The sequence below is a fragment of the Apus apus genome, chromosome 1 (assembly GCF_020740795.1).
Source record: "Apus apus isolate bApuApu2 chromosome 1, bApuApu2.pri.cur, whole genome shotgun sequence".
Taxonomy (NCBI): Eukaryota; Metazoa; Chordata; class Aves; order Apodiformes; family Apodidae; genus Apus; species Apus apus.
Window position 1 is genome coordinate 37,737,362 of NC_067282.1, and position 72,089 is coordinate 37,809,450.

Consider the following 72,089-nt stretch of genomic DNA (forward strand, 5'->3'; position numbering starts at 1 on the left):
CTTCACTACATCTATTCAGTTTAGATTGATTTGCATTTTCGCAGGATTTCCATAATTTTGTATTTTCTACAGTAGAAATGCCACCTGTTTTTTTTCAATAATAGCTGCTGTTGCCCCAAAGCCTCCTGTATAAATATTACACCTAATTAGCCATCAAGCAGGGGAAAAAAAAAAAAAAAAAAGTGTTTAATTAGTTTTATCAATAAATACCCTGCTGCCTGAAAGTTACATTGAAAACGTCATGAATATGTGTAAACCATAGTTTATTTAAAGAGATAATATAGATAACAGGACATGGTGGGACACAGTTTGAAATCCCAGTACTTCCTCTAAGAGGATATATAGTTAATCAACATGTAATACAGGGATGGGAATCACATATAAATTAAGACTCTTGGGATGTCAATTAAAATAATGCATAGGTGTCTATCTTTGAACTGGGTGTCTAGACTCCTACTGTTGTGGGTGGGACCTAGTCAAAAGAAAGTGCAGCATGTTATTCACTTTGTCCTGGACGTGATACCTAGGAAAGTGAGTAAACTGCTATTCAACATCTCTTCAATAGCATATTACAGTGCTATTGAAGCTAATTTGTCTAAGTTGCTGCATATCTTGGATCAGGAGTGAATATTTGAAGCAAACTTCCAATTGTTCATATTTTGCTTGCATCATGCTTTGGTTTGTATCATCAAATGGTCTTAAGGTACATTAATTGTGGTGTCCATTTCAAGTTAAATTAAACCAGAACATAATATCTAGGAGATCATATAGTAGTCTTCAGCCTCAAATACTCATTTTGTCAGTGGCACTAGTCTAGAGCTCATTCACACTAAAAAGAGAACCAAATAAATGCCCCAGGTACATATTTAGCATAAACACAAGAGTATGTCTGTTTAGCTTCTTATATGACAAATCTACATGTACCATTTTTACTGCATTTCCATAAGAACCCAGTTTCTATAAACTGTTGGTTTTGGTGAGCTTCTGAATAAATGAAATGGTGATGTTGAGAATAAGTTTCATAGACACAAAGATAGAAAAAAAAGCAGAATTTACTATTGGCTATATACAAGCAGACATGTTTAGAAACACTATTTTCCGACATGACAAAATATTTGAGTGCCAGTTCTGCTGTCTGAGGTATCAGTAAAACACTGACATGAATCTAAAACTTTCAGAGTTATATTTAAATGTAACTACTAAAATCTCCAGAATGTTTTTTCCATGTCTTTGTACTTTGATTGACATAGAGAAATACTTCTGTGTCTTTTCTGATTTAGTGATTTTCTTTTGCATCAGAACACATATTATCTTATTGACATAAATTCTTTTTTCACACTATATAACTACCTTGGTTTTATGTAGGTCCTACTCCCAATAAAATTTTCAGCATCACACGTTGCTTTATCAACTATGCATATAATGAAAGACAATAACTGCTCTATCACAATGGGGTTTTAATTGTGCTTTCATTAAATCAGACGAGTCAGTAAGATAACATGCATTTTTACAGCATTTCCATTTTGATGTATATATTCTATTAACTTTGTTGCCTTTTTGTAAAAGGGATATGGGAAGATCAAATTGTACTTCAGATCTGTATTAACTGGCATTCAAATGCAGGATAAAGAATCAGTCTCTGATCTAAAGATGGCCCTGTCAGATAAGAAACAAATTAAACACAATATCAATGTTTAAGGTATCCAGCAGACCTGAAATTCTTTTAAAACAGAGTTACCTGCCTTTTGAATAAACTGTTTGACAATATTTTTTAAATTGTAGGTACATTGCCAATAGTATAATCTGCTTCTAAAAGTCCTTTATTGTCACTTAGTGAATTTCTGGAAGGAGGATGAGTATGATAAATAATACTTGATTAAAAGCCCAGTTATCAAAGAAGAAGATCACTTGAATTACTAGATCTATTATATGATATATTATATGTATCAGTCTCTGAGGAGTGAAGGGTTATTTCTGGGGTTCTGTAGCTCTGTGGGATAAGCCTAACAACTTGCATCTTCTTATTTCACCAATGTAATGACATCACAAAAGGAGTGATAATTCTCTTCACAATTTAAGAATAGCTTATATCTTGCATCTTATTTTACCAATGTAATGACATCACAAAAGGAGTGGTAATTCTCTTCAGGATTTAAAAGAACTTTAAGGACTTTTCGGGACTGTTCGCAGCTAAGGAGAGTGCTGTGGGAGTTGCTGGGGATGGGGGGAGGCAATAAGGGCTTTGTACATTTCCTGAACATATTTGTATATAATTGTATATATTTTATTTTATCATTAGTGTTTAATTAAAGCTGTGTAGTTTAGTTTTCAATCCAATAAAGTCTCTCTCTTTTTCTCTCCTTCCTTCCCAACCTGGGTGGGAGGGGGAGGCAATCAAGAGCATTGTTGTCAAACCTGAGTCAAATGGTGACAAATGTTAAACTATTTCTTCTGCCCTGTTGCTCAGAGTCTAAGCAGGTTACCTCTACAACACACACCACCTTTATAAGCCACCCCTAGAAACTCAAAAAAACATGCAGAGCATATTGCAGGTCAGGAAACATCTAATTTCCACCTTTTATTTATCATGCTGGAAACTAGAGAAACAATCCCTAGAATTTAAAAATAGAAGCCAGGTTAACCATTGTTCCAGTTTTCAGGAGATAGGGCACAGAGAGGACAGATCAGAAATATATTCTCCTTCACAGCCCCATGTAGTCAGGGTGTTTAATTAAGGCCTTATATAAAGATAAACAGATATTAACACAACCATAACAGCTACATATAAATAACAAAACAAGCAAAAAACCAAACAAACAAACAAGCAGCTGATAAGAAAGAGCTGGAGGTTCACCTGTTATGGGCTGACTTAGAGCAAAAAGCTCATCCTTCTATTGTCCCAAGCTTCCGTTCAGTAAAGCACTAGGAGGAACCATTTTGAAGTCAGTAGCAAGTCCTTGATTTTAGGGCAGAACTGATACCCAGTGTGTGTTAAAGTAGCTGGAAGTTGTTCTACCTCTCATGACCTCCCTATCATTTCTAAAATGTCAGACACCAGACAATTACCTAGAGGATAGCATATGCCTCTTTCTGCTCAGTTTTGCACACTATATCAGCATGAGTGTGGCTGCACACAGCCATCTTAACTTGAAAAATGTTTTTTTTTTCCCTACTAACTTTAGCCCACACAATTCTAAAACACAAAATTATCTGTGATATACTAAGACCACGTGCTGAATAAATCCAATATGCTTATTTTTTATGTGATATCAATCAATAATAAAAACCTGATGTAGAACAGAATGGCATTTTCAATCTTACCGTCTCGTAATACTCGAGTCATCCAGAAACCCAAAAGATAGCTGTATTCAAAACTGGCTGTAAAAGTTTTCAGGCTTTTAAAGTTCTGAACTTCAGTGCAAAACACATAACATCATCAGTATTCCTAAAATACTGAAATATTCTAAGATTCTGTTATACAATTCAATAGGCAGCTCAATAAATGTGGAATATAATAGCTTGAGTCTTGGCCAGTATCTTCTTTTGTAGGAAATTCTGAAAATATATGTGTGCTGGGGGAATAATAATAAGAAAGCAAGTAGATTTAAAAAAAAACAAAACCTCAATTATTTGAGATTAATAATTATACATAATTTGTCACAGTTAAGGTGGGAAAGGAGGAACTTGGAAGTGTTATAGTGAATTGTGTACTTAGCCGTGCACTCCAATTTCAAATCTGGTAGGGGATAAAACAGACAGTGTTTCCCAGTAGATATTTACAACTATCCCCATGTTAAGACAATTAAGGTTGTCTGCTCAGATTTGGGCTGCATAACAACTCATTATTATGACTAACAGGTTAGTACAGAAATACATGTAATGCTCTTACCCATTCAAGAACAGAACTAGTAGCTTCTTTTTTCAATAACGAGTTATTTTTTAAATATTAAAAAGAAAACTATAAACATGTAAGGATGCACATTATTTTTCTGATGAGTTATATGTGACATCTCTGGGAGGTTGTATTACTTTTTTGTTATTAGCTTTTTATAGTCTTAGTAGCAATTTTGGAGAAGGGTAGTGGGTTTTTTTATTGCATGAAACCCAAGGTGTGAGTTGAATATCCTGGGGCATGGTATGAGAAAATGTGGAAGTTTTTTGAAGGTTAGGAGTCCTCAGGGACAGTGCTGGAAGACAGTGTAAAATGGAGGAAACTGAATCTGGTGCAGTTTCATCTATACTGCTTTTTTGGGAGTAGCCTCAGGAGTAAATTATACCAGAACAATACTCATAAATGTTCTACCAAGAGCTAAATGTGGTGGCCCAAAAAAGAATCAGAGAGCAATTCCTGGTGCACAACTCAGTTTTACAAGTATGCTTCTTGGGCTGACTTTCTGATTATTTCTAATTTAGAAATAATGTAAGATCACAAAGGAAAAATAGAAAATGTTATCTGAAGCATAGAAGATGGATAAAAAAGGAAATAAGACAGCCTGAATGAGCACCAGAGATTCATCTATGTTAGGAAGACCAGAACTGTGTGGGGAAAAAAAGAAAGGGTAGCAAAGTGAAAGCTAGATTAGAGTTAAAAGAATTTTAATTGTAGCTAAAAGCATGATAGTGAGTAAATAGCAGATGTGATTTAAATAGGGAAACAGGTTCACATGAAAGAATTGAACTGTTGAGAGAGCTGAGAGAGTTTTTTGAGAGATCCTCCTTTTCCCTTCTTGAAGACAGGCTGAGAGAGTTGGGGTTGTTCAGCCTGGAGAAGAGAAGGCTCCAAGGAGACCTTGTAAAGGTCTTCCAGTATTTGAAGGAGGCCTACAGGAAAGCTGGGGAGGGACTTTTTACTCGGACGTGCAGTGATAGGATGAGGGATAATGGATTAAAACTGAAAGATGGTAGGTTTGGGTTAGACATTAGGAATAAATTCTTTAGTGTAAGGGAGGTAAGGCACTGGAACAGGTTGCCAAGGAAGGCTGTGGATTTTCCCTCCCTGGAAGTGTTCAAGGCCACACTGGATGCTGCTTTGAGCACGTTGGGCTAGTGGGAGATGTCCCTGCCCATGCTGGGGGATTGAAACTAGATCATCTTTAAGGTCCCTTCCAACTCAAACCATTGTATGATTCTATGATTCTATATAAGATGAAACAGTAGAGAGAATGATAGAAGTTTCATAGGGTTAGGGACTAAAGGGTGTGAGATATGTTGCTATCTGGAGCAGAAGTAAGGAAACCACCAAAGGCCAGAGACCTTGGTCTGGAAAAATTATTCTTGAAAACAAATTATTATTAAAATCAGAATATCTATCTGGAGGAGTTAGAAGAATTATAGAATCATAGAACACCAGGTTGGACGGAACCTCAATTATCATCTGGCACAATCCTGCTTGGCGAAAACACCATTTAGACAGGATGGACCAGCACCCTGGCCAGCTGAATCTTAAAAGCATCCAGTGGTGGGGAATTGTTCTCATTGTGAAAACTTTTCCTCTTGTGTCCAATCAGAATCTCCCCCAGAGTAACTTGTACTAATTACTGCTCATCTTTTCTATGGGAGTCCTTGTAAAAAGGGGAGTCTTCATCTTCTCTATAGTTCGAAGCTGAAGTACTGGAACACGGTGAGGAAGTCTCCCCTAATCCTTCTTTTCTCAAGGCTGAACAAAATTGTTCTCTTAGCCTTTTCTCATGTCAGACTTCCCAGTAATTTGATCATCTTTATGACCTTAAAGAGAATAACTTACCACTCCTGTGCCCCAGCCTTTAAAACTGTCACCTTCAGTCCAGACTGAGGTGAATGCCTTACCTCTGTTCCTTGAATGACTAACCACTGTAATTTTTGCCTCCACTTTCCTTCCTTTCCCTCTTTCATCCCCTAATATCTTCAAACATGTAACATCTTGAGTAAAACATCAACAATCCCTTTTTTGAAATTTAAAGGAGACAGCAAGTTACACTTAATTTATTACTGTTTCTAGTTAAAGTTTAAAATTGTGGTGACTCATGTCCTTTATTAATATAAAAAATGTGATAATGAATTATTAGTCTTCAGAATTAGCAAATTAAGAGGATTTAACTTGGAAGTTAATAAAGGTAATAATGCTTGAGATTCTGCTCCTACATAAAAAAAGGAAAAAAAAATCTTGTGTACAGGTAAATTCCTTGAACAAGTAAATAGACACACGTGTATATCATACAAGTTTTGGAAAGCAGCTGTAATCCAATTGAAAATTACTTTGAAGCATGTTTATGAATAAGTTTTTCATATCAGCGTAAGATCAAAATACGTATAATTAAGGTACTTCATATTTCTAGATGACAGTTCAATTTTTAGATTTAAGAAAAAAGATGACATTTAAAAATAATAGAGATAGAATGACTTTATACATTAAAAAACCCCAAACAAAACAACGAAAAAACCCAGAATTTTTATTGACTATTCAAAAAGTGAAACAAGCTACAAACCAGAAAAATGATAACATGTATGTTTTTTTACCTCAAAACTGCTAATTATAAATGCCTTACTTTTGAATGTTTTATGCATTTTTACTGTTTTACCTCAAGTGTAAACTTAAAACAGCACACAGTCTTTCTATAATAACTTAAAAAAAAAAGGCAACAAAAATTTTTAAACTCTTTATATGATTTAATCAATCAAATAATGACATGCAAATAAGGGCAAAATGCCAGTCTTATTATAAATTTTTTTGGGAAAAAAAAAAAAGATTACTTTAAGAGGTAATCTTACATACCTGTAAAAAAACATGCTGTATAGCATGAAATTTAATGTCTTGTAAAAAAGCTAGATAACTAAGCACAATCAGGATCCAGTTAAGGATTATGAACAGAAACTAGTATGAGGGCATCGATAAACCACTTTTCCTGGTAACAAGTAGATATAATTTTCTTTATATTCCAGATCGCTCTCTAATTATTCAACAATATTTGCCATAATGATACTCTGTATTCATTTGCGAGAGGAAGTGAAGGTCCAGGATATTGCGAATAAATGATGATAATATCATTAATGATAGTACAATGAATGTACTATCATAGCAAGGTAAAAATACAAGCGATTCTACTAGGTTCATCTATAAATCTCCAAATGGTTAAAATGTTTCTGATGCTGTTTTCAATGTCTCGTCACTGTCCTTAAATGAAATGGTCTAATAACAGCTCAAGCATGAGTTGTAGAGAGTAACATATCTCACGTATCAGAGTAACGCTTGCATATCTGCATCACTAGTGTTTCGAGGAAATCTCACAGCCGATTTCTGAAGTAGAGCTTAAGTAGGATTCAAGTTGTGTGAGGAAAGAAAATTGCAAAGTTTCTGACCATGTGCAAGGCTTTTATTTCTTTGCAGTGTCCAGTCACATACCTGGTTAGTTTGGTCCATAATTTTTGAGTGCTTGTTAGTGTCTTGATATTGCTAACACCTCACATAGCAACACCTGTCAGTACTGTTCTCTATTCTCTGGAAAATCATCAGTTCCTCTTTGTACTGGAATGGGACAAGGGTTTTTGTCCCTTTTGTTGGTCTCTAACCTGGCCTATAACTTTAAGCAGCTTTGCAGAATTCCTTAGAACAAAATGTAATTTTCTTAAGGAAAGGTTGTCTATAGGGTACTCAGAAGTGAATTTTATTGGAAACTCAAAGTATGAAGTTGGTACTATGATTTCTAAATACATGCAACAAGTTTTGAGTTAATTTTAGCTGTGTTCTGTAAGAAACTAAAAAGGGAACTTTTCCCAAAATATACAACCCACACACTGAGTGAGATTTATTGAAAAGTTCAGGTTGAAATATTAAGGGTAGTTTAGGACCCGTCTCATGAAGTGCTAATGGCTTTTCCTTATTGGTTGTAACAGGATGAGACATGTTCCACTCAGACACTGAAAAAAAGTCAGAATTTTATTTAAAGTACATTTTTATTGTTCAACTACACTGTAGTGCCTACAATAAAAGGCAGCAGTGAGAAACCAAGATTTTCCTGCAGTTTTCATGGTAACACACTATACCTGTTTGTTTGTTTTTTTGCAAGTTGCCAAGGCCTCTCTCTCACAATATCTTCAGATTCATCTGTCTTGAAATTCCTAAAGTGTATTTTGCTTCAGTATGTGTTATATTCTGATACATGTTTTCTAATATTGCACATAACAGTGTCACTTGGTGCCAGAATTTGTGAGACCCAGCTTGTAACTGAAGGCATACTGCCAGAAGGCAGTTGTCGCGGGCCGGTATGGGGGGGGCTACCGCTGTCAGGATGTTTCCGCGACTTCCCACCCTAGTGTGGAGAGGTTTGTGAATGAGCCCGAGGGTCACACGTGGCGTTCGCCTCTCACAGAGGAACGGCCGCTGCGGGACCGTATCTTAGAGGGTAGATTAGAATACCCTCCCACCACGCTCACAAATTGTTACTGAGATCAATGTTTAGTTTACAAATGAATCGGTTTATTAAGGGTCAACACAAACTGAGGGATCAAGGTTCAGGAGAGGTTGTCTAGGTGTATATCGGAAAAGGGATTCAAAGGTACTATGGTCTTATTAAAGGCACACTCCGAGGGAGAGGTGTAGAATCAATGGAGTGAAAGGGTAGGAGTTGAGCCCGGTAGGAAGGTTAGTGTGTGTGTGTCTGTCTGTCTGTGTGTCTGTCTGTGTGTCTGTGTGTGTACACCCTCCTTCCGTGGCTCGGCGGGAGATCCGCGGGGACGGGGGGGGGGGGGCTTCCCGCTAACCGGGGCGACCACCCCCAGCAGCAGCAGCTGCGGCGGCAAACACAGCTCTAGTCCTGAGGCAGGTGGCAAGCGCAGGCTGGGCAAGCTCCTACTCCGGTCCCGTTTAGTTTAGGCTGGGCAGGCAGGATCCCCGCGGAGCGGGCACAGGCGCCCCCCCCCCCCCCCCCTTTCCGCTTCTCCGGGCCGCGGTCTCGGGGCAGCCCCCCGTTCCCTCTCGGCTCCTCCGGGCAGCGGGGCTGGCGTTCCAGGCGGCTTCTGGTGCTGCAGCAGGGTCTCGTCCCGGTCAGGCAGAGAGCACCGGCCTGCGGATCTTGCCCTCTTTTATAGATCAGAAATCACTGTTCGAGAAAGTACCACTGTTCAAATTAGCCAGTTAGCACTGGCCAGGTATGTACTCTGTCAGAGGCAGTTTTTAACCTATTGTCTATTTTTCTGCCAGTTATTGTAGCCCTTATGCTGTTTTTCTTGCTGTGGAGTTATCTGGTAGAGCAAGAGGCCTGTTCCAGTCTGTCCTTGGCTAAATCAGTAAAAAGATGCCACTCTTACTGTGCTGGCTTGAAAGGCATTTTGTTTAGTCTTATGTGGGGGGAGAGAAGATGGACTGTTCCCCACAGCAGTGATATAATGGATTTGACTGGTATCTTCCAGAAAATGTTCAGATACCATGTTTCTCATAACCATGGCAAATTTCTGTGCTGGATTTACAAATGGAAAGTTTTATTTTCAAACTGCTAGGCCTAGAAAGTTTGAGAGCATTTTAATTTATTTTCTTTTAATAATTTTGATCTCCTCCCTCCCCTCTGTCAGCAGTAAGCACATTGAAGACCAAATTGGATTGCAGATACTCTTGTGAAATCCATCATCCTATATGATCTTAGTGACAGCAGGCAGACACAATGTCTTCCAGTGCCTTCCTCAGATGTGGTTAATAGGAGTTTATTAAGGTGTTCTGTAATGATGGATAAACTGAAATAAGAGATCCTATGTCTCATATGCTCTTAGGTGTGATGGCTTTACAAGGTTGATGGGTGAGATTTCATCATTGTATTGACTTCATCAATTGAAATTGATGGTTGAGTAGAATTTACCAGCCTTCCATGAAATCATTTTACAACAGATGAATAAAGATTATATTTGTTGTGAATTATTTTCCTCCAAAGCTTCCTGTAAGTTTTTCTTATGCCTTTCCATGTAATATAATTTAAGCACATAGAGTTTTTTAGCTATATCCAAGCTTCCTCATTCAAGGGAGCTATACCTTTGTCAAATTAGTTATGAAATAAAAGATTTTGAGTTCTGCTAATAAATACTATGATGCATATAAGTGCATTTAGATGGTACATTTCAACATGATGGATTCCAAATTACTGTCTTATCTTTATCTCTCTCTTAATAGTGTAGTAAATAGAGTCATTTCAGTAAAATAATCAGTGTTACATCAGTGAAAATCTTATGTGAGCATAGATCTTTTATTAATAGTGATACATTGAAGCTTTTAAACTTACTACTTTTATTTCAGCTGACACATATGATAAAAGTATTTTTCAACAGATCACAAAATAAGGTAGATGGCAAACACTAAACCCAAAATGTTAATAGTTGTTTGAGAAGGTTAATTTCTCAAGAGTCGTTAAAATGGGGTCCTGAAAGGATGTAATTAATCATATGATTATCTCAATATGTGTGCATGTTTAAAAATATTTAGCAGATCTAATAATTTTATATGACTTCAACTTATTGTTAGCTGTTGAGCAGAATTATTTTTAAATAGAATGAGCAGCTAATATAACATCCAGGCACTTTATATTTATTTTAATAAATGTACTGCATCAAAAAAATCCATACAAAATAAACATATTTCACAGTTATTTGTACCTTCAACTAACTGAAAAAACATTTGAAATAGCAGAAATATAATAGTAGCACATATTAAATCTGAGAACAATAGATTAGATATTACTGATGAGGCAGTTTTGCTAAAGTAATTGACATTTTCTGGTCCAGAAAGATGAGCTGACAGGGAAGAAGACTAGTTTGGCTGACCAAAGAGCTTTGTCTGGAACTCAGAAACAAAAGGAGTTTATAGCCTTGGGAAAAGGGGGTTGTCAATTTTTATGAGGAATACTGAGATGTAGTGAAGCTACGCAGGGGGAAAATTAGAAGGGTCAAAGCTCAAATAGCACTGAACTTGTCCACTGTGGTTAAAGATAACAAAGAGGGGTTTTTGGTATATCAATAGAAAAAGGAAGACTAGGAAAAGTGCATGAGGTGGGCACCCTAGTGGAGAAAGACACAGAGAAGACAGAGGTACCTGTCATGGAGAGAGGTCATGGAGTACAGGAGAGGTGCCTGAGGACTGGAGGAAGGCCAATATCCTTCCAGGCTTCAAAAAGGGTAGGAAGGATGGGCCAGGAAACTAGACCAGTCTCACCTCATTCCCTAGAAAGGTGATGGAGCAAGTAATTATGGATGTCATCTCTAAACACATTGAAGAACAGGAAGTTATTTGGAGTGGTCAGCATGGATTTACCAAGGCTGAATCATGCTTGACCAATCTTCTATCCTTCTATGATGACATTATTGGTTGGCTGGAGGAGGGGAGAGCAGCAAATATCATCTACCTTGACTTCAGCAAGGCTTTTGACACTGTCTCCCATAACATCCTCATTAGGAAACTCAAGGAGTGTGGGCTGGATGAGTGGATAGTGAGGTGGATTGAGAGCTGGCTGTGTGGCAGAACTCAGAAGGTTGTGATTAACAGAGCAGGGTTGAGTTGCAGGCCTGTAGCCAGAGGTGTTCCCCAGGGATCAGTACTGGGTCCAGTCATGTTCAACATACTCATCAATGACTTAGGCAAGGGGACTGAGTGTATCCTCAGGAAGTTTGCTTTTGAATAAAGGACAGTTTTCTTATACACTGAAAAAAGTTTCAAACAATATTGAATTAATATTTAAAATATATTATTATAGAAGAAGTTTGAAGGGTTGAATGTGTTATAACTCACTTTTTTAAAAGTCTGATTAATTAAGTTAATTAATTAAATTAACCAAGTGACACTTTATTCATTGCTAGAAAAACACTGACAGATAAACCAAACAGAAATAGAAAAATTATAAATAATCCAAAACAAAACTAAAGAGTTTCACAAAGATAATTCAATATATGCATGTATGTGCATAAACATATACTTGTGTGTAAATATATTTATGAAGGTATGTACAAAGAATTATTAATATTCTCTTATATTTTTGAATATTTACTAATTTGTTTATTGGCATAAAGAGAAATTGTGTTAGGAAGAACACTCCATGGACAGATTGTTATATAAGAGGGTTTTCCAAGTGTAAGTGAGCCTCTTAGAATTATGAGGTTTGCCAGACAAAAGGCTCTTTATTGTTAGATAGATGCTGGTACATAGTGGTCTGACAGTTATTAAGAATTAAAATTCATCTTCCCCTTTCAAAGCTTTTGCTGTAGCTGAATCCCAAAAAAATAAATGTTTGTGTAGCCTGAGCACAAATCTTCTGTTATTGCTAATGCCTCTCTGTGAATTAATTTGTGAAAACAGTGAGAGTTTAACCAGTGTTTTCAGTTCTATGGACCTAAAGCCAGCTTGAAGATACCCCTGTTGATCACATAAAAAAACAGAATTCTAAATGCTGATGGGATTGTTCACATATTTATCATGTATCTTTCAGTCTTGAAATAGGGAGTTGGAGCCTCCAATTTGCTGTTCTTACAGCTAACTTAGCAGAATTTCCCAGATATCCTTTCCTTGCAGGTGTGCTCTGTTTTGCAAGTGATGGGACAAAGCAGCTAAGGAGAGAAAGCACCTGTGTCTGAATTCTTCATTTGAATTCCAACTATTCCAATCCCAGACTGAGGTTACAATAAATTTTAGATAGTCTTGTAAGGAGCAGGGAATTGGACTTGATGGGTCCTTCTAGCCTGAGATAATTTATGATTATGTAAAAGAAAGTATTTTTGGGGAAAAAAAAAAAAAAAAAAAAAGTATTATTCCATGAGATAGATCTGGCTGCACTTTTATACAATCTCTGGACCTCATTCTAAATTAATTGACATTGATATAAAGTTCATCATTGTCTTTACCAGACATAACAGCAGACAGTAATAAATTATTGAAATCTGATGCTTTCAAACACATACAAACTTCTAACAAATTTATTATATGAAGTGCTAACAAAAGAAAATTGTGAACCCTACTAACTGAAAATCTAGGTTGCAGTGTGAATCCTATTTTCCTGTGTCTTTCCACATTCATGTTTATTAATCCTTTGTTTACTCTTTTTTCTCTGTTACTCTGTGCCCTCCTTCGAGACACATTTTCAGCTTGCTTCCCTATTATTTCAGGCAAGAAGCAAGAGTGCTTGCATGAGATGTAACCTAAAAAAAAAGAAAGAGAACATCTGTGTGCCATATACCCACATAGATTAATTAGTTAGAGGAACAATTCAATTGGAAATTGATGTGCAGAAAGCAAGAAAAAAATCAAAGGTTGTCAAGCAATGGTTTGGTGGCAGAAACTTCAGAAAAATAGTCCTATTTATGACTGCTAGCCTATCACAGAATCTTAGGGGTTGGAAAGGACCTCGAAAGATCATCTAGTCCAACCCCCCCATCTACCCCTGAGTGAACTATATCAGATCACTTCCAAGTACATCTTATGCACCTTTCTTGACCAGTCATACATTTCTTCCATTGTGTGATCTGCATGTTCTTAAATCTTCAATTAAATAATGATTAGCAATGATCACAGGCTGAACTTTGAAATAGGCCCATATGCAGCCTGTTCAGCTCCTGAAAGTAAAGCATATCAAAACTGTTCAGTCTAATATTTGAAAGTGGCCTAGACTCTGAGAGACAGGAGAGCTGGGCAGAGAGAACTTCTCATGAACTTCAAAACTGAAATTATAACACTCTGAAGAAAATGTAAGAAAGTAGACTGATATGGTCACCAGACCCCACGAGCTATTCAATAGACAGTAAGCAATAGCAATCTTGAAAGAAACTCTTAATATTTAGGTAACATAACACATACAAAATAAACTCTATATCATGGTCTTACTCAATATTGACATCACATGTTAGATATGTGAAAAAATGTTTATCATACATTTTTTTTTTGGCTTTTCTATGTTTAATAGAAAAGTATCCTTTTATCCAGAAAATGCTGCTGAGTTGTCACCAAATTCAGTCATGTTTATGCATGTTTTCCTCTCTCAGAGCTAGACATGGACAAAGGTCATGGATACAACTACGTAGATTTTGGGAGAGATTCTAATACTTTTCTACACAAAAACCAAAGTAACAACAACAAAAAAATCAGCATTCTAAACACTCTTGTTGGACTTAAAATCATGTGAATTACTATCATGTAAAGTGAAAAATGAAAAAGAGGCTTTCAGGACTGAACGCCAATGGTTATTTTCTTAGCTTTCCATACTTCCATGGTTTCATGTTTTCATGCTATATTTCCAGTATTAAAATACTAGTTTGGGCAGGGTAGTTGAAGTTATTTCCTTCTTAATAACAGTGTATTGACCATCCTATGCAAGACATAAATCCTGTCCCCAAAACACCAAATGAAGTAAATGCTAATTCTTTTGATCAGTCTTGGAATATGTTTGTTTCATAACTTAACATAAATTCAGTAATAGGAAACAAAGGGATTTTAGCAAGTTCCACATCAAATATACTTTTCTCTCATCAAATTCTTCAAGCTCTGTTCTTCTGTGCATAAGCCAGAAAAAATGATGTTCTAGCTTGTGTGGAAATTTCATCTGTATTCAACAATTATTCTGCCTCTGTTTAATTTGATCTCACTTATTGTTCACACCCCTACCAAATCTATTGTGACAAAATGGTGTACCTAACCAGACTAATTACTAAACATACAGTGAAGAGGGGGAAGACTGAACACATTTTTCTCCCATTCAGTCTGCTGTTAACCTTCTTTCTTTGAGTCTGTCTTTTTAAGGCATCTTTTTACATGCCCTCCAAAGGTCTTGGGAGTGTGGAAAGCTCTCCACTGACTGGGAGCTAGCTATACTGTACCAGTTTTCAAGAAGGGCATCAGGAAAGACCCAGGAGATTAAAAACCTCTTATTAGTCTAGGCTGAGTACCAGGAAAAGTTATGGAGAAGATCATCCTGGGTTCCACTGAAAGGCCAAAGAAAAGGCCTAGGTTCTCCATGCATTCTTCACCTTGGTCTTTGTAAGTAAAAGTATCCTTCAGGAATCCCAGGCACCTGAGATGAAAGACATGGTTGGGGAACACTTAAAAAAAGCAGACATACAGAAGTTCATGAGTTTGAGCCATGAATCCTGAGGCACCTGGCTGATGTCATTGTGAGGCTGCTCCCTATCATATTTGAAATATGGAACTCATATGAGGTTCCTTATGACTGGAAGAAAGGAAATATCACTGCTGTCTCCAAGAAGGGCAAGAAGGAAGATCTGGAGAACTAGAGGATGGTCAGCCTCACCTCAGTTCCTGGGAAGGTGATGGAGCAGCTAATCCTGGAAACCATATCCAGACACAAATAAGACAAGAGCGTGATTAGGGATAGACAGCATGGATTTATGAAACGGAAATAATTTCTAACATAAAGCTTGCAGATGATACACAGTTGGGAAGAGGGGCTGATATATTAGATGAGTGTGTTTGCATTGTATAGTAACACCTCTGTAATTGTGCATGATATACTGTCTCAACTACATTTTTGAGGAGGTTGCATACATTAATATTATTATAATTTTTTTATCTGCAGAAGGACCTGTGATTTTTTAATGCAGAAGCAATACCTCATTTTCAGAGATTAGAACATGACTAATTCTTTTATTAATTGAACTTAACCTTTTTTACTTTCTCATATAAATTTAGAGAAAAATCCTGTCTTTTAAAAGTCTCTCACAATATTGCAATTTATTTTAGCACAACCAAGATTTTCTTTTTGCTATTACTTAAAGAATATAAGGGGTTTTATTCTGAATGTAACTTTCTTAAAGCTAGAGAAAAAAAAAGTTCAGAAATACATGTATCATTCAAATTATTTGAAAGGAGAGTATTGTAGCATGGAAAAAAAAGTATTAGTTTTAATAAAATTCTTCTATGATTTGGATTAATTAAATCTAAACTATGAACAAATCTATACAGTAATAATCAGCTTCTATGATGGTGTTCTAGAACTTTGTTTAACTGCAGTCTTCAGATTTCAGTGAGCATTTTTGCAACAGTTTATGGCAGCAGAGTATCTATTACATCATTAACAAAAGGAAAAGAGTGTATTTAGTGTATTTAGCTCAGCACTCATATGTTTAGTGTAAAAATAAAATCTAGGAAAAATGTAAGACATCAAGCTTTATGTAGTACTCATGATTTCTGTTTGCCTGGTTATGATCTGGGATACAAGCATAGGTATTTTTACTGAGACAGATCCTTATTACCATGAGCAGAAGCAATGAAGTCAGTCTGACTGCTTGGGTAATGGTCACGTATTGAAAAGCTGAAGCCTTTCTGTCATGATATATTATGCTGTATTTCAGTCTTTCTGTATTGTTAGCTTCTAGTATATTTCTAATTTTAAAAACATCCGTTATGTCTAACACTGTATTGTGGAAGTCTTTAAATTGTCAAGTGTATATGCTCAGAAATCACTTGTTCTTTAATATTCTGATTGGTACTTTATTTAATGTTTTACTTCAATGCATAGGAAACAAAGCATTCCTTAACCATCTGAATTAGCTGATTAATATGCATTTGTTTCTTTGATCAGCTTCACTGACTTTCAATAGACAAACAGATAATTATGCCATTGCATATGATCTGACATGAACTGAAGTGAAGGAAAACACATTAAGGGAGGGAAGAGATTTGATTAAAATAGATAGATGTCACCTTCAATATTTAGAAGTTTCTTTGAAAAACACATTCTGAATTTTCATTGCAGAGCTACAGTAGTTTGTCAAGTTTACTTGATGATGCCTGAATTTTGCAGTTGAATAAAACAATTAAAAAAAAAAGTTACATATTGTCTGAATAATATCACAATTATTTCTAATAATATCAAACTTTAGGGTGTAATTGAGGTTTTAAATTAAACTGAGATTGTGTACAAGACTACGCACTCAGAGGGTGGTGGTAAATAACTCATTTTCAAACTGGCAAATGATCACAAGTGAAATCTCCCAGGGATCAGTTTCGGGCCCAATGCTCTTTAATATCTTCGTCAGTGAGCTGGATGATGGGATCAATTGCACCTTGATGAATTTGGTGGATGATACCAAAGTGAGTGAGGAAGCAGACTCTTCAAAAGGGAGAGACACCCTGCAGGAAGACCTGGATGAGCTGGGAAAGTGGGCTAACAAGAACCCTATGAAGTTCAACAAAGACAAAGTCTGAGATCTTGCACCTGAGAAAACATAACCTAGCAGTGTAATTTAGACTGGGATCCACCTGGCTTCTCACACTGCTATTCTGTGATTCTCATCTTGTGATTGAGCAAACTTGGTCACTGGATGGGTTCCAAGGCTCTTGGCTCCCAAATACTTTCATCCTGCCCTTCAGTCATTCCAGAAAACATTAAATCTGCAAAAAGCAATTGTCACTAACTTTGAAGTATGACACTTCTTCATTTCTTTTCACCTTTCGTATCTTACATATCATATAGCTTATATTATTTGTGTATTCCCTATACCCTATTACTAGTAGTCATATTTCCAAAATGTTTATTACAAATATCTTCATGTTTTTAAATCAGTAACATTAATTTCTTTCTGCACATCCATATAAGTACTTTCTCCTTTTCTGGAGGTTGTCCTATAGCTAAGAAACTTGAAATCACTACCACAAATTGCTTAGCATGTCAGCACAGAAATTCCTTTTACAATAAATTGCCTTCTGTTTCATCTTGTATGTTTAGTCTCACTTCTGCTCTCTTTTCCCTGACTTTAAATAAACTGGATGTACAAATCACACATTCAGTCTTTGCTTCCTCTTCAGAGATTATAGATAAGTCTGTTAAACACATAACCTCATGGTGGAACAGTTTTTTGGTTGGTTTGTTTTGGTTTTTTTACTTTTCCCATTCACAAACAGGAGTAGTCCTTTTCCCTGTTTCTTCTTTGTTTTCTACTAAAATACTTACTTCTTATATAGCTGCTTACTTACTGGAATAATTTAGATGAAAAGACAGATTATTTCAAAATCCTTAATTTTATGTAAGTGATACCACATTTCTTCTATTTTACTGATTAAGTTAAGACAATTAAAAAACATTAGGTAACTTGTTAGTGGGCTTGTCGTGAAGGTTAGCTCCAATCATCTTTTTTTTTTAATTACTATTTTAAATATTTTTAAAGGAAATTAGGCAATAAGAGTTATCATAATTCTACATTTTGTCATGTCATTATAATTTTGTAGATACTTAAAAAAAAAACCCCAAACAACAAAACAACAAAAAGACAACCAAGCAGAAGAAAAACTTGAAACTTTCCAGTATTTGGATGTAATAGATAGGTTTTATTATTTCATTTGTTATTGAAGAATTAACAGAGGCTGGGCTGTGTGAAAAATAAGCAGTGCATCTTTCACTGCTATTATGCTCAATGTCAATAAAAAGACAACTTTGTCCAAGCTACAGAAAGCTTTTCCCTGTACTGGGAGCTCTAGCCACACAGATAATCCCATTCTTTAATAATTTTCTTTCAGAAATGCACTGAAAATGAAAACTCCATGTAATAATTTCAATATTTGTGGAATAACCATGTATTCATAATTGATACTTCAGTGTTGTGCATTGGTCTACAGATGCTGGCTCCCTGACATACACAAATACCTTCTTTAGAAATCATGTTACAGATTCTTCATCTACTCAGCACAGCAGCAGTCAGTAATTATGCCTTATTTTTATATTTAAGTGATAAACCATTAATATAAAACATAGTTATTACTGAAAGAACAATAAAATAATTTGTTTTTAATATGTATAAATCATAAATATATATTATAGAGAATCCACGCTGGAAAAACAAACAAACAAGAAAACCCTCAAAAAACACAGAAAACCACTTGCACATTTATAATTCTCAATTAAGTGTCTATAAACATTTAAATGGTATATGTTAGACTGAAGTTGCCAGATGGACAGCTAAGGATGCATCAAAAGACAAGATACTGGGGGAATCAATGTTCAGCTTCTTAAAGCTGAGAACAAGTTTAAATTTGAAGCAGTGGAAAAACAGACTGTGTAGAAGAGAGTATCATAAACTCAAGCATTCATGTGACCAGTATGATTTGTTAACTTTCACAGCACATTGGGTATTAAAGAACTAAAGAGTGTGAGGAATAAGTCTATAAACAGATGGGAGTCATTTGGCTTACTGCACTATTGGAAAGTTTTTGGAAGCTATGAGAAAGAATATAGTATGAAAGGAGGAGAGGAAGAGGAATGATTAATAATGGAAGCAGGGGGGGAGAATGCTAAACACTTAACTTCCCTGCTTTTTGAAAGTATACCCTGATCTTGGAAAGGGACGACACTGCAGAAATTGATGCATCAATTCTCTCTAGGCCCTATAACTTGATTTACTTCTGTGTATGCAGATAATGCCCTCTGTTGATGTAAATACCTTCATATAGTTGTATAAATCCAGTTAATCACCTGAACCATGAGATATTGGAAAGATAGTGAAGTTAACCAATGAGAGGACAAATGGGACCTGGCTTATTCTGAGTACACCTCAAAATTAAATTTCTCTTCTGGATAAGTATAGAAAAGGGATGGCCAAAATCAGTTCATTCTTTCAGGAAACTATGTCATTCAGTGAGTAACAAGGACTATGTCTGCTCTCATAAATGTCAAAAGGATTTTGCAATTAATTTCACAGCATGATAAGGCCTTCAATCTTTAAAAATAGCATTGTGTTACAACTAACAAAGTTCTCAGAAGTTTTGATTTATTTTTTTTATTATTATTAGTTTTGCTATAACTTTTTGATGAAAAAACACAGGCTAATACTTAAACTATATTTTTTTTAAAAAGGAAGGTATTTTAAAATATTTCAATCTATACTTTTTTTTTTTTTTTTCCTCACCAATTATTCTACAATCTGTAGTGTGCTATTTTTCTTACTTTCATTTTTCTGACAGTTTCGGTTATAGTTCCAAAGAAACACAGCAAGACTGAGATTGAAAAATTTCTCTTATTATATTGGGTAACTGTTTTATTCAAGCAGAAAAATACAAAAGGCAAAAAGTATGCTTTAAATGTCAACTGGAAATTAAGCGTGTTTGTTCTGCATGTATATCCACCTCAATAGAAGCAGAATAAAAAGAGGAAACTTCAGAAAGAATATCACTTTTGACTAAAGAGATTATTTTATATTTACTTCATGTAAATTAATAATCAAAATACAGACTTTAATACAATACTGTGCAGTCTAGATAGATAGTTTGCACTGTTGGTATTATCTTAATGTCTTGATTAATAAATTAATTCCTTATTTTGTAAAATGCAGCACATCATAATATTTACCCTATTTATATAGTTTCAAAAAATACTTTAGCAATTATTGATTTTAAGTTGGTTAAGTATGAGAGTGTTTCTCAAAAAACATTCTCCACTGTCTGCATAAAATACACATTCATGTTCAGTATTTGCTTAAACTATATGACAAAGCCTTCAGTTGTAAAATGCTCCCAGCTTGGTTAAATGAATCATTGTGCTACTGAATCACAAAGAAGAACCCTGAAAGAGCATCTATAATGGGCTTTTTTCAACACTGACATAATTTCTGAAAAGATAGAGAACTATATAGTTTCTAGATACCACTATTCCAAATATAGTGAAGTCAAACTGAGCAAGTTTCAGTCACTGTACATTGTAAGAACGTGGGTCATTATTTTGCAAGGATTGGTTAATCTAATCAGGGAAATACCTATTCCACTGCAACTGACAACACTAAAGAGAATTAACCGACTTGTCTGCAAAATGAAAATTGATGAAATAAAATGATACGATGTTGACACTAGGGAAAACTGCTTGTTCTTGGTGCCACCTCAAAGCATGCTGAGGAAAAGAGTGTCATCAGGAGGAGTCAGCATGGGTTCACCAAGGGGAAGTCATGTTTTACCAAACTGATAGCCTTCTATGATGGCATAACTGGATGGATAGATGGCAGAGGGAAGTGAAAGTGGTCTACCTTAATTTCAGCAAGGCTTTCAACACCGTCTCCCATAGGATCCTCACAGCTAAACTCAGTAAGTGTGGATTGGATGATAAGGTAATGAGGTGGATTGGGAACTGATTGAAGGACAGAGCTCAGAGAGTGTGATAAGTGGGGTAGAGTGTCTAGTGGAGTCCCCCAAGGGTTGGTAATGGGTCCAGCCCTATTCAATATATTCAGCAATGACCTGAATGAAGGGATAGAGTGCACCATAAGTAAGTTTGCTGCTGATACAAAACTGAGAGGGGTGGCTGACATACCCAAAGGCTGTGCTGCCATCCAGCATGACCTAAATAGACTGAACAGTTGGGCAGGGAGAAACTTAATGAAATTAAAAAAGAGTAAGTGTAAGGTACAGGTTGGGGGCTGACCTGCTGGAGAGAAACTATGGGGAAAAGGACCTCAGGGTGGACCATAAGCCGACAATGTGCCCTTGAGGCCAAGAAGGCCAATAGTGTCCAGTGGTTCATTAGGAAGAGTGCAGCCAGTAAGTCAAAAGGGGCTATCCTCCCCCTTTATTCTTCCCTGGTGAGGCAACAGCTGGAATACTGTATCTAATTCTGGGCTCACCAATTCATGAAAGATAAGGAACTACTGGAATGAGTCCAGTGCAGGACCATAAAGGTGATTAGAGGAATGAAGCATCTGCCCTATGGCTAAGAGAGGCTAAGAGAGCTGGGTCTGTTTAGCCTGGAGAAGAGGAGACTGAGGGGGGATCTCATAAATGCTTATAAATATTTGAAGAGTGCGTGTCAGGAAGGTGGATCCACTCTCTTTTCAGCAGTGTCCAATGACAGGACAAGGGGCAATGGCCAGAAGCTGGGGCATATGAGGTTTGAGCTAAACATAAGGAAAAAATTATTTGTTGTGAGGGTAACAGAGCACTGGAACAGGCTGCCCGGAGAACTTGTGGAGTCTGCTTCTCCGGAAACATTCAATACCTGCCTGGACAAGTCCTGTATGATCTGCAGTAGGTGATCCTGTCTAGAAGGGGGGTTGGTCTAGATGATTGTCAGAGGTCCCTTCCAACTCCAACCACTCTGATTATGTGTGATTCTGTGAATAAATCAGATTATTTTTCCAAATCCATATATTCTATTTTCAGTAGTCAAGTTTACAATTTAAGCTAAAGAATACAGTGTTGCAGAACACATTGCAATGTAGGATAAGAAGTCTGACTCCTTTTCAGCCTGAAGAGCAAAGAAAACCCAGCCTTTTTTTTCAGGGCTAAACCCACAAAGATATTATTCAGAAGGTAAGCAGTACTGCCACTCTTGCTTTGTCTATGTTTTGTGTTTGCATGTGTGTGTGTGTGCATGATTTGTGGTGCGTGTGTCTTTTTATTTAAGACAATGACTATAGATACTTATCTTCAAACAATGTTTGCTATACTCAAGGAGTACCCAGCCTAGCAGGGTTTTTAGTTTACAAGGTAACCTAATAAGTTGTAGATAAATTTTGTATTAAGTAATAATTCGATGGTCATGCTGTTGGGAAATTCCATTGAATGTCAACATTGAAGTTTCTTCTTCAGACTTATCTTGAATACTAAAGCCAGTGCATGTATCCTGGTCTGCATTTCATTAGCACTAAGATACCATGTAACATGAATGAGAATACTGACATCTAACTGCGTGTTAACATCTAGAATCCACATAAAACTTTTTTTTTCTATTTGTATTAAGTTATTTAACAGAGTCCTCCATGCACTTAGGTGTCTTGTCTAACACATGATAGTATTACCAGGTCAAAAGAAAACATTTTCTAAAATTCTGATCCAAACCTTATTGAAGTCAATGGAGATAAACCCTCCGACTTGAGTGAGTTAGGGTCAGGTTTATAATAATTTTATAAAAATGGTAGTCTTACCCAGGTTCTCCAATGATTACTGAAGTCAATAATGATTTCTGACCTTATATTCAGTCTAACTACATTTTAGTTCAAATTGGAGGTTCAATATCATATTAAAATATTAGCAAATGAGACATTCCATCTGCCTAATTAAATAATGCAGAATCTAATTAACAACAAGCATGATATGCAAGAAAAATTGACAAACTGAAGCATAAAAATCCAGAAAACAAGACAAGCTGATAGTCTTTGTTGTTACTAGTTGAAAATATTTCTCTGACAAGTCCTAAGGTTAATAAAATGTAAATTTCAGTCCTCTTATTCCTAAAAAATGTAAAAAAAAACATGTTCATGCAAACTTCTAAATAAGCACAATACTCTCAGACTTTAGTAACAAATTTTTAAGTTCACTAGATTGAAGCAAGCCTATTAGCTGATTGTATAAAAATACACCAGGAAATTTTCCTTCACATACAGTTTATATTTCTTGAGTTATTAATGTTGCCAGCCACCCTGTGTTCATAATACATTTCAGGCCAGACAAGTCTTGAGAAAAAAGGGGTGCTATCTCAGTTTTTCACTTTCTTAAGAGAATTTTAATATAGACAAAGCTGTTTTAAGGTAACTTAGAAAAAGGAAATAAAATAGTTTAATTTATATATAAAGTTTAAAAAATAATGAATACCTTAAAATGCTTGAAGTACAATGCAAAGCTGTCTTAATAAGAGAAAGGTATTTTGAAGACTTAACGTGTATCTTTTCACATAAATTATTTATGTTACAAGGTTTAAGCTGCTTAAAAGTTAGACACTAGCTGAGTTCGTCAAATAAGCTTCTTTTATACTTAATAGACATCTATCTTCTGAAACAGTGTCTTAAGATGGTATGTAAAGAACATAGATAGCACGCTTGGTTAGCTTTAATATGACTAAATCCCCAGAAGCTATTAAATTAACCAAAACTTACTCCTGCTTACAAAAGCTTTCAAAAACCAACAAAAAAAAAAACAAACAACCCAAAACACCATCTGTTCTCTTTGAAACATTTGTCTCACTCCTCCACTTTTTCCTCACCTTGTTGGCTTGCAATCATACTTCTTAAATACATCAATATTTATTCTGGCCTCAACAGCATGACTTTAATTTAAATTTCTTTTGAACATTTCTGAGCCAAGATTATACTCCACAACCAGCTGTTCATTAATCATTCGATCTTTAACTTACTGAGAAAGGACCCCATAAACTTCCAGTACAAAGAGTTACAGGATATTCCGCCCAATACTCATAGGAATATGTAAAAACAGTGGTTATGCCCACACTGCTCTGCACCAATGCGATTAACTCCCACAGCCTTACAAGTAGATTGCTGATCATTGCCATGGTGTAGACCAGGATCAACCTTCTAGCAGCAGCCAGCAGGTTTAAAAATCAATTTCCAGTGTGACCTATGTGTTGTAGACGGCCTGTATAAGTATGATCTTAAGTCCTGAGAAACTTAGTTTTAAAAGCTGGCCCTTAGGTTTGACAGCACACTATGCCTCAGTACCTGTGCATGACTTCCTCTAACATTCAGTGGTGAAGGGAGAGCAAACCTGTAAAAGCTCTCTTCATTTAAACCAGCTGTGCCACTAGAATACATGGTGTCTCAAGCAAGATGCCACATGGACAAGAGGAATTCAGCAATTAACTGTCACTTTAAAAGAATTTTTATTATTGCAGCTATTGCTCATCCCCTCAACTTCTTACACATTGACAATTGCTGTGAGACGTGTCAGGTTCAGCTAAAAGGGTGGTGAGACTGGAACAGGTTACTGAGAGTTGTCGATGCCACATCATTGGAAGTACTCAAATTAAGGTTGAACTGGGGCTTTGAGAAATCTGATATAAGGAAAGATGTCCTTGTCCATGGCAATGAGGTTGGATGAGATGAACTTTTAAGGTCCCTTCTGACCCAAAACACTTTATGATTCCATAATTCTGTTCCTATTGTGCCTAGAGACTGAGACTAGTAAAGAGGCAGAGGTAGGTGATTTAGAGACATTTTGAGATATTATGTTGGGAGATAGAAAGGGGTTTACCCTTTCCATGTAGTCCCTTCTGTGGACTTCCATTAAGAGTGGCAAAACATTAAAGCCACCTCCTCAGAGGAAAAATAACTTAATCTCCCGCTCTGAATGGGATGAAGAACCAAACAAGCAGCACCAGGTACCAGTACAGGTCACAAAAAACCCCACAAAAATTCATTAAGTGATCGAGGAGATCATCCAATTAAATAATAAGAAGAATCTTATGTGTATGCAAAAGATAAAGGGAAGTGTAGTCCAGAGAAAGTTTGTGGAAGAATCTCAGAGGTTAGACAAATTCACTGACCCTGAGAGTGACAGAGGCAGAAGAGGTGATTTCCCAGAAATGATGGTCACAGCTCTCTCAGAGTCTCAGACCTGCTCATTGGCTGCTGTGCCTGACTGACTTCAAGAGGAAAATGTCTACACAATAAACAATTGCGATATGTGCTAAGGGCTGTCCCATTAAAACCTTAAAAAAAAGGTGTAAAAATTGGCTGGAATATGGCAATTAGGCTTTGTCTACTCAGACATTTAGACACACAAACCCATCTCTTTCATTAAAGGCACACAGATATTTTCTTAGGAAAGGTAACGTCACTACTAGGATATTATATTTTAACTACCTTCTCTACAATTCAAATGAAACCTAGAGGAGCTGACTTCTTATTCAACTTTGATAGTAATTTGAATAACTTGCTAAATAAAATTAAAATTGTACTTATATTCTTCATTCCCTCTTGAAATGAATGACAGTTTTTTCACCACAGGCTACTATGTGCCTTTTGTCACATGGAATTCACCATTCTGTGACTGAAACCTTATTAAAGTATTCACATCCTATATGCACAGAAATGCAATTTTGATTCAATAGCAACCTGACATGAATATGAACAATGTTAATTGTTTAAAACATAGAAGATCAAATATATTTTTGAAAATGTTACAAAAATCCATAAAAGTAGCAGAGGCCCCTCATGTTATATATTGCATTTCTCTAAGTTAAAAACAAAGGAGTTTTTACATATGCTAATTCTGTATCTAAGAATATTTGATGTGATGGTTTGATACTGTAGAACTGTGAGAAAACTAGTATGCATCTGATAATTTTATTACTTAAGTATAAGGCTTTGCTCCAAAGATATGACTATAGGAATGGGCAAGAAGAGTCTGGAGGCGGTTGTTAAGTTAAAAAGGCACAAATGTACCCAAGTCCTTGTTTGAAGTATATACATTCAGTTTTCTCTCACCCCTTCTTTATAATTCCTACTCAAAACTTCATACATATTTTTATCCAAAGACAAAACCAGGCACAGCTGTCACTTCTAATAAATTTCAATAACTCAAGCTGAGCATTTGAGAATTTGTTTTAATTGAGCTAGCACTGTTTTCAGTGATTACAGAGGAAAACATTATTTAATATAAAATAGGAAAAAAAATCCACCAAAAATATTCTGGGGGAACAAGTTGTTGGGTTGTTTTGGTTTGTTTGTTTGTTTGTGGGTTTGGTTTTTTTGTTTGTTTGTTTTTGTTTCTTATTTTGTTGAAATAGGATTCTTATATTCTACTTAGATTATGTGACTACGTTGCTAAGCATCTTTATTTCTTAGAGTACATCCCTGCATTCACTAACACACTACACCATATTCAATGAAAAGGTACCTGCCAAATTTCTAAAACAGAAACATATTGAACTTGCATTTCTCCAAAGCCATGCCTAATTGTCACTGTTTGATTCAGGTCTGACAACAGTGCTCTCAATCCACCCAGGTAGGGAAAGAGAGAGAGAATGAGGAGAGAGATTTTGCTGGATTGAAAACTAAACTACACAGATTTATGTAAACACTAATGATGAAAGAAAATATATACAATTATATACAAATGTGTTCAGAAAATGTGCAGAACCCTTATTGCCTCCCCTCACCCCCAGCAACTCCCACGTACTCTCCTTAGCTGCGAACAGTCCCGAAAAATCCCGGAGCTGCCAGAGAGAGTGCAGAGTGATGAGGGTCAGGAGAGCTCAAGCCTGGGGGTCGATGGTGATGGATGGACGGAGTCCTCCCTGGATGCTGGCCATGGACAGAAGAGAAGGGAAGAAAAAAGAAGAAAGTTGTCTTCTGTAATCTCTGACCTTCCTCTGAGCTTACGGAGATACATGGAATGGAATATCTCCGGCCAATTTTGCTGTCTGTCTAGTTCAGCCTCCTGCATTGACTTCAACTCCCTGCTCCTCATAGTTAAATCATATGACTAAGAGTATCATCCAGATGCACTTTGACAGGTTTGGATTATGTCTGTGTGTTCTAATATATGTTTTTCTCCACTTTAAACCCACCAACCAGTGGTTTCATCAATTATATGTTGAGCATTTAGCAATCTGTTGCAATGTTTCATGTTCCCTTGTAAATTCACTCATTTGATATCTGAATTCCTTCAGCTCATTCACTAACAGGTATGGTAATAAAGATACATCATTTGCTTTCACTAAAATAAACCCCTCAATATTACTGTAAGATAAAGAAAAGGGCACTTCTGTTTTTATTAGTTCTAATTTATACTATCACCATCTTTTCCACAAATGTCATTATACAACATAATTTTATATTAAGATCTTAATCTCCATCCTATTCATTATCTGTGAAGTAATTACAAATTGTGCCTCTTGCTAACATTATCAGTATGTTATTAAATATATAAAATCACTATTTTAAAATTTATTTTCACTAAGATTTAATATATATCTCTTCAGTTATGGACTATTCCATTCATGGGATGCCTTTGTCTTCACCTCTTTCTTCAGTATGATCTGCTATTAGCCTTCTCACATTTTGATCCTGCCCATCATATTCCAGTCTTATGGAATTCACCATTACTACAAATTGAAAATTATTAAATATTAATCACTCCAACCTGAGCAATGAGGAACTGCAGCAATCATCCTTAGTTTCCATAAAATCCTATAGAGTTATTTTATATAAAAGTGATATTATACTGAAGTCTGCGTTTCTGTTGAATTTTTCCTTCATTCCAATACCAGTATATGTTGGAATGGTTTTTCTGTTAAAATATATGATTGTTATATATATTATTTTCAGCTATTGGAAGGGCCCAGAAAGGGATGTATTAGTCTAGATGTGGTAATACAAGGGCTGAGCAGGGGGGAAGGATCACCTAACTTACCTGCTGGCAATGCTTTGCCTAATGCAGCCCATTGACTCTTTTTGTAGCAAGGGCGCATGTCTGGCACTTGTTCAGCTTGCTGTCCATCAGGATCACCAGCCATTTTCCAGCTGGACAGCCTGTGCCATGTACTGTTGCCTGGATTTTTCCCCCTTCCCTGGGCTTTGTACTTGTTGAACTTCCTGTCAGCACATTACTTCAGCCTGCCAGGGTACTTCTGCAGTGAAGCACAACCCTCTGGACTATCAGCCACTCCTCCCAGTTTTGCAACATCAGCAAACGTGTTGAGGATGTACTCTGCCTCATCATGCAGATCATTAATGTAGATGTTGATCAGATTTGGACCCAGTTTTGACTTCTGGTACATAACTAGGCCTCCAACTGGACTTTGTGTTACTGATCAGCACTCTCTGGATCTGTCCCTTCAGCCAGTTTTCAATCTGCCTCACTGTTTGCTCAGCCAGCCCATATTTTATCAGCTTGTCTTTGAGCATCTTAATAGAGACAATGTCAGAAGCCTTAATGAGGTCAAGGTAGACAGTACCCTGTGATCTTCCCTCTGCTACCAAGCTGATAATTTCCTCATAGAAGGTTGTCAGATTGGTTAAGCACAACTTGCCTTTGGTAAATCCATGTCAACAACACTTTATGATTGCCTTGTCTTTAATGTATGTGGAAACGATTTCGAGAATTTGTTGCTTTCCTTCCCAGGGACTGAGGAGAGGCAGGTCTTCCTGTAGTTCCCTGCATCCTGCTCCTTGCCCTGTTTGCAGATATGTCCTATAGAAATCTAATGTATATATATACCTGTGGCAGGAGCAAATTCACACACACACAGGAGGGGACAGGGCTCTTAACCTGGTAACCACTGACTCCCTGGTGCTCTTGTTTTCATACCACTGGCCTTTTCGCACCACTGGTGGTACAGCATGACTGTTGCATGCATACACCCTGGTTGAGTGCAGATCAGCATGCATTCCCTCCACATTAGTGGGAAAAAGGAAGGTAAGACCTCTAATCAACAGACAGGGTTCCCAGCCAATGGGGTGCCTCAACCTTCGGAAGCCTCAGGACCATAACCTATGACCACCACTATTCAGATCCAACCAGGCTATAAAGTGGGTCTTCTACCAAAGACTGCTCAGAAGTGTTTCACCTTGGAATAATGGGTCTGTGATTGGAAACCCTCCCCTTGGGACTAGGACTCAGCCAAGGAAACTTCCCAAGACTGAGAACCCTCACCCTGCCCTTCCTGGATATTGAGTAAGCCCTCACCCCCTTTTGGGTGAGTGATTCCATGTTTCTAGGTACCCTTGAGAGGGAGGGTTTCCCTTTTGTGAGTGAGTGTGTGAGTCATCTTTCCAAAAGATCTTTAATTAATTCATACTTCACATTATAAGTCCTTAAGCATTACCAGTCACTATCATTATGCATAAAAAATAACTAATCCTTAACAAACTTATGTTAAACGAGCTCTTATGGCACAATGCAGCAGAGGCTGCACAATTACTACTAACACTATGATATTACTTATTTTATTTAACTTTCTTTTAACAGAAAAGTTATTTTCAACTGTTCCAAAAGAGTATGTCTGATTTTGGAAAAAAAAACAACAATCCCACACAATCTTAAAAAGATAAAATTTAAAGAACTTACATTGTAATTGCTTAGCTCCTTACCTAGGACACTGCAGGATTCATTAATGTATGAACACTAGATCATGAAAGAAAAAATTAGAAATTTAAATATTTTATAGTAACTTTTCTCTAGATTTGCTACCACAATCAATAGTCTGTAAATGAGAAAACTATAGCAAAAGCAAGTATATTAATTAATTCAGTCATAATAAAACTTTAGTTTTCACAATAAAATAGTCAGGCAAAAAAATGTTTTATTTTTATAACAAAGCTGTAAATCTCATATTCAGCTGCAGTGATGAGTAACTTTGACATGAATACTGGGACTTTAAGCAAATGAGTACAACTATAAGTCATTTTGACTAATAAAGAAAAAAAGCAGTTTAATAGAACATTGCCATACAATCCGTGTTTCCTGCTTTGGAACAGAATATACTACACAGCATTTGGAGAACAGGACACACCAAACCTAGGACAATATTTCATTCAATTGACAAGACTTTCTCATTCCCTGATGGAGTTGTGTTCATAATATGTTGATTTATTCTTTAAACGAGAATTGAAACTGTATTTTAATATTCATTTTTTTTAACATATGTCCCTGACTTGTATGCTTTTTTTTTTTTAACTCTTCTGTGCCAAGATGATTGATTTGTTTGCTTGTTTGTGTAATTAAACTGGAATTAATCACAGTTAGAAAGCTAAAGAGCAAATGTAGCAAAAAGGAGACTAAAGTAAGTGGTAGTTTAAGAGGTAATCAATGTCTTTAAAATGTATAGCAATGTATAGCAATTTCCCTTTCAGGCTGTGATATTCTCCTAGCTTCACATCTCTGCTAGAACTAGGAGAAAATTAAATGGATGAAGCTTTTAGGATTTATGAATATTCTTTGGGTCTTTCCAACATTCAGTGATCTAAAAGGAATTGAACTTGAAGTTAGGAACCAATCTACCTTTCTCATTCAACTACCTTGTACCACTGCTTGTATGTCTGCATGGATACTTATCTTTTTCTGTCTTTTACTAACTCCCTCTATTGTCTTGAGAGAAATAGGCTCCTCAGGGTGCACCTCATTCTACCTAAATTAGACACCTACCTTAATATAGTGTAAATTGTTCACCTGTGGTGTAGTGACTGTAGACAGAATAGCAGTTGATTAGTTGTGTGCAGACAAATGAAACAAGGATTCAGCTTATTTCTATTTTTAAAATCTAATGCTTCTTGAAAAACTGTAGAGGGAATGTTGATTATGAGACTTCGGGACTGTATTTTTCAGCAGCTGAAATTCAGTGTGTTAAATCCCAGCACTTTCTTGAACCACTTTACTAGAGCTGAGGTTCAAGCTAAAGCTAGATGCTGAAGTGAAGCATATCAGTTCTTATTCTGAAACGGATCTTTTCCCTTATTACTGTAAATATCCCTAATTCTATTTGGCTTTACAGTACAACAAATAGCTTCCCTCTTTGGCTAGAACTTTCACTTAAAAAATTCAGAAATAAAGATGAGAAGATAGTTAAGGGATATTAAGAACAAATGAATTCTCCAGCTGCTTCATCACAAGACCCCTCCTGCCTGGCTGCTTGAGTCCAGTCTGATGTGTGTACACATACACAAACACACACATATGTGTATGCACACACAACCTCCACCCCCCTTCTCCACCAGGCCTGTCATGCAGACAGACACCGGTAGAGGCAGAAGGTCACTAATGCAGCACACACGTCACACTCTCCAAGTTCACAAGCACACACATTCCTGGATTCCCCAAGCACTAGTGTAGCCCCCCTGCCTGCCTGGCACCCCTGCCCTAATCCCAAACCCCCTTACCCACCCCATGGATCCCTGACTCACTGGCTGGTCCAGCTGGGTGCTCACTGCAAACATGCAGCGCTCACACAGATCCCACAGGCACCCCACACTTGTGAATGCCCCTCAATATCAGCACAGGCCCTTCGTCTGCCTCATAACCCTGTCTGGACCCAGGGCCTCCTACTCCATAGTTGGTCCAGCTCAGAGTTTGCCAGTGAATGTACATGCATGCCCCACGCACACCTGGTTTAGGGAAGGTACAGGCGCTGGCCCCCAACAGCCGGCACATGGACTGTGACCCATATTCCCGCTCCAGCTTCCAGCCCTGAGCTTCACTCACCTCACTCAGGCCCATTCCCTCAGTAGCTTTTTTTTGAGACACACACTGTTTCTGTCCCAGTGGCTGAAGGTTAAAAATCCCCACCAAATCCAGTAGCTGATGCTGAGACCCCTCTGGCTCCAGTAGCTGACACCACAGGTGTGGGCTGGGCCACCAACCCCTATCTGTCCCCAGGAGCTAGCACTTGGTCCCCTCATGCAGGTTCCCCCAGTAGCTGGCAGTGAGCCCTTGCACACACAAGGGATGGGTAGAGAGCAAGATTACACTGAGGTATCTTTATGAGAAGTAGCTATGACAAACTGCAGTGATCAAGCACAGGGCTTGGCCAGACAAGCATACTGACCTGCCTCATGAAGTTGATCAAAGGGCTGGAGCACCTCTCCTATGAGGAGAGGCTGAGAGAGTTTGGACTGTTCAGCATGGAGAAGAGAAGGCTCTGGGGAAACCCCATAGTGGTCTTACAGTGCCTGAAGGGGGCCTACAGGAAAGCTGGGGAGGAATTTTTTACAAGGTAATGAGAGGACAAGGCTTGTAGTGAGAGGACAAGGGACAATGGATCAAAACTGGAAGATGGGAGATTTAGGTTGGACATTAGGAAAAAATTCTTTAGTGTGAGGGTGGTGAGACATGGGAATAGGTTGCCCAGGGAAGTTATGGAAGCCCCCTGCCTGGAAGTGTGGAATTCCAGGTTGGATGGGGCTCTAAGCATGCTGGTCTAATGGAAGGTGTCCCTGCCCATGCAGGGTCATTGGAACGAGAAGATCTTTAAGATCCCTTCCAACTCAAAACATTCTATGATTCTATGATATGAATCTGTGATGAAATCTCAGAAGTGCAAAAGGAGTGGTCAAATAGTCAAAATAACTATCTCACCTGCTCTCTGTCAGATTGTCTGCTATATCTTAGTTCTGGTCATGTTCCATTAATTCACAGAAGTACAAAAAGAGTCTCAAGATTCAAGTGAATATAAGAAATAAAAAAAAAATAAATACTACTTGACCACTGGTACATGTGTAAAACTTCTCTAAGCATACAAAATACACAACAAATATTTCAGTTTTTCTTATACTAACTTTTGTAAAATACTTGTGTTCAGCTCAGAATAAATAGTTCTACTAAATTGTAGTGCAAGTTTATTATCATGAAATCTGGTGAGGACAAGCTGGTGAAGACTAAGGCAAGCTGTCAGGATTCCTATCTGGTGATATAGACCTTGTAATCACAGCCCTCTTAGGTAGCAAAAGAATTGTATGACTGGAGTGTGGCTATTAATGGCTACAAGCTGTTCAGAAGGGACATGAGAGGAAGAAGGGGTGGAGATGTTGCCCTCTATATAATGAAATGGATAGAGTGTGAAGAGTTGTCCCTAAAGAATAGCCATAAGCAGATCTTACTGTCTCTAGAAGCTTTCTAAGAGAACACAGAAGTAGAATATAAAAGCAAAAGACAAGGTGATACTGTCTTCTTGGCATCCTCATTTGTGAAGATATTTCTGTCTATTTTCTGCTTCTTTTATTTTCTCTCTCCTTTAAAAGGAAGTCTTTCCAAAGCCCCATGATTTACCTGATACAATGATTTTTTTTTTTTTTAGCATATGACAAATGAATGGTTTGAAGGTAATTTCACCCTTCTCTCATTTGCACTCACCAGTGAGCGTCAAGGGTATCTATAATGGCTTAGCAACCTTAACCGATATTCAAATTATTGCATTAAACTTTGTTATTGAGGAGGATTTAACATGCATGCATATCCAGTTATGGTAATTGAGCTCAGTGGTTCAATATTCATCAGTGCACTGACCTCGAACTTCCTGTTTCCTGGTAGCTATGCATGTAAAATGTCTCCAGTTTATTCTTCTGTTTCCTACTTCATGTTTATGGTATAGTCCATTCACATTCCACAAGGAAGAAAAGATCAGGCAGAAAGGCAGCATCTTATGATTTGGAAATATCTATATGCTTTTGCTTCCTCAAAGTTGCTAAAATTTTCCCAAGCTGCAGAAAGTTTATCCTGAAGAATGAGTATGATAAATGATGAATGACAAAATTAAAATAGTTTGGTTTTAGAACCACAGAATCATTCAGAACCCTTAAGATCAAGTCCAACTGTAAACCTGACACTGCCAAGTTCACTACTAAACCATGGCCCTAAGTGCCACATCTACGGGCTAATAAGCCTCTAAAATACTCTAGGAGAATCACTGAAAACATCAACTACCTATTTAATTGTTTCCCTTAAAAACATAGTATTTTTTCCATCTCCCTACCTACATATAAACTAATGTATACTTTCATCTTACCTGTGATTTGATCAGTGTAATGGCTTAACACTGGGCTGGCAATTAAATGAATGACAGATGCACTCCATTAAACCCCTCCCCCTTTCCCTATAGGGAAAGCAGAGAATAAGGGAGAGTTACCAATTGGTAACTACACAGCTTTAATTAAACAGTAATAATGAAAATGAAAATAATGAAATATGTGCAAATATACATACACATTCCCCCACAATAACACATAACCACTGAGGCTGCAGTGCAGGCCCTGGAAATGTCCTGGACTTGACTCCTAGAGTCAGAGGCAGACGGGAGCTGGATGCAGGAACACATGGATTCAGGAACACATCAATTAGGATCAGAAGCCGATGAACAGATGGAATCCTCCCAGGAAGATGGCCATGAATTAAGAGAACTTGACCCTCATGATCCCTCTAATTTATACCAAGCATGATGTGTATGGGGTGGTATATATAGTTTGGTCAATTTTTGGTCACCTGTCTGGTCCCCAGAGGTGGGTCATAGGTGTGACCTCTTTGCTCCCTTCTGGTTCTGGAACCAACCAGTGGCCTTTGTTCTGTATACCATTCTCTAGCCATAACTATAAACATTGAATGTCATTGGTCCTAGAAACAGACACTGACTGAAAAATATGCTGCTAATTTCAGCAAGTGCAGCGACTTAGAAGAGACTTGACCAATAAGTAAAATCACTAGAAATAATACTGGTTCTATCCTGGCTCAAACCAGGATATTCAGTAAACTGAATGATAATGTGTCAGAACTGATGATTAATTATTCCCAGGATCTCTACATTTACCTGAAAATGTACACTATATGCTGAAGTAATTTTGAAAACCATTTATCTCACCTAGCTTCAAATGCCTGAAGTTAGATGTCTAGTTTAATTCAGTATTCTAGTATTTTTCTCTATTCAGAGGATAATTTGTTTCTTTCAGGGAAGAGATCAAATCCTAATAGACGTTGAAGATATGTGGAAAGAATTTGGGAAACAACTATAATTAAAATGTATGATAATAAATTTTACTTCAGTTACAGAAAAGATTTCTTTCATTCCTGTAACTGTGTTATGAAATACCTTACAATTCTATATAGCCCCTCAGGTTTAAAATCTAATCCTGAATAGGATATTTTTCTCAAGACTCAGAGGAAAGAGTTTACACAACTCTGGCACCAACGATGTCTCTGGATTCCGTGTCCCACATATGCATTTTGAATAAAATTATAAAGTAGCATTTTCTGTAACAGAATTACTTTTACAACACCACAGAAACACACTGGGGCTTGAGATAAACTGAATTTGTGGTAACTTCTAGGGATTACAGAACACTGCCTGTCTGCAAAACCCATAACTGGATTTATTTCTTATAACTTAATTAATATATGGTATGAAAAAATATTTAGGTATGCAGAAAAGTGATACTGACAGAAGACAGACTAGTCATGCTGAGATAAATAATTGTTTAATATGCCAAAAGCAGATAGAAATAGATTTTATTTACCTTACTACTTAGCAACACAATAGAGGGGGACCTTATATGGCACAAAACTCTCAGATGTTCATTTTAGTATTGTGAATTAAAGCCTCAACGTTGTATTTTTATTTACTCCTTCATCCTCCAGAACAGAGAAGCAACTTTCACTCAATGTGTTGGGAAAAAAAAATAATAAATAATGCTAATATCTACTTTTTTTAATTTCCTGGCACTTTGAAGCAGTCCTAAAGTTCTTCAAAGTTACCGCAATAACGATTAACCCTGCAATAAATGTGTCTGTTAGTTTCACAAAACTGCAATGCATTTAATATGATAAAGGCTTTCTGCAGTTATACACGATATACTAAACCACAGGTGTCAGTAGCCAGTTATTATTAAAACATACATCTTCAATACCCTTGGGTAACAGCAGAACTTTGTCTACTTTTAGAAAATGAAAAGGTTTTATTCTTTCATTTACTGGAATTTATGCAAATTTAATCGAGGATTTTTTATGTAAGTTCTCTCTGAATTAAACTTCACTGTATATAAAAATTCTATTTGACCATCAAATAAAAATCCTGAAATTAACTATCAGTGTGAGTTCTTTATTCATAGATTTCAATTTAAGTGCTGCCTTCATTTTGGTCTTCTACAAAATGTTAAAAATAGAATAATTTCTTTGAGCAAGAACTAGATTGAAAATATATCCAATCTACTAATAATTTGTTGGGAAGAAACTGATTTTTTTCAGTATCTTCATGCAGAGACATCAGGTATAACATACTGTCATTCATGAGCTGCCCTAGTAAAACAGACTTAAAAAAAATAAAATTGAAAAAGTAACTGGAGAGAAGCAATCTCCATGTGGAAATTGAGGAACTGGTGGGAATTTTAACTTGACTGGAAAAGTGCTCAAATTGAAATTATTTGGTCTTGATGTACCAAGGGGGGGGGAAAAAAGCAAGCCAAAAAAGTCAAGCCCCCACCCCTTTTAAAATAAATTAACCAATTTTTAAGTAATTAATTTTCTACAATACCTTTATTTTCTTGACAGTTTTAGGAGGGAGGAGAGCACTCTTTTCTGTCATTGTGTAGTGACTTATGCTGTGGAAACGTCATTTTGGTTGAATAAATCTCAGAGTTTGCTCCTTCATTTTAGTGTGGCAATATAGAGCAACAAATAGTGCTTTGCTGGAAAGGTTTCCTAAGAGTTTCTTGGAGATCTTTACTTGAGCGCAGTCGACCACATACAGATACTATTACATTATTACATCTACAGGATGAGCATGATCACCATCTATAAAGCTGGTAAACTGATCTACAGGTGCTGTAGCTGACAGTAGCTGAAAGGTTTCACTTACAAAATTAACATTAATGGTTCTTGGTAATTCCCATCTTCCTTTGTGTTTCTAAATGTATTCCTAAATCTCCAGAGGGTACATAAAATCTGTGAAAGCTAAGCTTCTTTCATTTCTGTCATTGTTTTCACAACCTAAATGAAATATTTCTTTGAATATAAACAGTGAAGACTTCTAATTATTAAAATGATACCATGGAGAATACAATTAGATTTGCTTTTTAAAGCAGCTCTTCAGATAACTGTGATATAAAGATATAAAAAGTAAAAAAGGTAGAACTAAAATTCATGTTTTGTTTTTGTTTTTGTTTTTGTTTTTTAGAGAGCAGCTCCATAGAGAAAGACCTTGGGGTCCTGGTGTACAAGTTATCTGTGGGTCAGCAATATGCCTTTGTGGCCAGGAAGGCCAATGATATCCTGGGGTACATTAAGAAGAGTGGCTCCAGCAGGTCAAGGGAGGTTCTCCTCCTCCTCTACTCTGCCCTAGTAAGAGTAGGGAGTATTGTGTCCAGTTCTGGGCTGCCCAGTTCAAGAGGGACAAGAATTTACTTGAACAGTCCAACAGAGGGCTACAAGGATGATTAAGGGACTGGAGCACCTGTCTTACAGGGAATGGCTGAGTGACCTGGGGCTGCATAGTCTGGAGAAGAGAAAACTGAGAGGGGATCGTATTAATGTTTACAAATATATGAAGGGTGGGTGTCAAGAAGAGTGAGCCAGTCTCTTCTCAGTGGTGCCCTGTGATAAAACAAGGGACAATGGATGAAAACTGGAACACAGGAAGTTCGACCTCAACATGAGGAAAAATGTCTTTACTGTAGGAGTCCTGGAGCACTGGAACAGGCTCTCCAGAAAGGCTGTAGAATCTCCTTCTCTGGAGACTTTCAAGACCCACCTGGGTGCATTTCTGTGTGACTTGCCTTAGGTGATCCTGCTCTGACAGGGGGCTGGACTCGATCTCTAGAGGTCCCTTCCAGCCCCTAGCATTCCATGATTCTATGAAAACAGACATGCAGGGATCCTTGGCTTATACCAGATTTTAGCAGGAATCTAGAGGTCTATAGAAGGAAGACCTATATCTAGCTAATTACTCTATGTGACCTTACTATTCAAAGAAGAGAAATAAAGATTTCAGTCATTATAATTGCAACCTGTTTAAAATATGTTTTAGTATGAAACATACAAGTTGGTAAGTATGGTATTTTAAGTTGGCAACTATGGTATTTTAAGTTGGCATAGAAAATGTATTTCTGTCTATTGTCTAGCTAAGATGTCAAAGATGTCTACTTCAGATTTGATGATGATTGTTTAGATAAATCCATGTGCCATAGCTCGCTGAGATCCACAACCTGCTTTCCCTTTCTCTTAGATCCTGTCCCTCAAAACTAATTCCAAGGTCAGCTTTTTAAGGAACTAGGTCCCTTCACAGCATCACAAGAACTGTGAATTATCAGCTCTGAGCTTATGAGAAAATAAAAAATTGCAACCAAGCTAGTCAGTGAGAGAGATATGCCAGACTCATAAATACACATACTGTGATCTTCACAGCAAGACCTAAAAATCCAGGCCTTCTTTAATTACAAAATGAGAAAGTCTGGAGCTGTTCTGCTGTGCTTTTAGGCACCAGATGTCCTGGAAAGGGAAAAAAAGTTTAGAAGCAAGAATATTAAAAATAAAGTATGAACAGGAAGAAAGTATATACTCACAAATGGCTTATTAAGTCAAAGAAAGCTCAACATTCTGAGGTTTCAAAATGCAGTATTAATTTTGGACTTAATCACACAATTAAACAATGTTGCAGTACCTTATATTTTTTTAGTGTAGGTCTTAATTTAAAACATGAAAGTAAATGAGAATTTAGTTATTGATATAACTGAGTTTAAATCAGAAACTTTGAGCTGTATTTTTACATAAAAGTATATTTTTCTGTGTACATTATAGGCATTGATGAAAGAACAAACTGCAATAATAATAATAAATATTTTTCTATTATTATTTTCCCCTGAAGCCCGTAGGATACTTTCTTTTCTCTTCTGTGGTTTAAACTTCTGTCCACAAAGTAAAAAGAATAATTTGTTTATTTGAGGAGCTAGAAAATTTGACGTTGATATTCCTTGTGCAGTCATTTTACTGGCCTGACAAAGAAGGCCTTCAGGACTCGTCTGGCCTGTCTGAGTCTGAGCTGATAACCTTAACAGTTACAGTAATTATCTGGGAGAAGGTGACTATTGCCTAACATGGTTTGGCTTAGCTCTGATTATCCTCTACAGTAAAGGTCTGACAGTCCTATGTAGTCATTAAGAAAAAAACCACTGTCCCTGCTTAGTGATTTGGGAAATTATTATGCTGCTCTAACTAATAGCTAAGTGATGCAGTCAAATGTTTGATGGAAACCAAGGGAAAAAAAAGAGCAAGTAAACTCTATTTGAGGTGAACTTCCACCCTGAGCAACATACTTTTCCTGGCAAAGACCTAACCAAACTGATGCCTCCTCTTTACCTTCCTCATCCCCATCATCTGGGAGGAATGAACCTGCAGGTTTTATGAATCAGAGGTACAGCAGGAGTGAGCCTAATCCCTAGGAAAAGGCATTGAAGCCCGTATCTTCACTGTGTCAATGATATGAGAATGTTACAATAATTGTAATTGGACCAATAATAACTGTTTGTTCTGTTTTAATTAGATTGTTCAGATTTTACTTAGTCTAGTCATAGATTGTGGAACACATATCAGTTATGGTCCCCTTTTCCCATATGACATTAAGATGTCTAAATCTCAAAAAACCCCTCAGTCTCTGATTACTTCATCTGGATTTGGTATTCTTTTTCATGGCTGATGGAGCTTTCTTGAGGAAAGATACTTATTGCTATTCCTTTTGTCTACCATATATACAATAGCTATTAAACATTGGGGTTTTTTACCTATTACAAATGTTGCTTTTTCTCCTTTGCTAAGGAATCTACCCTTTGTTTAGGACTCTCCTACTGCATGAGCACTGTGGAAGAGCACAAAGGCTAGCTTTAGGCTACATTTAGGCTAGTGAATTAAACATGTCTAGGGACTCTTGTTTGGAGTGGAGGCCAGCTGGCACAGAACTCCTTGCAATCGTTATTAAATTTCCTTACTCTCCAAACAGTATGGCCACATCCTAATTAAGAATATTCTTCTTCTGCGGTATCTCCCAGAAAATACTTGGGAATAACTCGGCAACGTGTTACATGGCTCAGGCTAAAGTATGCCAGGGACTGCTCTTAAAACTGAACATTATAGAGAACTGATTTCTAGTGACTGGCAAGTAGTAACATAGATTTAGTTTCAACATTTTATCTACTTATATGCGTACAAATTTCCTTCATTGCATACTTAAATATTGTTCCATCAAAATAAATTAACACCTCTCAATCATCTATGTAATTAGCTGCTTTACATGGTTAGCAAAGTGTATTTATACTCACTATATTTCAGTCATGGAGAACCAAGACACAGTGGGTAAGGCAAAGATACAGTTATATTCAAGGACTACATTTACTTACTTTTTTGATCTTTATCCAGCAAATAACTCTGATTTATGCATGTTTTAAATTATATTAGGTATGATAATTAAGTTATTTATGACATGTTTTAATCTGAAAAGCCTTGAACGGAAGTATTAAGCCTCATTTTTTATTAATACATGGAAGTTAAACAACACAGAATTACTGAAATATATAGAAATTTAAAATCTCTCCCACCAACTTGATTTCACCACTTCTGGAAATGTGAAGAATTTTACAACTTTTAACACAGCTACATCTCAATGAGTAGGTCAAGATAAGAGCAAATTGCTTCTAGATTGAAGTGTGTTTACATAAGAATAAAGGTGAGAAAAAAAATCTATTTCTTAGACAGTGTTATTTCAAAGAAAAAAAAAGAAAGAAAGTAACATAATTTATTTTTCCAAATCATCTGTGAACTGGAAATACTGAGACAATTTCACTTCAGAATAATTTTATTTGTATATTGCATTTCCACATTAAAAGTGGTATTACTAAATAAATTCTACTTAGAAAATTATGTGAATACAAGGTGTGGCAGAAATTAAGTATGCAAAAAATCTGGAATCACCTATACAGGAAAGTGTCTATCACAGAATTAGTATAAATTTCAAACTAAAATTAATTATGAAGTTATTAGTAACTAGATTCCAGATTATAAGGGGCTATATGCCTACATTTACATAAAACACAGTAAGGCTTTTGTGACAGCACTTTATTTTTAATTGAAAAGCTATTTCTATCAGCATAGTAGTAATATACAGATTCATTAATTCATACCCATACACATATTCTTATGAAATTCAAGTATGTGAAGCACTCAAGCATAAAAATCAGTTAAAAAAATGGAATGTTGACAAGCATTAAGCTATTTTCTAAGTAGAAGTAGTATTATGCATATTCTTAAAATTAAGAATATTTTCAAATGCATTGAATGAAGTCTGAAAAGGGCACAGTAGAATTTGCTGACTCAGCAGCAGCACTTGCTGAAGTATTCAGAACATTTTTTTTCTCTCTCTTTTCTTTTTAAATACTTTATTCAAATGCTAATTAGGTTTGTCCCTCCACTGTTTACTGAAGGTTATAGCTTGAGGTTTCATTATGGCATATTCACTCTAGTTTAGGTAAGAAATGGAAAAAATGTGGCATATACTTGCCCCATTCTTGGTACACAGCTAATATGAGTACTCAGACAGCAGGATGACTGAGCAGCCAGCAGAGAAAACATCCTGTACTTTAAGCGCAGGTAGTCAGTGACTAAATATCAGAACTGTCACCTAACATAAATTTATAAAACCTAATATTGATATAAAGGATGCAGTTACCTTAAAAGTTTGGGGCTTTGGTTTTCTGGTTGTGGTTTCTTAGTGAAATACAGAAAAGTTGCTTTAGAGTCCCACCTGTGTAAAAAGTGAATAAGGAGTTATTATTTTTTGACTGGATGAAGAGCATCAAGTGCTTCCATGTATAGCAGAATTCTTGATGATACATTCATTATTGGCAGCTACTTGGAGAAAAACAAGAAAGAATATGATGGAAAAAAAAAATAATCTAAATGAAAACAGTATTTCTCTGGGTTTGGTGATTTATGTCAGGTTACAGAATAGAGACCCAGTCACTGACTTTAGGTTACTATATTCTTCACAGAGTAGTTATGGATAATTGGTTTTGAAAAGAACTGGCAATTTTTTTATCTGTAGAAAACAGAGCCAGAAAATAATAATTAATTATAATTTCTCAGTTTTTATATGATAGCCTAACAGGTAGAACAACTGTTTGGGAAATGGATTGTGTTGATTCAACTATTTTTTTATTTTTTTTTTTTTTTGAGTTGAGGTGATCAAATTTGCCTTTTCCAGGAGACTGCTTTAACTACTTGATTATTTCTTTGGATTTTTTCCTCCTCTTCTCTTTGGTACTGTGTTACAGTGCAAAAAGTAGTTCAAGAATAATTGGGCCATGGGAGAGGGAGAGAGAAGGAAGGAAGGAAATAGAGATTCTGATAATTTAGGCTGATGAAAAGGGCTTTCATCTGAAAAAAAATCCTATGATTTTTTGTTGAAAAAGAATAGCTTGCCTCTTGCTTGATTTCAAAGAAAGAGGACTGTAGTAACTTAATCTCAATTTATCAGCCAAATCTGCAGTTTTCTGTGATGGACCAAAGAGAAAGTGCTCTCTGTTTTTTAATTCACTCTTTCAAATAGTTGTAACTGTCTAAAGATTTGTTCTGTTATACTCTGTACCATGCTTTCTTGGTGTCCAGTATACTCTTAAGTAGCTTAAGAGCAGGCTAGATAACAAAGTAGAGTGGGAATTTAAGACAACAGCATTAACCAGAGGAAAATGGAGCAGTTGTCCTCAAGCCCTCAGGGATTATCTCTAAAAGATAAAAAAGAGCAGCTGGACATAGCTTTAAAAGGGTCAGAGTAGAGTAAGTTATTTGCTATGGAAAGGGAAAAAAAATTGGTCTAGCTGCATTAACAGCACAGCTAGGAAAAGGAGAAATATGGGGCTTAAGTGAAAATGATAGTCAAGGTAAAAAGAGTTCAAACTGGAAAATCTTGTTATATTTTGCAAAACAGAAGTAGGCAGAAAAAAGGAAAAGAGAAGTATTGCCATTGACTAATGAGTAAGTAAAATTCTAGAGCAAAACACATATTCATATGTATTTAGATAAAAATAAATATGTTTGTACTAAAACCAATTTGTATTACCTAAGTTGCCCCATCATAATGTATATTAACACATTGCTGCTATCTGCCTGTATAATTACGTGATATTGTTAAATAATAATTTAAAGGAACAAATATGTGTTATAGTTACTTTTTTATTACATGAAAAATTAGCAATAAAATCTATTTTTCAGTAGAAGTATTGATTATTGTATATAGTACCATAGGAATGGTGTTTATTGACTTAAGTAAAATTTAGGCAAGAGTGCATAACAGAGCTTTCAGTCATAAACAGATTTAGGACAGTAGCTAAAATAGTGTTGTCTATAGAAATGGAAAGAAAAGCAAGGCCAAAAAAACTCGCAAGCTTCTTGAGGAAACTGGGCTATTTTCCAAAAGCAGAATCTTTGAAGGGCAAGAAATAGGCAGTGAAAACTATTCAAGTACTCTCTTCCTTGCAGGATAAAGTATTCTCAGGCAACCAGGTTTAGAGGCAGCTAATCCATCTTGTCCATTCTACTGTGAGTTCTCCTCCTTATAGGACTAATCCTTTTCCTGTGTAAGAGAACAGTTTGCCATTGACTACTACTGGACCCAGGGTTTCCAGTAAGAAGTGCTAGACCATTACAACTAACTTAGAGGAATTTTTTTAAAATGTTACCAGGAAACAATAGAAGACTTCTATTAAAAGAGACATCAACTCTTTAAGATAGTAGCTAACAGTTATTTAGAAGGAATCATATCTCTGGTCATCTAAATGCAGCTCAGCTTTTTCTCTTGTTCTCCTTTCATCAGCAAACTTAACAGCTGGGGCCTCATACAGGACATCCAATTGACAGATAATGGACTCAGATGCCAAGATCTAGAATAAATTTTTTAGCAGTAACATCTGTGTCTGTCGCAAAGCCCTTGGCTGATTTCTTGGCTGGCTGCTTTGGTGCCACTGCTCTCTGCCTGTGACTGCAGTGCTGGCTCTGCTAATGGCCATGCAATGACCCCTGCTGCCCTCTTGGGGAATTAAACTGATGATAAACTTGCTGGCTTGCCTTGTCCCTGGGATCTTTTTTTAGCTTTGAGTGACTTGCAGCTGGAGGGGTTTGTTCCTTATTTGAGAGGAAGGCCGCTGAACAAATGCTCACAAGTTCAGTGTATGCAAGGCCAACTGATGCTTACAAAGGAATATTTTGCAGTCTGCAGTAAAGTCACATTCTTTTTAGATATAACATCTCCTCAAGGCAATGGAAATACTAAAGATGTCTGTCAGAAAGCAAAACAAAAAAATCTGGAAAACAGACTGTGGAATCATAATGCACTTTAGTGTGTTACAAATTTTGAAACAGAGGGTTCATTATTGTCCAGAACATGACTAAGTTTGTCATATGGAGAGCTATTTTCTAATGGCAGTGCTTGGCTCATCGGAAGGCAGGGCAAGTAACTCTTTATTGATGAAATCACAAGCTTATGCTTTTGTTTTTAACAGAAGAACTCCTTACATAGAACCTAACCCCCAAAGGACTTTTGCATGTATTTAAATGTAATTGTCCCGTGAACATTCTTTCATTCTCTGCCTGTAGTTACTCAGACTGTCTGGCTTTGCCATAGGCTTGTAATGACTGTTCAACTGAATTTTAGCAAAAATACTAACATTCAGTTTCTGCAGACTTACTTTTCAGATGAATTCTTGAAGATGAATCTTAAAGACAGGGTGAGGCTTTTTGCCTAGGAGAGATTCTGCTCGCTTTATGCACAGAAATTCAGTAACCCCTCAGGGTCTGATTGTTCAGATCCCTTGGGTTTCTTTATGCATGTTGGTGATACAAAATGCCTGCAAATACAGTAAACATTGCCAACAGGGAATATTAGGGCATATGGAGCAGGTCAATGGAGTGGCTGAGAAAAGGGTGTGTGACTGAAAGCCTCAAGCTATTGGAAACAGAATGAAACAACAGTGTTTGCACAGCTCTAATTTTCTCCAAGATTGGGCAAGCAGGGTTTTGATTGGCCTCAGAGTACAATTTCTTCCACAGAGGAGAAATAATAATAAAACCAGAGTATTAAACTCACTAACTTCATTTTTATGTTTTAAACTAGAAAAAAATATATTAATAAAATAAGAATTGCCTAATGTTAGATGCCTAATACACTAATGCCAGACACAAAAATTAGATTGGCTCAAGACTGAGGCATCTACCTCTTAGATGTCTTCTCATGTGTATTAGGTACATGAGATATAATGTTATCTATGAAATGCAAGAAAAGATTGATACATCTTAGAGTAAGATTCATAGATATCTGTGACAAATACCTAGGTAGCTGCTATATAATTACCAAACAGTGTACAAGGTACAAACAGTATAGAGGAGTGCCTATGCTGGACCCTTTCCAGAGAGTCAGGTTTTTCAAACAGAATTAGAGAGAAATAATATTTTGCTTAAAATGACCATCGGATTTCAGACCTAACCACTTATGACAAAGTAAAATTTTTCCTTTTGGGAAGAATAAGAGGAAAGAAATGCATTCAAAATGTCATGAAGCAGCATCGACGAAGGATCTCCCAAATGATCACCAACTTAAATTTCAAAATCTGTCTGATACTTCTGGATACAGGCTTTTATTTATTTAAATGTTGTATACTAATTCAAATACTGTCACTGCCTAAGATAGAAACTAATTTCAATATATTGTATATTCATTGGTTATGATGTTCTTATGAGAGCTGAGAAATCTGAATATGTGACCTAAGCCAGGCAATGTATGAATTTGAATCTGTAATGAGTCTCCTAGGTACTGAGATTTTGTACTACCAGAGAGGACACTATGAACATATCCTTTCCTTTTTTGTGTCAAACTAGATCTATGCTGACAATGACTACGATACCTTCATATCCACAGGTGATACACTAGCAAGAGAAATGAAAAAAAAAAAAGTTTAGATGAACAATAAGCATCCTATTTTCTGAACATTTCTTGATAACTTTCTGCTAACACTTGTATTACTAATATATTATAGAAGTGTGTTAAATTATCTATTACACTGTTCATTATTTGGCTTCTAATTTATCTTCTTTAAACAGTACTCCGAGTATTTTCATGCATAAACAGCTATATTGACTGGTAAGAATATTCTGACTACCCGTTCAGCAGAGTTTATACTCAACAGTGTTAAAGATCAGAAGTTTATCATTTTTTCTTTTGCTTCAAACAGCAGAAGTTTCAATGAAAAGAACAAATTACAACAAGTATCTCCAGGGATGTATATAAATAGGTCATATAAAGTGCTAGAAAATATACTTTGAGCAACTATTGTACATTAATAAATTAGATTTAGGTTTTTACACTTTAAATTTGTAGGTTTAGACAAGACACACTAGTAATTTCTCCCCAGCCTTGTAATTTGCATGATTCTCTTGTTTAACATTTTATTTCTACTACTGCCATTTAGAAAACCGTTGACATTTGAAACAGCTGATGCAATAGTTTTCTTTGGAGGGCACTTTAATGTACTGTAGCAAGGTTCTAATACCAACGGTATGAACTTTTGAATACCAATCTAAAATAATACAAATTTATTGGTGATGAATATCTGTAAAACCAAGCATCAAGGTAAAAAAAACCACCTCAACAAAAGATAAACATGAATGAAAATATGCTTATTTTAAGAACAACAAGGAGAAAATATTTTAGAAACTGTACTCAACCACATCCTTGAGCAGTTTGTTCTAGTGCCTGAAAACCCTCACAGTGAATAAATTTTCCTTAATAGCTAATCTAACTAGCCCCCCAACACAACTTGAGTCCATTTCATCTTGTTCTCTCAGTTGCTACTTGGGAGAAGAGACCAACCCCCACCTCACTACAACCTCCTTTCAGGTAGTTGCAGGGAGCAATAAGATCTCCTCTCAGCCTCCTTTTCTCAATGCTGAAGAACCCCAGTTCTTCAGCAGTAAGATGATTATCCATTGTAAGATGATTCTATGACTCTTCACCAGCTTTGTTGCTCTTCCTTGGACATACTCCAACACCTCACTGCCTTAGCTGTTGTGAGGGGCCCAAAACTGAACACAGTATTTGAGGTGCAGCCTCACCAATGCTGAGAAAAGGGCATGATCACTTCTCTCGTCCTGCTGGCCACACTATTCCTAATACAGGCCAGGATGCTGTTAGCCTTCTTGGACACCTGGGCACACTGCTAACTCATATTCAGCCAGCTATTGACCAACACCCCCAGGTCCTTTTCTGCTGGGCAGATTTCCAGCCACTCTTCCCCAAGCCGGTAGCATTGCAAGAGTTGTTGGGACCCAAGTGCAATACCTGACACTTCATCTTGTTGAACCTTGTAGAATTGTCCTTGGGCCATCGATTCAACATGTCCATTTTCCTCTGGAGACCCTTACTATTCTCAGGCAGATCAACATTCCCTCCCAACTTGGCAATGTCTGCCAAAATTAAACAATTAGAATTTTTTTTCTCAATAAATAGATTGAGTCCTTTATATGGATTATGACATAGTCTGAAATATAAACACATACTTCTATTTCCTCCAACAGGGTTCCTTTTATAATATCCAAGATGTATGGATTTTGGTTACCAAGCAGTTTTTGCAATATACTTCATATCTATACTAAGTCTTTTTTTCTCTTTTTTCTTTTTTTCTGTTTTCTTTTTTCTTTTCTCTTTCTTCTTTCTTCTTTTTTCTTTCTTCTTTCTTTTTTTTTTTTTTTTTTTTTTTTTTTCTGTACACTAATCAAATGTTTCTCCAAAGACATAATTATTTGTCTCCTTGTGAGATTTCCTCTGGGGAATGTGTATTATAAATATTAGTGTTTTTTTGCAGCATCCTATCAGTTTATTTTACCTTTCTCTGCGAAATGCCTTTGAGCTATTTGGTTTTGAGCTTTAGGCTCACCTCTTCTGGAAATGACACCCCTGACCTCTCAAGTCAGACAATAAGAAACTAAGGAAGATATATTTACAGGCCATAGGTGGCCTTCAGTGAAGAAAGCCAACAACATACTGGACTGTATTAAGCAAGAATAGCTAGCAAATCCAAGGACGTCCAGGGAGCACCTTACTCTGTATGTAGCACTTTTGAAGCCACACCTGAAGTTCTGGATCCATGCTTGGACTCTGTGGTACAAGCAGATGTTGATACACTAGAGTGCAAGTAGAATATGAGCGCTATCAGTGCTAGAAAATAAATCCAAGAGAAGATCTTACTGCTGTTTTCAACTATCCACAGAAAAGGTACAGAGGAGATAGAGCCAGACCACTTTTTGTCCAAATACTTCAAAATAGTGGGAGAACTCTAGATGAAAATTAAGGATTCTGATAACATGATATAGTTGTCTCTTTTGCACTTACATTCTGTGAGAAGTTAAACTTTTTAAACTAAGAATTACTATCCTATTATTATTTCCACAAGTAAACCTCTTCCAAAACTCTTGTGGAGAACTGTGCAAATGGATGTTGGACTGCACAGATGATAGAATTAATATTAATTGCTAGGTCAAGTCTCTGTTTTATAGTCAGAAAGGCAGAGTCCTACTTAGTATCACTAAATAGTGGTTTTAATGACAAATGCTGTTGCAGTGTACACTTACAGGGAGTAAATGTACTCTTGCTTCAGTAATACTAGCTCAAGTACTTCTTAATACACTCATACTTGATTTACAAAGGAAATGTATAGGTATGGATATAGGTATAGATAGGCAAAGATTTTTGGTGTATTTCCTGACAATAAATAAAAAACTAACTGAAATATAAGTAATTAACACAAAAGAGAAATAATTGGATTAATCAGTTCCAATAATTTTTTTTTTTTTACTGAATTTTACCTGTTCTTTGGAAACTAATTTTTTGGCTTTTTTTTTTTTAGCATCCATCTCTTGCAATCCAACTCATACAGTTCAGGATATACTCTAAGCCTATATCTCTTCCAGTTGCACTTCTTTCAGGAAAAGCAATTGCTGCCCACAGCATTCATTCTGTCCCAGTTGTTCATCATCACCCCCTGTTAGATCTGCCCATTAGGCTCCTTGTTTAAGCTCTCTGTGACCTTTTTCACCAAAAAACCCACAAACCAACACCAAAAAGTCAAGGTTAATTTAAGCAGTTTAAATAGCAGGTATTTGCCAGCTGAACTGAAGTGATTTAGAGAGTGATCACAAAGCTAAAAAATCAGAAGGCTGATTAGTATTACTGGGGACTGGAGATGAGCAGATAGGGGAGGAAGGGAGAAGAACAATCTCCTTGCATTCACAGAGTTGCAGCTGGACCAATTTTACCTTCTCTGACATTTTGCCTACTAGTTTTACATAGAACTTCCAAGGGAATTTTATATGCCTTGAGGTATATGAAAGATATTCAATACAGATAGTGAAGGTATACAAAAAGTCAACTATAGAGAAATCTTACATGGAGAGGTTTATAGACTAAACTCAAGCCTCTTGCAGTAAGAGCAAAACTCCCATTACCTGTGTCTAGCTGATCAGTAGACCTCAGATTCCTGTAACAAAAAATGCTGGTCTTTTCTCATGGAAATAATACAAACCAATTTGTAATTAGCTTGGCTTCATAAGCATTATTTGTGATTGTTGTCTTCAAATCTACTTATTAATAACAATACACAGGGTGAAATTCATGGCACTGTATGAAAAAGAGAAAACGAGATTTATGTAGGACACAAAAAATACCTGTCTTTTAATTTTCACATACCTATTCACTCGACTTTTGCTTGCTATTTTAAAAGAACAGTCTTAGATATTGTAAGGGTGTACTTTTTTTTTCATGCAAGATTAGTTCAAATAGATTGCTTATATTTTAACTATCCTTATTCTGTAGCTGGATAGTTAATATGTCTAGTAAGTTTTATGAATAAAACATTTTATATAGGGTGTAGGAATCATCTGAACGGCACCACATATTTCTGTTGCCAAGGCCTTGAAAATGTTATTCTTAAGGCAGCATCTGGCTTTTTGGCACATGTAGTCTGTAGTTTCTCAGTGCCTCAAGGTCTGTTGTATGGTTGGTCACATTTGAATGCTAATTTTAGTTCCTAACTCCTCAGAATAAAATAGACTTTTTTAGACTTTCTACATTTTGTAGGATATATGTGCAAGTACATGTATGGTGAATAAGTTGTACTACTTCTACAAAGTATTCTTAGTTCTCTACAATATGTCTGTTGATAACCTGCATTCATACTTTAGTGAGAGTATCTGCACACATGACAAAATAAATAGCTAAACAATTACAGGAGGAACTTTTTCCCCCTGTGTTCAAACCATTATCATCTGTATTAAGCTGAAGTCATCAGGGACTTTGTCCTTACAAAAATTAATATTTTGCAAGTAATTACAGTAGTTTCCCATATTCTTTAACATCTATAAAAAAAAAGCTTTATTTTGTGGTAAAGCCCCAATTTTGCTCATATTCAGCTGAATCTTGTCTCGTGACAATTTTTTCATCCCCACCCTCTTTGCTTCTCAACATCTACTTCCCTGATCTGTTTGCAAAAAATGCCTACAGAAATCAATTTTCTCTTTTGCCATTACCTCATCATAGCCAAAATGATTGTCTTATTTGCCTGTAGCACCTAAGAAAAAAACAAACAAACAAAAACAACTATATGGCGAAGTGAAACTTTAAGTAAGATATTCTGTCTACTCCATCAAATTGTTAATAATTTCCCTTTTTTTTGGAGTTCAAAGCACCGTGTTTCAGCACGATGGTAACTAAGGGATCTAAGACAACTAATGCTGATGGCAGAAATGTATTCACTGATTTGCAGAAACATGAAACAGTAGGTTTATGTGAAATTATACAGAAACGGAATATTTAATTTGTTTAATTGATTTTCTTTTCCCCAGTGATTTCATTACGATCTATGCAGAATCTTTGTCTTCCATACTGACACTTTAGCTTGTGAATCAACATGTGCTGTTTTATCATTTTTACATTTAAACAAATCGAGAAGGGGTAGGAATTCCTAATAATGAGACATGTCACATTCAGTCTCCAAGTTTTAAAATTCCCATAGGGCATTTTAAATTCAATCCAAAATCCAGTCCTTGACATAGAATTCAAAGTTTCATAATTCTGTCACTTTCCAGGGAATATGGACTTGAACGGTTTTAACGGTATTACAGTAATGCATTTTCTGAGCATTGACTTAAACAGAATTAACTTTGTCACCTTGTAATTGGCAGAACTGGGACAGTTAGCTAAAGCCCAAGCAGACACTGTTCATTTTATCAACAAGGGCCTTGTCACTGATATAATATTTGATAGGTTATATATGACAGTTTCAGATCTTCTGAAAATCTTTTCACACCAGTCTTTCATCACTTTTGTGTTAGAACTACTGCAAAATTATTCTGAACCAAAATTTTCTCCTTTATGGTTCCGTATACAAATGCATAGATTAATTGGCATATATGAATTGGAAAGATCTTTTTTTTAGTGCAATGCCTCAGAAAAAAAAGAAAAAGAAAATAAAAGAAAAGAAAAAAGAAAAGGAAAGAACACACGATACTGAAAGCAGCTTGATGAAGAATGTTCTATTTGTTGTACCTTTTTTTTTAAGTTTTACCCTAGAGCTTTTCCTACTGAATTAAGATAGTTCAGTCTTTTTCATTTATTTATTCAGTTAGTTAGCTATTAATTTTATCTGCACCTGAAAATAGTCTTTTAATAAATGCAATCTCTGAATGCTTTCAGAGTCAAAATATTTTAAGTCACCCTGGCCACGAGTGGCTTAAATGACATGTTTGCTGATATGGAATGTAGAACTGATGTCAAATCAGCTCTACTAAATGATGAATACCTTGCAATCTGCAAGGAATTCTCTGAACAGTAAAATACACTAATAAAAAAATGTAATTTATTTGTCATAAAATTAAAGTCAACTCCAACTAGGGAAGAAGTGTTTTGTTTGCAAAGTGAAGCAAAAAAAACACCAAACAACATTGCCTGCAAAAAAACCCTCAATAAAACCCTTAGTCCTTTAGCTGTGTTCTGTATCACTATAATTCCCTCATTCCAGGATCATAGAATTGATTTAAAATATTGATATGTAGTGTTTAAAGTATTGTATCTTTTAGTAAGATTTTATGTCTCCCTTCTTAACTGGCAGGCAAATCAAGACCAATGTAAGTTAACTGAAGTATTTACAGCCAGAGAGAGCTCCTGTGGCACCACAAATAATGGATATATCAGTGGAAACTTAGTTACACCTCCTGAAGTATATACACTGCTGAATGAATCATAATGAAATCTGGTCCATGCTGATGGCATGTAACTTCTCAGACTACTTTATGTTTCAACATAGAAATGTAGATGCTGAAGGTACTGAATCAGAATGCCAAGAATGCACAAATACACGTGACTTGAAGGTGTTGACTGATTAAATGTCAGCTTCTTGATTACTTTTCTTGTCTTTAGGTTCTCTGGTTCTACCCAAACCTCTCTTTATGTAAGCAAAACAAGCATCCTGACTCTTAATACTTGTTTGTGGGGTTATTCTTTCTTTCTTTCTTTCTTTCTTTCTTTCTTTCTTTCTTTCTTTCTTTCTTTCTTTCTTTCTTTCTTTCTTTCTTTCTTTCTTTCTTTCTTTCTTTCTTTCTTTCTTTCTTTCTTTCTTTCTTTCTTTCTTTCTTTCTTTCTTTCTTTCTTTCTTTCTTTCTTTCTTCTTTCTTTCTTTCTTTCTTTCTTTCTTTCTTTCTTTCTTTCTTTCTTTCTTTCTTTCTTTCTTTCTTTCTTTCTTTCTTTCTTTCTTTCTTTCTTTCTTTCTTCCTTTCTTTCTGCCTTTCTTCCTTTCTTCCTTTCTTCCTTTCTTTCTGCCTTTCTTCCTTCCTTCCTTTCTTTCTTTCTTCCTTTCTTTCTTTCTTTCTTTCTTTCTTTCTTTCTTTCTTTCTTTCTTTCTTTCTTTCTTTCTTTCTTTCTTTCTTTCTTTCTTTCTTTCTTTCTTTCTTTCTTTCTTTCTTTCTTTCTTTCTTTCTTTCCTTTCTTTCTTTCTTCCTTTCTTCCTTCCTTTCTTCCTTTCTTCCTTTCTTTCTTCCTTCCTTTCTTTCCTTTCTTTCTTTCTTTCTTTCTTTCTTTCTTTCTTTCTTTCTTTCTTTCTTTCTTTCTTTCTTTCTTTCTTTCTTTCTTTCTTTCTTTCTTTCTTTCTTTCTTTCTTTCTTTCTTTCTCCCTTTCTTCCTTTCTTCCTTTCTTCCTTTCTTCCTTCCTTTCTTCCTTTCTTCCTTTCTTTCTTCCTTCCTTTCTTCCTTCCTTTCTTCCTTTCTTTTCTTTCTTTCTTTCTTTCTTTCTTTCTTTCTTTCTTTCTTTCTTTCTTTCTTTCTTTCTTTCTTTCTTTCTTTCTTTCTTTCTTTCTTTCTTTCTTTCTTTCTTTCTTCCTTTCTTCCTTTCTTCCTTTCTTCCTTTCTTCCTTTCTTCCTTTCTTCCTTCCTTCCTTTCTTCCTTTCTTCCTTCCTTCCTTTCTTTCTTCCTTTCTTTCTTCCTTTCTTTCTTCCTTTCTTTCTTCCTTTCTCTCCTGAGCTAGAAGAAAACATATTTTATAAAATAAAATATAACCACTTTTAAAGCAAAAAAAATTGAGCACTGACAGTATTAACTCATCTAACAGTCAGATGATGAGGAATCTTTCTTAGGTTTATATATTTGGTCTCAATAGCATCTGAGTCTTTCTCCGTATCTTAAGGTATTGTTCCAGCTGCTAGGTTGTTGACTGATCTTAATCAGAAAGGTATTCAATAGATCTCACTGTTTTAATCTAACCAGATGTTCAGCTGCAGTCTTCAGTGAAGCCACTCAGTTCTGGCCCAGAGTATCCAGCTTTTCTAGTCTCCATCTCCTTGTCAGGATAACACACCCTTCTCCAGCCAAAGTATTTACCTTTAGTTCAAGGACTCCTGAAGAACAGACAGCAGTTTTGTAGTACATTTTGATTGTACAAACCTCAGAGTCAATTAAAGAGCACTGCAGGTTATAGGTTCCTAAATAATCAATGATCAGTATGTGAAGCTTCAGTTAGGGATGAACAGAGTGACACAGGAAGTATTTTTGCCACAGTATAGAAACAACCACTTATATAAAACTAGGGACTTAGCACCAAGAAAATTTAATAATCTCAAATAAAGGTAAGTTAGTTTTTTCCTGATTTCCTCACTGTCCAAAATTGTTCTATTTTCATTTACATCTCAGTTATACTTAGTTAACTTCTTGCTTAGTTGGTTTCTGGAGATGCAAAAGCCAAAGCAGTAAGTGAAGCTTCTTTGAGTTAGTACAAGACAAGAATAAGGCCTTAAAACACCTACTTATTCTCTGAAATCTGAACCATGATGTCATGGTGAAAACAAATGCACTTTATGTGTCAGAACAAATAACCAGAAGTGTTTGTGTTGGTTGTACTGGAGTTTAATTTAAACCTATGAACAATAAAGAAGCTACTAAAATCTCTTTCTACCTTTTGTCTTGGTAACTATGTATAGGAAAAAAGTAGTTTATTCAGGGGATAAACTTTTATTTGGAGTAATATAGAGTGCTCTTTTCCAAATGGCCATGTTTTCCATGTGAAAGGACACCTTTTCACCAATGAATCAGTAATGTATGAGGGAAAAAATAACAGAAAGTCATCTATGTTATATATTATCAGGAGGTGTTTAAAGTGCAAACTGTCAGAACAAATAAAAATGTGAATAAAAATTAAAAGACAAGGTTTTCTCTATTTTATATGCACTGCATAAATCACTATTTACTTCCTTTGGATAATTGTTACTAGATTTTTGTAAACTTATCACAGATGTGTTCATGAAAAATTATGCCTGTCACAGAAATTTGGAAAGAGTCCTAGGCTGCCCAATTATGCAAGAGTTATAGCTCATGTAAGGAACACCTACTGTTTTAAAGGGGAAAATGGGAATTCTAAATTTTCCACAAAGGAAGTTCTGTCTGGAAGATTTAATGAAGCTGGGGCTTGAACAAAAGATGTTCAGTCAGGTTTTGTTTTGTTTGGTTCTTTTCTGACTCCCATTTTGTCAACAACAATTAATATTAATTGCTGCAGTGGTTTGAATCCAAGCATAAGCATTTATTCACACTTCCTGCCCAAGTATGCTGTATTATATTATGAAGAAACACAACAAAAAATAGAGGTATATTGCCAACTGTTTGGTTGTGGGGTTTTTTGGTTGGATTTTTTTTATTTGTTGTGGATTTTTTGTTTGTTTCTTTCTTTCTTTTGTGGTTTTGTTTTTTTTTTTTACTCTTGAAGGAATTTTTTCATACTCTGTGTGCATTCTGTTAAAATACATATGGTATATTACTTTAATTACATAGTGAGTATAAAGCATAAAATGCCCATAACTTACAAAGACCTGCATTCATTACAGAGTACTATTTGCCAAAGTGATCCATGGAGTGGAAAGCAAGAACCAATTGTGTGCACCTCATGTATTGCCCAGATTATAACATGCCATCATCCAGAAAAGTCTGCTGCAGGATAGATCAGGAGCTGTAGGAAGAAGAAAGGGAAGGGAAGGGAAGGGAAGGGAAGGGAAGGGAAGGGAAGGGAAGGGAAGGGAAGGGAAGGGAAGGGAAGGGAAGGGAAGGGAAGGGAAGGGAAGGGGAGGGGAGGAAGATATAATAATAAAAATTATATAATATATAATATATAATACATAATATATAATAACATATAATAACAATAATACATTAGTATCATTTGGCAAATATCTAATATATAATCTATTTAACTAGTGACTTATTGTCACTGATTTTTACTATAATATTCTTACTATGCATCTTGTTACCAACTGTATAAATAGTAGCCAGACACATTCATGCATTTCTTTTTCCAAGAAGCAGTGTTCTAAACAAACATTTGCTGGAGTATTGATAATAGCAAACTCAGTGTTCTGTATTTTTGTCAATACTCTAAATGTATTGTAATTACAGAGGTATCCTAAAGATTATAGAAAATTAGTTTACTTGAAAATGGAAATTTTCCGTGTTCTTAATGACAGCCACTTCTTACCTAACGCATGGTGCTCCATGTAACTGAATAATTTTTATTGCCCATTAAGTAACTTAAAAAAATAACATTTTCTAAATGAATATAATATGAATCTTACTTGACTTTTCTGTATTTCTTTAGATGCATCACAAGTATTTCCAATTAAGTAATGGAGTGACATTTAAAAAAAGCCTAATTTACATTATGGCCTGTCTAAAAGGAAAAGGTAATTCATCTGGCTGAAAAGTGAGATAAAGAACTGACATTTCTTCAGCTCTTTTTATGAATATTTAAGATGTGGAAGGAATTACATTTTGAGAGGCAGAGAGAAGTGATATTAGAGAAGGGAAAAAAAAGGAGAAAGAGAGAGGAAGAGAGACGGTAATGGAAAAGGTTATGAGGAACAGTATGCAGTTGGTAGTATTCTCATAGTTAGATTGAAATTTGATAATTACTTGAAAAGTTAGAACTAAGCTTATACATAAGCTTTTAATCACCTACATACAAAATGTGAGAGTTTCTAGTATTCATAAAACTGTTACCCATTTTCACTGAGCTATGTAGCAGTTTAACATCTCTGTAACAGTGAGAATGCAAAAAAAATTCTAAATGTTGGGTAAGCCAAGTTACAATCCAACCTGCAGGCCATTAATCATGCTATGTATCCTCTGAATAACCTCTGCCGAGAGACCATAGAATAAAGAATGGTTTGGATTGGAAGGAACCTTAAAGATCTTCTAGTTCCAAACCCCCTGCATCGTCAGGGACACCTCTCCCTAGAACAGGTTGCTCAAAGCCCCGTCCAACCTGGCCTTGAACACATCTAGGAAGGGGGCATCCACAGCCTCCCTGGGCAACCTGTTCCTGTGTTTCACCACCCTCACACTAAATATTTTTTTTCCATTTTCTAATCTAAATCTCCTCTCTTCTGGCTTAAAAATATTACACCTCATCCTACCACTACACACCTTTATGAAAAGTCCCTCCCTGTCTTTACTGTAGGACCTCCTTTTTGGCTTTTTTACTATATTCACTTCACTGTTTCTTTCTTCACTGTGCTGATTTCTGTAAACTGTATTGCTAGACACTTTAACTTTTACAGTGACACAATATCTTAAGAGTTAAGTTTTTTAATATTAATTTCAACTATGTGAAAATACCCTGAATAAGCCAAGAAATTAATGGTTTATGTATTAAGCCTCACTAAAATGTTCAAATTGATACATATATACTTGATCATGCTTCATAGAATCATATAATATCTCTAAGTTGTAAGGGACCCATAAGGATCATAAGTCCAGCTCCCTGCTTCTCGCAGGACTACCTAAAACTAAACTATATTTCTAAAAATGTTGTCCACTCTCTTTTAACTCTGATAGAGTGGGGAGCCTGTTCCAGTGACCAACCACTCTCTCAACTAAGTCTTTTTCCTAATGTCCAAAATGAACTTTTCCTGACTCAGTCTCATTCCATTTCCTCGTGTTCTAAATTTAAATTAATGTCTGATCTGTAACTGTTATACACTATGAATGCCTGTTCATCATCTGAATATCACTTAGCTTTTAAAAAGTAAAAGAGATGTCTATATTTTTTTTTAATTCTTCCTACAGTAACAGAGGTCAGCAGTGAGGAAAATGGTGATGGTTAGCCATTTAAAAATGCTTTGCTGGCAAGTAAGCTACTCTTGGCATAAGTGTAGCACTGATATGATATTTTAGCCAAGACAGGGTCTCCTCAAGGTTGCTTTCAATTGTTTGTTTGAGAGACTTGACTGTAATTTTTGGTAAATCATGAAACTGGAGATGAGAACATAAAAATAATGGGCATGTTATGTATTTAGCTCTATTTTTTTTTAATTTTTTTTTCCTCTCTACACTAACAGTAGAAGGCATTCTATGCCTGCCTTGCAGACTATGTCTTTTTCCCAACCTATAACAAGCATACATTTTTCTTCTAAGTAGAGACATGTAAAGGACAGATTAGAAATCAATCGATTTTCTAATTCTAAATGACCTAGAAAATTTCAAGGCGCTCTTCAAGAACACGTGTGGGTCTTATTTAGTTTCCAAACTCTGTATAATAAGAAAATAGCTAAAATTTTTGCAATACATAGAAGCTTACTTAAAGCCATGCAATTCTTGGAGACTGCAGAAAACTATATAAGTGGAAAACGTTCTCTTAATATAAATATATAAGCTGTTTATAGTGAAAGAAGTAGTATAATGGTATCTGAAACAAAGCTGAAAACATTTGATGGAGGATTTAGAATTTTTAGTTCTTAATAATCAAATTATAATAATTCTTTGGTGAATCCTGTTGGTGTTTGATATGTTGTTGTTTTTTTTTCCTATCCATGTTATAATATTATAGATATGTTTTTATAGAAACAGTTTATTCATAAGAGTCCTCTTATCTATTTTATGTCTAGTAGGGGCAATTATAGTCTTCTTATATGACGCAGTCCTAGCTTTTGTCTCTGAAATTGATGCTCAGTAAGTTGTAATTAACTCCAGGGTGCTACTAGGAAATTGACCAGTCGTGAATACTCCCACATATTGAGAACACATACTATTACTCAATGCATTAAATGTAGTCAAATGAATTTTCTTAACTGATCAAGATCAGAAGCTGGGAGTTCAAGAACCCAAGTTCCACCTCTATAAATGTTTTCAGAAAGGAAGCCCCTTGCCAATATCTTCACAGTGTTGCAGCTGGTAGAATTCTTGTCATTAATCACATTTAGAAGCAAGATCACCAAGAAAATAAGAGGATTAATTAAACTGGTATGTTTTGAGGCTACGACATTTCTCGCCCCTACATATAAAAATTATTTGAAAACCACTACAAACCATAAGAATTCTAAGACAAGGGATCAATGACATTTACTATTAACAAAGAATGTGAACCACATATCTATCATTAATTTTCAACAGCTGTTTTGTAATTACTAATTAAAGTCTGTTCCATAGCTGTTCACCCTTCTTGGCTTAAATAATGGATAATATATTAATTTACATTATTTTAGCCATCTATTAAAAATCTTCATTCTATCTCATTGCTAAATTACTGTTATTCCTAGATAGAGACTTCCTTCCCCTTCCTCCTTCTTTTATTCTGATTTGTCAGTCTAAGGTTAGGAAAGTTTTACAATTGCAGGTTAGGTAAGTTTTAAAATTTAAAACTGCTCTTGCAGACATTTGAAATACACTTAAGTCAGATAAGAAGATAGAAACCATGGCTGTTAAAGAAACTAAAGCAGACAGATCTTTTATTTGCTAGTTCTTCATTAGTAAAAAACAATGTATGTATGGTAGCATGGTCTTTCAACTGAGATAGCAGTTCTGAATTTATCCAAACCTTAACAATGCTACTCACCTGATATTAATGAGAATGTGTTTTATCTGATAAAACTGAAATGTATAAAGTAAGCAGCATTGATGCAACAGATTTAAACAGGCTATAAGAAATCATTGCAAAGCATGGTTCCACCATATTCTTCTCCATAAATATCAGACAACTAATGTTTGTGTGTGAATAAACAACATGCTCACCTGGATGTGCACGTGGAACTAATTTATTATGTTAAATGCATATATCCAAATAATCTGAATTCCAGTTAAAGTTAATGATTCTTACAATTCTTCTGAGAAGCCTGCTCTTGCAAATAACATTGTTTCTTATACTATGTACTACTCATAAAATAAATAAACAATCTGTGTTTATTCCATGCAGTGTCAAGATACTTTCTTATTTTTTAACAGATATGTTTTTTATGTGATTCTGGTATAAGAAATAAGGTACAGGTTTTATATAATTTCAGGTAGAACACAGATAATTGGTCAAAGGAAGCAGTGAGTTCATCACACATCTCTTGCTAATTTTTATTCTGACATTTAACAGCCAAAAATTCTAAGTTCAAAAGTAAGAAAAATTGAAAACAATTTAATTTTTGTTTGTTTGTACAGGGGGAACAGCATATTTTTCACTAAAATAATGTTTTAATTTACTGGAAGTAAGTGGCTATAGATTTTATATAGTTCCTTGTGCTAAAATAGTCTGTTCTAAAATTTTGCATTGTAACCTGAAGTGATCAGAACCAAACTTATCACAGAATTATAGGGTAGTTTGGGTTGGGAGGGACCTTTAAAGGTTATCTAGTCCAAACCCCCTGCAATGAATCTTCAACTAGATTGGGTTACTCATATCCCCATCCTTAGAACTCCCAATTGCAATAGCAATAGTAATATTCACAGTCACAGTAACAGTAGTACCAGCAGTAAATGCAGTAACAACAAGGAAAAAAAAAAAAAAGGAAAAAAAAAGTGTTGGGTTGATGTATAGAGTAATTAAATTAATATATAGTTGGATTTTACTATCACTCACCTGTAGTAACAACTGCCTTCATACTAAATAAACATCTCTAATAAATGCTAATACTGTGTTCATCCTAAATGGATCTGTCTTGAGCACATAGATAAGACTAGTTATGTAAGTGCAGATATGTGTGTACACGCAAGAAATGGCCATTTCAATGAAGCCATTGAGGCGGAAGACACCAGAGCGGAGAATTGTGCTGGTGGACCCCTTCTGCAGTGGCTAAACTGCAAGGAAACCCTTGCAAAAAGAAAAGGAAGTGAAGCCGAGAGAGAGACAGAGAGAGAGAAACAGAGAGAGAGACAGAGAGACAGAGGGAGTTCCAGCCACACACTCCCAGACTGGGGAGAGAGAGCTTCTGGCTAGTGGCAGCTCTAACTCACTGTGGGCCAGGACAAAGGGACAGTGGCCTAACCCCCTCACATACAAAAGCAGCCCCTACGGAGTGCAGGTGACCAGGAGCAAGGTGACCAGGAGCAGGCAGACAGAGCACTAGAAGGGCGTGGTGCAGCAGTTTGCACAGCAGTTTGTGCAGGCAGGGTCAGTGGAGCAGAGTGCAGGCCCCCTCTCGGCTCAAGGTAAGAACTCAGCTAGTGGTCATCGCCAACCAGAAGAGGACCTAGCCATGCATTCAGGCAAAAACCGTTATCAGGAAACAGCTGAACAAACTTAAGTGGAAGAAAGAATTTTATAGATCATGGAAGAAGGGGTTGACCATTTAAGAAGAATACAAGAATGTGATCAGGGGGTGTAGGGATGCAGTAAGGAAAGCGAAGGCCTCCTCAGAATTAAAACTGGCAAGGGAAGTCAAGGACAACAAGAAAGGCTTCTTTAAGTAAATTGGCGGTAAAAGGAAGACCAGAGAAAATGCGGGCCCACTGCTGAATAAAGTGGGTGCTCTGGTGATGGAGGATACGGAGAAGGTCGAGTTACTTAATGCCTTCTTTGCCTCGGACTTTACTGCTGAGACCAACCCTGACGATTTCTAAACCTTACAGACCACAGAAGTCAGGAGAGAGGAAGTCTTTACCTTGATTGAAGAAGACTGGGTTAAAGATCAGTTAAAGAAACTGGACATGGGCCCCAATGGGATGCACCCATGTGTGCTGAGGGAGCTGGCAGAAGTCACACTAGACCATTTTCCATCATCTTCAAAAAGTCCTGGAAAACAGGAGAGGTGCCTGAGGATTGAAAGAAAGTTAATGTCACTCCAGACTTCAAGAAGGGCAAGAAGGAAGATCCAGGAAATTACAGACCAGTCAGCCTCAGCTGCATCCCTGGAAAAATGATGGAGCAGCTCATTCTGGAGGTCATCTTTAAGCACATGGAAGTGGAGAAGGTTATCAGGAGTAGCCAGCATGGATTCACCAAGGGGAGATCATGCTTGACTAATCTGATGGCCTTCTATGATGATATGTCAGAATAGAGAGATGCAGGGAGACCAGTGGATGTTGTCTTCCTCAACTTTAGCAAGGCTTTTGACCCTGTCTCCCATAACGCCCTTGTGGATAAGCTGAGCAAGTGTGAGTCAGAAGAGAGCAGAGTGAGATGGATCGAGAACTGTCTAAACAATAGAACCCAGAGAGTGGTGATCAAAAGTTCGGAGTCCAGTTGGAGACATATGACTAGTGGTGTTCTCCAGAGGTCAGTACTGGGCCCTGTCTAATTCAAAATCTACATCAATGACCCGGATGAGGGGATAAAGTTTATCCTCAGCTGGGAGGATTGACTGATACACCTGAAGACCGTGCAGCCATTCAGTGAGATCTAGACAGAATGGAGAGGTGGACAAAGATGAACCTCATGTGGTTCAACAAGAATAAGTGTAGTGTCCTGCACCTGGGGAGAAACAACACCATGCACCGATACAGATTAGGGGTTGACCTGATAGAAAGCAGCCCCATGGAGAAGGACCTTGGAGTCCTGGTGGACAACAGGTTATCCATGGGACAGCAATGTGCCCTCATAGCCAAGAGAGCCAATAGTGTCTTGGGATGCATTAAGAACAGTGTGGCCAGCAGGTTAAGGGAAGTTCTCCTCCCCCTCTACTCTGCCCTAGTAAGACCACATCTGGAGTATTGTGTCCAGTTCTGGGCTCCCAGTTCACGAGGGATAGGGATAGGCTATGAAGAGTCCAATGGAGATCTACAAGGATGATTAAGGGAGTGGAGCATCTGGCATATGAGGAAAGGCTAAGAGACCTGGGACTGTTCAGTCTTGAGAAGACTGAGAAGGGATCTTATTAATGTCTATAAATACCTGAAGGGTGGGTGTTCAGAATAGGCCAGTCTCTTCAGTGGTGCCCTCTGATAGGATGAGGGGAAACAGCACCAAGCTACAACACAGGATCCACCTCAAAATGAGGAAAAGCGTCTTCCTTTGAGGGTGATGGAGCACTAGAACAGGCTGCCCAGGGAGGCAGTGGAGTCTCCTTCTCTGGAGACGTTCAAGACCTGTCTGGATGTGTTCCTGTGTGATCTACCCTCAGTGTTCCTGCTGTAGCAGAGGGGGTTGAACTTGATGATCTTCAGAGGTCCCTTCCAACCCCCATGATTCTGTGATTCTATAATTCTATGATTCTATGCAATAGCTCATATTAGACTCTGTTTACCAGCAACACAGTTCAACAGGGCTCCTTCATGACATCCCCTGCATTATCAGCAGCCTTTCTGTGTATATGTGTTTGCAAAATAAGAATGCACCACTGAATGCATTAAAATCAATGTGAGAGTTACTAAAACATTTTTTTTAATATTATTTTTCTGTACTTGCTGTCAGTTAGGCGCTTTGGGATATTTTGCAACGTTTGATGGAAATAGTAAAAATACTGACTCACTTTAAATACAAATATACATCATACTAGTTCAGAAATTCTAAGAGGATGCTAGATAATTGTGTACCTTTTTATAATTTTTGCAGCTTATATAAAAATTTCTTCTCAAACAGTTTTTCTTTTATTCTTCTCAAGAGAAGTGAAGAATTTGGAAGATATAATACTGCATTAACAATACTACAAGTACCATCCTCTTTTTCATGCCATACCTCACAAGAATACTATGTTTAAAAAACAATAAGAGAGTTCCCATGACTCTGCTTAAAGATATATGCTCAGTACAGGTGTAGGCTAAAGAATTTAGAAACTAAATGTGATGTCTAACTTTACCTCACTGACGAGCACAGATGTTTCTTCTAATTAGTATACACTGTTCATTTGAAAAAGCATTGTACAGAAAGGTCAATAAAATTAAAGACACACTTAGAACGTGAATTGAATGTTGATTTAATTAGGGAATTGTTTTCTCAGGATATACTTGTTTTCCCCTACCAGGATTGACACCTCTTTCAGTCAAAAAACAGTCACTAGCTGTTGAACTGTAACTACACCATCAAAAAGCTGTGCTAAAGACAATATGGACAGTTACATCAAATGATAATATTGGCTTATCTAAGAACATTACATATGTTTAAAAGGATATTGTGCAAAATATTTTTTATCAAAATATTTTAAAGGGATACTGCTTTTTTATTTTTTTAAGAAACAAAACTAGCTCAATTAAAATGGGAGATAAGGACATTTGCTTTTCTCTAGGTCTATCTCCCTGTTTGATTTTCAGCAGAAAGATACGAATACTTAGTAATTACTTGCCTGCTATTTTATTGATTTATTTATTCAATATATAAGTAGAAAAGAGGCACATTTTAGATAGACAGAAGAGTATTCCTTTACAGTAACCTTGTATTTACTATAAATTTTTAATTTGCTCACTATACTTTTTTCTTCTAGCTTTACTGTTCATTCCTTCTCTTTTTTTACTTCATTTCAGACTTGCCAGTCTTCTTATCCTTACATTGTTAATCTTTCTGCATTACCATATTCCCAACTTGACTTTATTATTTCCTCATTTCTCCACATTATAGGTTTTCTTTGAAATTGTTCAAATTGTTCAAAAATTGTGAAAATCAGTTATTTTCCTTTCTGTAACATACGCACTTGCTAAATATCAATATAGTCATTGTTCTGGGAAAAAAAAAAAAAAAAAAAAAGCAGCTTCTTTAGGGAGTATCTTGAGTTTTATCTCTACCTCTAAGAAAGCAATACTCATTAAACAATAATATTATATAAACAATCAGCAAGTAGCCCATCTTAGTCAAGAACCTTGAATACCATTCCAGAGTATTCTGCTGCTTCACCTTTTTATTTCATAACCATTGTGTTATCATCCAAGTGGCAATATATGGACCATTTCATTGCAATCAACTAAGGAAAAGACAAAAAAACCTGAAGTCATGTGATATTCTTAGGAAAAATCAAGCCTTATCCTCCATTGAGAAAAACTTTGAGTTTTCCCCGTACTTGTAGCAACATAAGAATTACAGAATATGCACTAATTTCAGAAATTTTCTTAGAATCATAGAATGTTTAGGGTTGGAAGGGACTGTAAAGATCGTAATAGTTCCAATCCTCCTGCATGCGCAGGGACACCTCCCACTAAACAACGTTGCTCAAAGCCCAATCCAACTTGCCCTTGAACATTAACCACTCTTTTGTAAAGAAAATTATCTTCTGAATTGTCGTGGTTCCTTGTCTCTCTCCTGCCTGGCTTGCCATTAATGTCATGGTTTGGAACAACACAACAACAAAGAAACAGCCACATGGCTGCTCACTCAGCATCCCTCCCCCCCACTACACACACACCCACTGGGATGAGGAGGACAAAGCTCATGGGTTGAGACAAAGGACAAGGAAGGTTCTTCACCAGTTAAGGTCCCAGGCAAAACAGACTCAACTTGGGGAAAAAATAATAATTTAATTTCACACTAATCAAACACACACAGGACACAGACAACACAAAGAGCAGAGCTTGCATATGTTACCCCACCCCCCCCTTCTTCCCCAGGTCCAAATTACTTTGTTCCTGGTTTCTCTCCCTCCTTCCCCCCAGTGGCACAGCGGGACAGGGGATGGGGTCTAGAGTCAGTTCATAGGCTGATGGTTCTTGTCACACCATCCTCCTCAGGAAGAAGGATTCCTTACAGTCCTTCCCTGCTTCCCCACGGGGTCCCTCCCATGGGAGAGAGTCCTCCACAAACCTCTCCTTTATTAGTCCTTTCCACAAGGTCTGGAGCAAGTTGCTCCAGTGTGAGCTGCCCACAGAGTCACGGGCTGCTTTGGGAATAGCCAACTCCCCTGGTGCCAAGGTCCTCCAAAGCTACGCAATCAGAGTTCACAGGCAGCAAATCCTCTGGCCACAAAATGCAAGTCTACTGGCCAAGTTCAGCCCTCCTGGCGCCTTCAGGGAATGCTCCACCACGTTCCTCCACGAGTGCAGGGGAACAGCCTGCCATCTCCCCATGGGTTGCAGGGAAAATTCTGCTAGGCCACCTTCTTCCCCTTCTTCCTCACCAACCACCAACACCGCCCTCCTTTCCCAGCACAGCTCTTCTCCCCCCAGGTGCTCCTCTGCTCAGCTGGGTGCTTCTCTGCTCAGGTGTTATAGCGGTTCTTTTGTATGTTAATCACTGAGGTGCATCTATTATCCCTCTAATGGCTCCTTGGCTAGGTCTGGAGCAGGGGGAGCCACTCCTGGGGCCCTTGCACTGCTACCAAAAACCCCACCAAACCAAACCAGAACAAATATTAACACAGAGAAACAAACTGTAGTATTTCTCATTAATGAAAGGGGGGGGAGGAAAGAAAGCATACTTTCTTCTTGTCATTGTTGTTCTATCAGTTCCTGAAAGGAAAGGCATTTTTGTGTCTTATTCCATTTCATATGTGTCACTTCAAGTTAATTTGCTAGATATTCTCCAATAGTACATTTCTTACTGTACTAGAACACCTTTTATTGGGTGCTAATGTACAGTCTGTGTACTGGTGCGTATCTAGATATTTTCAGAGAGTGCTTTTACACTTTATTGAGAAATTTGTCCATAAGGAATTTTCAAGGCAAAACGTTTTGATGACAGTGGTGTAATTTTGTAATATTATTCGAGAACTGGAAGGTCTTTCAGCTTTGTGACAAGAATATTTTAATCCTGTGACAAAATAATTTTAGTATTTGATTAGGAGGCAGATACAAATTGTACTGATTGTCTTTGTATTGCCACTCATTCACTTTTTTTTTTTTTTCCTTTCTCTTTTGAGTAGCAAATTGTAATGAAAATAGATCAATGCCTTATACTTATTTTCTGACAGATGTCATTGTTGGTTGGATTGCCAGTGCTGTAAGTGAATTGCTTTGTTGAATTGTTCAGAGTAACTTTGTATTATATTGAATTGCAATGCTCACTAATTACAGCAGATGGTTTCCCACTACCAGTCTGAATACACCCAGCCTGAACTCTTCCATTTGAGAACTAAAAAGAATAGCATCTGGGGCAAGCACATAAGGGAAGAGCAACTCCAGTTTAGGAATAGGATTGGGAATAGCTTTACAGTCAGCTCTGTCTTTGGCTGTGAAAATAATTTAGCAGGGTTGAAAATCTGAAGCTCCTCAGATGGGATATGGCTGGCTGACATCCTTTCTCATGAGTAAGTCAAGTTACAAGTTTCTTTGTTGAACTTTCCACGGCTTCTTCAAACAAATAAACAAGACCTTACTGTTCTTTTGCTAAAAGTGGCATATTACTTGTCAATCCAAAATCAAAGCACTTACCAAAGGCTTCTGCCACAGGCAGAGAATTATTTTCTAGAAATATCTGCAGCACTTTCATCTTAAAAAAGTGAAGTGGGATGGACCTCTGGCTCCCAAAACATACAGAGCTATTCTATAACTGAAGTATGTAAATGGCTGTCCTTGTTCTAGTAACCTTGAGAAACAAATGACAAATTGAATACACATAACTGCTACCTCTTCTGCTACCCCTGTACTGAAGCTTGTAATGAAAGTTGTGTTTCATACGGTATATAGGAAAAAAAAAATACTTCAGCATGTGTCACCTGTTGTGCATGGATGAGTAACACACAAAAGACTTTTTCAAATACTTTGTGTATTTGAATTTCATACCCTCAGGCATAAAGAATGCTTAAGCACAATGTTAAAAAAAAATCATGGAATCACAGAATTATGGAATTGTCAGAGTTGCAAGGAACCTCTAGAGATCATCTAGTCCAACTCCCCTGCTAAAGCAGTATCCACTAGAGCACATAACTCAGGACTACATCCAGGCAGGTCTTGAATATCTCCAGAGAAGGGAACTCCACAACTTCCCTGGGCAGCCTGTTCTAGTGATCTCTCACCCTACAGAAATTTTTCCTCATATTTAAATGGAACTTCCTATGTTCCACCTTGTGCCTGTTGCCCTTCATTCTGTCACTGGGAACTACTGCAAAGAGTCTGGCTCCAGACTCCTTGCACCCACCCGTTAGATACTTATGGCCATTAATAAGGTCTTCCCTCAGCCTTTTCTTCTCCAGGCTAAAGAGTCACAGCTCTCTCAGCCTTCCCTCATAAGAGAGGTGCTCCAATCCCCCTATCATCTTCATCGCCCTCTTCTGGACTCTCTCCAATAGTTCCCTGTCTCTCTTGGACTGGGGATCCCAGAACTGGATGCAGTATTCCAGATGTGGCCTCACCAGGGTAGAGTAGAGGGGGAGAATGACCTCTCTCAACCTTCTGGTCACACTCTTCCTTATGCACCTCAGGATTCCATTGGCCCTCTTGGCAGCAAAGGCACACTGCTGGCTCATGAATAATTTACTATCTACCAGGACTCCCAGATACTTCTCCTCAGAACTGCTTTCCAGCAGGTCCTCTCCAAACCTGTACTGGTGCATGTGGTTCTTCCTACCCAGGCACAGGACCCTACACTTGCCTTTGTTGAACCTAATTAGGTTCTTCTCTATCCAATTCTCCAGCCTGTCCAGGTCACGCTGGATGGCAGCACAGCCCTCTGGAGTGTCAGCCACCCCTTCCAGTTTGGTACTCTGTCCCCTTGTCGAGGTCGTTGATGACTATGTTGAATAAGACTGAACCAAGTATTTACCCCTGGGGAACACCTCTGGCTACAAGCCTGCAACTCGACCCTGCTCTGTTAATCACAACCTTCTGAGTTCTGCCACACAGCCAGCTCTCAATCCACCTCACTGTCGACTCATCCAGCCCACACTCCCTGAGTTTCCTAATGAGGATGTTATGATAGACAGTATCAAAAGCCTTGCTGAAGTCAAGGTAGATACATTTGCTCTCTCCCCTCCTCCAGCCAACCAGTTACGTCATCATAGAAGGCTAGCAGATTGGTCAAGCATGATTTACCCTTGGTAAATCCATGTTGAACATTCCCAATAACTTCCTGTTCCTCAACGTGTTTAGAGATGACATCCAGAATGATCTGCTTCATCACCTTTCCAGGGAATGAGGTGAGACTGGTCTAGTTTCCTGGCCCATCCTTCTTGCCATTTTTGAAGCCTGGAATGATACTGGTTTTCCTCCAGTCCTCAGGCACCTCTCCTTTTCTCCATGACCTTTCAAAAATTATGGAGAATGGCCCAGCAACAACATCTGCCAGCTCTGTCAGCACTCACGGGTGCGTCTCATTGGGGCCCATTGACTTATGGATGACCAGTTTGTCCACGTGGTCCCTAACCCAGTCCTCCTCTATTAAAGGAAACTCTTTCTCTCTCCAGACCTTTCCCCTTGCTTCCAGGGCCTGGGATTCGTGAGGGACAGCTTTAGCAGTGAAGACCAAAGCAAAGAAAGCATTCAGTAACTCCACTTCTTCTGTGTCTCCCACCACTAGGGCACCCACCTCATTCATCAGTGGGCCTACATTTTCCCTGGTTTTCTTTTTCTATTGATATACTGAAAAAGCCTCTTCTTGTTATCTTTAGCGACAGTGGACATATTAAGTTCTGCTTGAGCCTTGGGCACTTCTAATTTTCCCCCTTCATAGCTTCACTACTTCTTGGTATTCCTCATATGTTGCCAACTCCCTTTTCCAAAGGCCATAAACTTTCCTTTTGCTCCTGAGGTCCAGCCAAAGCTCTCTATTTAGCCAGGCTGGTCTTTTTCTCTGTCAGTTCGTCTTTCAGGTCCTGGGGATGGCCTTCTCCTGTTGCTTTAAGAGTCCATCCTTGAAGTATGACAAGCCTTCCTGGGCTCCTTTGCCCTTCAGAACTGTCTCCCAGGGGACACTCTCAGCCATACTCTGAAACAGGCCAAAGTCTGCCCCTTTGAAGTCCATGGTGGCAGTTCTGCTGGCTTCCCCCCTTGCTTCTCCAAGAATTGAGAACTCTATAATTCTGTGATCACTCTGCCCAAAACAACCTCCAAGCTTTACATTTTCCACAAGATCTTCTCTGTTAACAAGCAGCAGGTCCAGCAGGGTGCTTTACTTAGTTAGCTCCCTCACCAGCTGTGTCAGGAAGTTGTCTTCCACACACTCCAGGAACCTCTGGGACTGTTCCTTCTCTGCTGTGTTGTATTTCCAGCAGACATATGGGAAATTGAAGTCCCTCATGAGAACTAAGGCTAGTGAATTTGAGACCTCTCCCAGCTGCTTACAGAATATTTCATCAGCCTCTATATCCTGTCTGGGCGGGTCTATAGCAAACTCCCACCATGATGTCTGCCTTATTGGTTTTCCCCTTGATTCTTACCCATAAACATTGCCATTCACATCATTAAGTTCTAGGCATTCAAATCTACCCCTAACATAGAGGGCCATCCCACCACCTCTCCTTCCTTGCCTATCCATTCTGAAAAGTTGGTAGCCATCAATTGCATCACTCCACTTGTGTGAGTCTTCCCACCACATTTCTGTGATGGCAACTGTATCACAGATTTTTCTTGCTGTACAATGGCCTCCAGCTCCTCCTGTTTGTTGCCCATGCTGTGTGCATTGGTGTAGATGTGCTTCAGCTGGGCTAATGGTCCTGCCACCTTTCTCTGGGGACAAGCCCTAATTCCCACCTGACTGTGCTCAGACACTTCCCTAGCTACCAACCTATCACTACCCCTTATGTCTTTGCTACCACACAGATCACCATCCTCTACCACCCTTGAGACAACAGTCTGAAGGAACTTGCTAGTGCTTTTAAACACAAGGACTGGTATGCAGCTCCCAGGCTCCTCTCTAGTAAGGCTGGTTTCTTCCCCATCCCCCTTCAAAAGTAGTTTAAAGCTCTTCCAATAAGCCCTGCTAACTCTCATCCCGGTATCCTTCTTCAGGAGGTTAGGCTTTTCCCACCTGTTGTTAGTATGCCTGGTGTTCTGTAGATCAACCCATTATCAAAGAAACCAAAGTCCTGCCGATTTCACCAGTCTCAGAGCCAAAAGTTCATCTGATGGCACTCATCTGATCCCCTCATCAATCCCTACATCTGGTGGGACAGAGGAGAACACCACTTTTGCTCCTGATCATTTAACCAGCTGTTGCTGGGCCCTGACGTCTCTTCATTGCCCTTGGACTTCTGGTAGCTACCTCATATTTAGAAATGTAATCTTCAGTATCATACTTCAAAATCAGTTGTTTTCTAGTTTACTACGAAAAACAGCCAAAACTTTGAAATTTTCCTTAGGGAGATGTGAAGCCAGTTGATAGCATCTAAGTTGAGATAGGTGATGCAAAGACTAGTGCTTAAAAAATCATTTGGAAAGGCAACTCAGTGAAAAAAGACAATTATAATAGTCAGCAAGGGGCCAGACAACTGTGCCAAAGTCTTTAAGCTGTAGAGTAGCAACCAGAAGAAACCTTGAGAGTAAGTCCTCTGAGCTTCATTCTCTGGAATACATCATCTCCGTTGCAAACAAGAGACAGGCATTTCCATACACTTAGTTAATTTGTATATGGTAGCAGTAGTAGTAGTAGTAATAATAATCAAACCAAACCAGAATATACCACAATATAATAATAACAGTAATTAATAGTAACAGTAATAACACAATCCCCCCAAAATAAAATTCTGTTATGTCTATTATATTTAGGATATTAAAAAAACAGTATTTTTGGGGTTGGAAATGTCAGTATATTGCTTGGACTTGCAATGCTTTTATTGAGAGCTAACAATTTCACCTTCTGGACACAATACCAGAAGCCCAGTAATGAATGTTTTAATATTTAATTAACCTTTTGGACAGCATACAAGAATTCCAATGCTGAGTGTTTTAATGTATAATTACCCTTTGTCATTGCACAGTAGAGAGTGGAGCAGGAAGGTGAAGTTACTGAAGCAATAAGCACCTGCAGGAAATAAGAATCAGGAAATTAAAAAACTGGAGCAAACTGAAACTTGACTAACTGTCCCATTGCTTTATGCTACTGTGCCTCTGAGAAGTAAATAGAGTAAACACTTTAAAAAAATTAATATAATTTAAAATATTATTATGGGAACAAAATTAGTTTTTTATTTAGTGCACATAAATAATAGATTTATGAAGAGATCATTTCTATACAGCTACTCTTCAGAAAGCAAACATAGCTGATTGATAGTATAAATTTGCTATATTTAGTTCCAGAAAAACTTTTACTTCAGCTCTTCTGATTTTTTGCAAACTGTACATATTTT